This window comes from Antedon mediterranea, chromosome 3 (assembly GCF_964355755.1).
Source record: "Antedon mediterranea chromosome 3, ecAntMedi1.1, whole genome shotgun sequence".
Lineage (NCBI taxonomy): Eukaryota > Metazoa > Echinodermata > Crinoidea > Comatulida > Antedonidae > Antedon > Antedon mediterranea.
In genome coordinates, this window is record NC_092672.1 from 20,441,791 (window position 1) to 20,498,801 (window position 57,011).

The 57,011-nt window shown below is 32.6% G+C and overlaps 2 protein-coding genes, 2 long non-coding RNA genes and 1 pseudogene across 4 annotated transcripts in view; 2 read left to right on the forward strand and 3 right to left on the reverse strand.

The window, feature by feature from the left end:
- Positions 1-312, reverse strand: part of LOC140043279 (uncharacterized) — a 12,541-nt gene extending 12,229 nt beyond the window's left edge. Inside the window, exons 1-2 of the mRNA XM_072087780.1 lie at positions 298-312; positions 153-209 (exon numbers count right to left, since the gene is read on the reverse strand). Coding sequence (XP_071943881.1) covers positions 153-209; positions 298-312 — 72 coding nt within the window. The remainder of the gene's footprint in view (positions 1-152; positions 210-297) is intronic.
- A 518-nt stretch (positions 313-830) lies between these two features.
- LOC140043280 (unconventional myosin-XIX-like) lies at positions 831-13,701 on the reverse strand (annotated as a pseudogene).
- A 4,283-nt stretch (positions 13,702-17,984) lies between these two features.
- Positions 17,985-24,137, forward strand: LOC140043281 (2-oxoglutarate and iron-dependent oxygenase domain-containing protein 2-like). Its single transcript, XM_072087781.1, is given in 4 exon segments — positions 17,985-18,182; positions 18,506-18,694; positions 20,008-20,071; positions 23,612-24,137. Coding segments are annotated over 4 exon segments (711 nt in total). The 3' UTR covers positions 23,872-24,137.
- Positions 24,138-25,565: 1,428 nt separating this feature from the next.
- Positions 25,566-26,720, reverse strand: LOC140043697 (uncharacterized). The gene is made up of 3 exons (XR_011844357.1): positions 26,500-26,720; positions 26,026-26,145; positions 25,566-25,830 (listed from the first exon to the last, which is right to left on the reverse strand). It is a non-coding gene; the product is annotated as an uncharacterized lncRNA (long non-coding RNA).
- Positions 26,721-46,136: 19,416 nt separating this feature from the next.
- On the forward strand, positions 46,137-49,425 carry LOC140043955 (uncharacterized). The gene is made up of 3 exons (XR_011844447.1): positions 46,137-46,193; positions 46,833-46,907; positions 49,331-49,425. It is a non-coding gene; the product is annotated as an uncharacterized lncRNA (long non-coding RNA).
- The last annotated feature ends 7,586 nt before the right edge of the window (positions 49,426-57,011 follow it).

Sequence of the window (57,011 nt, forward strand, 5' to 3'; positions counted from 1 at the left end):
TTCAAGAAAAAGCAAAAACAACAACAAAGCAAAAAAACCTATCTAAATTCTAAAGCAAGAGCTCAATTAGTCTTGAAGCTATTTTTCCATACTAATTTCATCAAGAGTCTAAATTAAGTTTTGAATGAGTTTCAACTTTCAGGATTCTGTACCTTAAATGTTGATACCACTGTAGATGTAGTCTTTTTGCCTTTTGTTTTACTTGGACTCTGAAAAAAATTCATAAAATTAACATATTTTAGGTTAAACAGAACTATTGACATAACTGACAAGATGCAAAGACATTATAAATATCACACATTTATTCGGCATTGTTCTTTGTTTAAAAGTTTCATGATGTAACATTGATGAAGACAGAACTTTAAAAGCAATGGTATAGTGTTAGTACGGTGTTACTACAGTGTTAGTATGGTGTTAGTATGGTGTTACTACAGTGTTAGTATGGTGTTACTACAGTGTTAGTATGGTGTTAATATGGTGTTACTACAGTGCTAGTATGGTGTTACTACAGTGTTAGTATGGTGTTACTACAGTGTTAGTATGGTGTTACTACAGTGTTAGTATGGTGTTACTACAGTGTTAGTATGATGTTACTACATTGTTAGTATGGTGTTACTACATTGTTAGTATGGTGTTACTACAGTGTTAGTATGGTGTTACTACAGTGTTAGTATGGTGTTACTACAGTGTTAGTATGGTGTTACTACAGTGTTAGTATGGTGTTACTACATTGTTAGTATGGTGTTACTACATTGTTAGTATGGTGTTACTACATTGTTAGTATGGTGTTACTACAGTGTTAGTTTGATGTTAGTATGGTGTTACTACATTGTTAGTTTGATGTTAGTATGGCATTAGTATAGTGTTACTATGGTGTTTAAAAACAAATGAAAAGATCAATCACCTGTAAACTGGTAACATTAGCATCAACTAATTGTTGCACAAACTTCTTGCTGCTAATTTTAAGCAAATCTACAAGTTCTGCTGGAATACCATCCTAAACACATCAAATGATACACAATAAATTAATTAGTAAATGAACATTCACCTGTGTACACTGCACATCAAATCTAATGAGCAAATATAATGTAATAGCAATAAGGTTTCCATTCGAAGTAAATATTATAGGGATGCTCAGAAAAAAAGCTATGGTAATAGGGCAGGAGGGCAAGTTGGTAAATTGATTGTTCGTAACTTGATGAAATTGTAATATTGGAGAGCATATGTGGTTAAATAGGTTGAAACACTCTTGTCGTTTTCTAAATAGAATTGTGTTAGTGAACCAATTCTTATTTTGATATAAAACCAGAGATATGTAATACTGTATGTAAGCTGAAGGCTGAGCACGTACTCCAGACTGAAAAAAGATGGCAGCCGTAAATGTTTCAAAAACATTATTTAACATAACAAATAATAATCAAATATAATACATTCACATATTCTTGTCAAAGCACAGTGAAGATTTATAAATCGCAATGGAATGAATAAATTCTAGGTAATCTAGCATTTTTGTATTTGAGGATTATATAGAATGCGTTCACGGTTATACGCTTAACACGCTGCATTGTGTATTGTTCTCACGCAGATAGGCTCAACACAGGCATATAGCAGTGCGTACTGCGTAGGGCATATCTGATTGGTCGATTGAAAGCCGCTATTTTGTTGGTTCCCTCTCCATGGAGAATCACCTTTTGAACTGCGATAACTTTGTAGTTTGACATCTAGCCTTCGGCTATATAATATCATTGTATTAAACAAATATAAACTATTTGACTGTTGACCATTGTTTTTATTAATGACAGGCTAACCTTTAATTTGTTCCTATACACATGTTGTATTCTAAAGTTGATAATTAAATTGTCTGGTCCTTCCTCCTTGATCTCACAACAAGTTTTGAACAAATGAGCTAAGATAGTTTAGCAAAAGCAAAAGCTTTTCCAACTTAAATGGTGTATCCTCTTCTTACATAGGTGATAGAGCATTACCTATAGCTACAAACAGCCATTGATACATTTTCCTGTGGTATTTATTTTCAGTTATAAGATTATGAGAAATAAGTTTAAACGAAGCAGATGCACTATTCCATAATTGTAATGCTTTGAGAAACTATTTATGAACTTCTAACCCCCTTTTTTTGTGAATATACTGTAAAACTGGCTTTCAGTTTTAAGTATATTACCTTATTCTTTTCAATTAGACCATCCACTTGGTACGTAACTTTCTCTGCATAGTGATGCACAACAAAAGCTGGTGATGTCACTGATATGTGTGCACGAGATAAGCTTGCACTGCTGATGGTGTCATGAAGAAACTCACAAAATGAACTTGGATCTGAATGTCTGTTTAACTTGCATTGCTATAAACAAGATAAACTTGCAATTAGTTCATAGAAAGTAAATGACATAATAACATGATTGTGATCCTTAGATAGACAGTCTAAGCAACTTGTAGTTTGCAACTGGTTGTGGTGCTACTGTACTTTTGCACCTAACTCACTGGGCAAAAGGTCACTCACCATCACTGATGTGCAGTAGGTGAATATTTTTAAATTGGGGTTTAGCTTGAGGTGCAAAAGTACATCAGAACCAGGTTTTCTAGTGTAAACTAGGCTCAAAAGTCCATTGTTTATCTTCTTACAAACGACAGTTTATTTTTATTGAAAGACAAACTATGGTTTGTAAGACAAACTATGCCTGTATGGTAAAAACCACTGTTTCTCAAAATGTCAAATTCAAAATACAAAGGAGTTATTATTTTACGACGTACTGTACTACGATTGAGAAAGGCAAATTCTCAATACATCTTGTTTTACAGCAGTTTATCTTTCAATAAAAAGACAAACAACAGAATACAGGTCTTTTCCAACCATAATTGGTGAAAAACTATGACAAATTATTTTTTTGTATTTTGCTGTGGAATAGCAACACTTACTTGAGTCATAAGTGCAAATATACTGATGTTGCCTTCAATAACATCAAGACATGTTTTATTGTCAGTAAAGTCTTCAAATTTCCATGGAATTCCCTCAGATTGACAGTCATCCTAAAATAATATAAACATGGCTGTTTAATCAGCAGTATAATTATGTTTATAAAGGTTCATCATTATCACTGTTAGAGAAAAAAAGTGAATGATAAACTTTAATTATTATTGTTATCTTAATTATTTCATATTATATTATAATTATACTAGTATTTTGATATTTTTTTTACAAGATTCGTTTGATATAAACTAAAAGAAGTGCCATATTATTGTTCTTCAATTTTTTTTTAAATAATAGAACTGTTGTTATTATCACTCTAATAAAACACCGTAGCACCAACTGTATATTAGCATACTCTATATATAGAAAATAAGTTTGTTGGAATACCTGTTCTGCTTTGAGGAAGTTGTGCACAAAATGTTGCTGAAGCTTCTCATTTGCATAATTTATGCATTATTGCTCCAAACTGTTAAATGAAAAACTTTCAAATCCGTAGACATCCAGTACACCAATGTAAGACTGCCAACTTCTGGCCATGGTACAGCCATTGATGAATCCAACGAGCCAATCAAAAACTCTGAAACGTTAAACCATAATTTAGTCACAGTCTTCAAAGCTAGTTTTTTTTTGGTAAAACCAAAGTGGGGTTGAAAAAGTTTGCATGTAAACATTTTCTCCTGTTACATACTAACTACATGACAAAGAAAGAAATTAGACAGAAAGAAGTCAGGCCATGACAGAAAAAGAGATTAGGCAAGAAAAAAAAATTAATTAAATTGACTAAATATTAGAGTTTGCATGTAATGTATGTTTATTTTATTTTTGCGAATGTTTAAAGGTGTATGTAGGATTTGTTGTGGGCAATCCACCTCAGTGCAGCCCAGCATGCATATGGGGAAGCAAAGAAAAGTTATTGGATTTGTACAACATCTTCTGTGGGTTTGTTTTGAATGTATAACAGGTCAGTAAAAAGGCAAATACTGCACAACAAGAATCATTTTCAAAAGAGTAAATAGGTTTCTTTCACTACAAACAAATATAGCTTTAATGTTTGTAAACTACATGGCATAGAGTAACTTTGCAAGACAATCTCTCCTTTTATGACATTCATCTTTTAAGCAAGGTTTCATAAAGACACTCTTTCTACGCTTGTGAGATGCAGTGATTTGTCGGAATGCAAGACATCTAGTTAAGGCATCAACATCAAGACCAAGTAACTGTGCAGCAGCATTAACAGATGTGTCAACTCCTGATGAAGCAACATCAATAGTACAACAATATGATATATTGAATAATTAGTAAATTAGAAAATCTCTCTTAGGCTGAAATATTTTATCAACATTTTTTGAAGATGGAGAAGAATATTAATAAGATTATTTAAGATTTTAAAATGATATAATTATTAACAATATTTTTAAGATATTTTGTGACCAACCTACCATAACATTAAGGTATTCCTTATGTCCGTTTTTAGTTATTTCTCATATATTATATTATGGTAGAAATAAAAACAAATTAAAAAATACTAAAAAGATATATATACTGTTGATAGAATATTTTGAATCATAAGTAAATGCCAATTTATTATAAACATAATCTATTAAAACTTAAAGGTTGCAACTACTTTAAGCTAAACTATAAATACTGTATGCAATCTTAAAGGTCGCAACTACTTTAAGCTAAACTATAAATACTGTATGCAAACTTAAAGATCGCAACTACTTTAAGCTAAACTATAAATACTGTATGCAATCTTAAAGGTTGCAACTACTTTAAGCTAAACTATAAATACTGTATGCAATCTTAAAGGTCGCAACTACTTTAAGCTAAACTATAAATACTGTATGCAATCTTAAAGGTCGCAACTACTTTAAGCTAAACTATAAATACTGTATGCAATCTTAAAGGTCGCAACTACTTTAAGCTAAACTATAAATACTGTATGCAATCTTAAAGGTCGCAACTACTTTAAGCTCAACTATAAATACTGTATGCAAACTTAAAGATCGCAACTACTTTAAGCTAAACTATAAATACTGTATGCAATCTTAAAGATCGCAACTACTTTAAGCTAAACTATAAATACTGTATGCAATCTTAAAGGTTGCAACTACTTTAAGCTAAACTATAAATACTGTATGCAATCGTTTTATTGGTATAATACAGAAAATAATTAAACAGCATAACCTTTATATCATTTACCTTGTTTTTCAGAATCAATTTCACATGGTCCAGTGACATCATCACTAATAAACTCTATATTTCCAAGATGAAGTATACCACTTAGAACCTACAAATAAACACATTTTCAAATTCAATTCAATAATTCAAAAAATAGAATTATAACATTACTATTAGATTTATGTATAAAAAACATCAAAGTCTATTATCACTTATTTATATACTACCATTTGGTTTTCATTACCATAAATTTGTAAAAGTTGTTTTGAATCAATATACTATCATAATTGTAAAAACTAGGTAAAAGTTCACTGATGTTTACTGTCCACATGTGCTGGATTAGTTCAACCAAGGCATCTAAACACATTGCTTTGGTTCAGTTAGTTCACTGATGTTTAGTGTCCACATGTGCTGGATTAGTTCAACCAAGGCATCTAAACACATTGCTTTGGTTCAGTTAGTTCACTGATGTTTACTGTCCACATGTGCTGAATTAGTTCAACCAAGGCATCTAAACACATTGCTTTGGTTCAGTTAGTTCACTGATGTTTACTGTCCACATGTGCTGGATTAGTTCAACCAAGGCATCTAAACACATTGCTTTGGTTCAGTTAGTTCACTGATGTTTACTGTCCACATGTGCTGGATTAGTTCAACCAAGGCATCTAAACACATTGCTTTGGTTCAGTTAGTTCACTGATGTTTACTGTCCACATGTGCTGGATTAGTTCAATCTAGGCATCTAAACACATTGCTTTGGTTCAGTTAGTTCACTGATGTTTACTGTCCAAATGTGCTGGATTAGTTCAACCAAGGCATCTAAACACATTGTTTTGGTTCAGTTACTAATAATATCACCACTAAGTTTAACCATGTTTTACCAGTGAATTCACTCTTCCCTGGTAAAACAATGTTTGTTAAGTAACCAGTTCTAATTAAGTAAAAGTTTCTTACTTTAAATAATTCTTGTTTCTGTGACCGGCTAAGTCCAACATTAGACATTGCTTACTAACTAATTAAGTAAAAGTTTCTTTAAATAATTCTTGTTGCTGCGACCGGCTAAGTCCAACATTAGACATTGCTTACTAACTAATTAAGTAAAAGTTTCTTACTTTAAATAATTCTTGTTGCTTTGACTTGCTAAGTCCAACATTACGCATTGCTTATTAACTAATTAAGTAAAAGTTTCTTACTTTAAATAATTCTTGTTGCTGTGACCTGCTAAGTCCAACATTACACATTGCTTGCTTTGTAACTACAAAATCTTGTTTATCCTTTTGATTACATGCATCTTCTGAACGGTTTAGTTTTACATAGTTTAAGTTGTCTGAACTCAATACATTTGGTAGTAACCAGTTCCTCATTTCCCTTTCATTTCCGCCAAACAGCATCTATGATAATTTGAAAGAAGAAATGTTAATGATAATTATTATTAAAAAAACTAATAATGAGAATATAAACTAATAATATATTTCATGCTTAGATAAAATTAGTAGAGTGAGTGCTTTCTTGCCCTATATTACAAAATATTACAAAGTGACAATTTTGTTTCAAGATGTTTAATATCAGTACCAGAAAGATCCTTTTCACATCTGCCTACATTGATCTCCAGACTTATTACATGTTTTCATATTTACTCACGAACCTTGTGAAATCACGGGAGAAGTATTGTCATTGTACAGTTGGGGGTGCTATCATTAGCGCAACCTCAAGTTTGTGAAAAAAAACCGTCACGTTCCGATACTTTCAAACAGGTGTGCGGTCAGTTAAATACCAGGACAAAGCACAAATGCGCAGAACAAACAAAAAAACAAGCCCATGTGAATATCAGTAGAATTTTAACAACCTGATTACAACCAAAGGGTATAATTCCTGACATATGTTTGCTATTAGCCTACTCACTTTAGAAACATGGCAACAGAAATATATTGCAGGGTTTTCTCTAACCTGCAGAAAATATGCAAATGTATCACAGTTTCCAGCAGTTAAGTTAAACAGTTGGTTATCCGGTTTAAAGGTACACAAAAATGAAACATAACTAATACTAACTTGGTAAAAGATGTGAAAATTCCTGGCACCATCACATTGATAAACAACTCTAGTTTTCTCAAGAAGATATGTCTGAATAGAAGCACCAACAACATGATTTCCACTGAAAAAAAAATTGTAAAGTTAAAATAAGAATTGCTCTTGTGTGTAATTTCATTCTTGCCTGCTATGACACACAAAATGGCATATGTAGAAACTCAAAATGCATGGCCTGTATACAGTATGTTGGTTGAACATTGATAAATAAAAATAATGTATGAAACTTACCGACTGAATTGTAGCTGAATGTACTTTCCAAAGCGGCTACTATTGTGATTCCTGGTTGTGCTAGCATTGCCTAAGAAAATGAAATAATAGTTGTCTAACAGAGATGGAGTTGTAGGGTACTGGGTGGCAAAAGATTAATATTACTGTATATATATATATACTGGTGCAGGCCATCAAATATTGCCATCAATTGCAATTAATTCTACTAGTCTTAATGATACCAAATCTGCCAAAAATTTAATTTGAGCATAAAATCTCACCAAATTCATATTTAGAACATACTGTAAGTTGGCCACTGCTGATCAACAGTTTTAGCCTATATAATAGGAGTTTAAAGGATTTTGGCACCATGACTGAAGGTTAAAGATATGCTAGAATTACAAAATGTAAAATCAGTACACAAACTGCTTTAAATTATCATTTTAAATTTCATTTTACATAAAGCGTTAATCAATTTTAGGTTAGGTGTAGCTTTATTTATTTATTTTTAAATCAGTATGATACTTATTGACTTTTATATTTCAGTTTTCTCAGGGAAGAGTTAAATTACAATTTAATTTAACTCTTCCCTGGTTTTCTTGTAATTTTAATGGTACACTATCATTATGCTCATTTTTATTTGGTTCTCATCTCTTTATCGACTGTTCTTATTCTATTTTTTTTCTTTATCTGTTGATGATAATGATGATGAATATAGAAAATTTGATATATTGATATGATTTGAAAATGCTGATTTTGTATATTTAACAAAAATAAAGGTCCAACTTCTAGCGACCTTTCTTAGGACCATAACAGTACATAGATGTTTTTACATTTGAGAATGACATGTGTATCTTACTGTACTTTATTAAAAGATAAACGTAATAATTACCAAATGCTTCAAGAATAGGATTTGAGTCTAATATTCTACGTTCAATGCAATCTGCTGGTGATGGTGTAAAACCACTAAGAACAAAAAAGACAACAAGTTATAACAAATAAGTAACAAAACAGAGACAAATCTATAATTATGATGAAATAAAAACTGTAATTTTACATACATGAGAGTGTTTAATGATATTAAATTAAATGTGTTTAATTTTCATACCCAGGGTTACATACTGCCACCGTTGTCAGATATTTTAGTAAACATCTTGCATTCCATGTCTGTAATAAAACAGTAATAAATAACAGATAACAAAAAATATTGACTAAACTGCCTTTGTGAAAATGGGTTGCCAACATTCCCTCTTTGCACGTCTGGCAAGCATTTAGTGACATTCAATAAATGCTGATTTTGTAACAGTGTCCTTTGAAACAGTAAAAACAAATTATAGCACTCTCTATTACTTGTCCATGCTTTTAGCCTCTCTATTTTTATTCAATTTTGGGCCTCACTAATATTTCAAAATAAAGAAGTGGTTTTGTAAAAAATTGACTGTGATTACATTGGTGAAAAGAAACGTAATTAACTGAAATTGTTGAATTACCTTTCCAGAACCACTTTCCCCGCTGACAATTATTGACTGATTAATCTTGTCTAGTCTTCTAGTAAGATTACACAATGCTATTTCTGCAACTCTAAATACATGTGGTGGGTTTGCCTGATAAAATATATAATATAAAATAAAGATATATATAATATAAAATAAAGATGTATATTCCCCAAAAAACATGAAAATGAGGATTAATAAAATCAAGCCATTTTGCTGTTTTAATAAAGTTATTAATTTTAAAGAAATAAAAAACACACAAATATAGTGGTTTACTTTAAAAAAAAGACAAAATGAATGGTTAAATTTAACTAAAAGCCCATTTTCTGACAGAAAATGTGACTGTTAAAAAATTACAGTTTTTCAGGTAAATAATGTTTTTTTTTTCCAATTTTTGGTCAAAAAGTGAATAACTACAGTATTATGTGACATAAAATGGCATATTCAGCAAAACAATTATCTTTTCAGGGAAGCTCAGCATACATCTCTAAGTTCTCACTTCTAAGTGCAACTGAGGACATATTAATATTTTTGCCCAATATTGAAGATAAAGTGAAGTCAAGATTTTAATAGTGATGTCACCAACATATAAATTTTCCTAAAAATCAATAGTATACTAGCGAATCATTGTTTACCTTTTGATCACTATGGTAACGATGAATCATATGAACATCAAAATGTCCAGTTTCTTTGAAAGGATTTAAAGTAACAAGGGTGTTGCCAGTCTGAGTGTGGTATCTACCAGCTAAGTAGCGCTCACGTAAACAGTTCAGCACTATCAACAGAAAAACTTAGGTTAAGTAACAAGTGTGTTGCCAGTTTGAGTGTGGTATCTACCAGCTAAGTACCGCTCATGTAAACAGTTCAGCACTATGAACAGAAAACATTAGAAGTAACAAGTGTGTTGCCAGTCTGAGTGTGGTATCTACCAGCTAAGTACCGCTCATGTAAACAGTTCAGCACTATGAACAGACAACATTTTGTTAAGTAACAAGTGTGTTGCCAGTCTGAGTGTGGTATCTACCAGCTAAGTACCGCTCACATAAACAGTTCAGCACTATGAACAGAAAACATTAGAAGTAACAAGTGTGTTGCCAGTCTAAGTGTGGTATCTACCAGCTAAGTACTGCTCAAGTGTGTTGCCAATATTTTGTCAAATTTTCTTCAAATTATTCGCTGTTCTACTCTAAAAATGTATTACTGAACTATCAATTTTATTTTAAAGTGAGTATTTAATTTGGAAAAATTTGAAGGAAAATGTTGGATTCATCCAAATTGTGGTCTTTGATCTCTAATTAGTTAGAGGGAGGCAGCAGCTAATGGTAAAAATAGGTGATCATCTGGCTTTAAATTAGATTGAGCTTTTAATTAAAGGGATCTTTAATAGGAGGAAGACCTGTATAGTACTAACAACCATTGAAACATGTGTCTACTATTAATTCACTTACCAGCAGGTTCTGAGAGAGGATTAAGCAAAACAAGATCATCTGTATTGATCCAATCTGTTTGAGTACACAGCACTGGATAGCCAGCATGACCACGTATCACAACCTCCTAGACAATGAAGTTACAAGCAATATTTAAAATACATTATATAGAATACTTAGTAGCAAGGTTGGGTTGTTGACATAGATGGTATGCTGCCCTCCCCTCCTTACCTCACAATTATATTTTGTGTCTATAATCTTGCCATCACTAAAACATGAATTAACACACGCTGGAACCCAAACCTCTTACCTGGCCATTAGATTTAGTGACTATAATCTTGCCATCACTAAAACATGAATCAACACACACTGGAACCCAAACCTCTTACCTGGCCATTATATTTAGTGACTATAAACTTGCCATCACTAAAACATGAATTAACACACGCTGGAACCCAAACCTCTTACCTGGCCATTAGATTTAGTGACTATAATCTTGCCATCACTAAAACATGAATCAACACACACTGGAACCCAAACCTCTTACCTGGCCATTAGATTTAGTGACTGTAATCTTGCCATCAGTAAAACATGAATTGACACATGCTCGAAAACCCAAACCTCTTTTTCATCATGTATCCACACCATTAACCCCTGAAAGTACAGTAAACAGTTCATTATTCAATTCAATCAACTTTTATTATCCACAATCTGATTCTTTTGGTTGTGGCAGACTCACAAATGTAAACAAACATTTAAAACAAACATTTAAAATACACATGTATACAAATTATTGCTAAAGAGTAATTTTTGTAAAGTCTAACAGCTTTCAGAATAAATTATTTTCTGTAGCGCTCAGTACATGTCTTTCTGAAGAATTCATTTGGAGATTTGAGGACTAATTAATATGTATTGAAAAGAGGATGTGTTTCATTTTGAAGGATCTAATAGTAATTATTCTGTATATAATTCTTTATGTTAAAACCATTCATGAATACGTACATGTGCGACGTTTCAACTTGTTTTTAACAAGTCAGGCAATGACTATTTGTAACCTTAGTCTGTGATTTTCCGAATTTCTTTGCCTTTTTAGGGGGCACTAATCTACAACTAGCAAAGCTACAGTACTCCTAGCAACTACTAACATCTAGTCAGTTGCCAGATGAAGACTTATTAAAAACAAGTTGAAACGTTGCACATGTACGTATTATTTTTAAACAATCTACTGACTTAAAGAAGGGCTAGACAGATGGAATTAGTAAATTAACCAGCCAATGTGTGGGCAACCATTTCATTCCATGTTTTAATACCCTAATGAATAACTGTGACAAGTGTCAGAATGTTCACTTCAGGTCTACTAAAAGTAGGCCTACTATGCATGACAGAGCAACAGCATTTTCCTTTACCTTTTTAAAACGACATGCTGGTTTCTTTTTAACTTGGGGTGGAAAGCATCTAGGCCTAGATTTAGTAATAATCTGAAAAAAATAGCGAAATGCAAAATTTTTACAAACAAATTTTTATGAACATAACCACTTGTGACCTAGCCTAGCTAGGAATTTAAATGGTTAGCAGAAAAGTGTAGTCGGTCTGATTTGATTTGAATTGATTAGAAAATCATCATAAAAAATACATACAAAAGAAAAGTGATAACATAAATTACTGACATTACAAATAATACAATTATAAAAGATTTTGCAGGATAGCCCAAAAAGCTTAGGCCTAAATAAACATTCATCCCTTATAGTACCAAACAAATATTGACCAGAACCAGCAATCAGCAACGCTCCTTACCGAACACCCGATTTTATCGGAACCAAAATAAAACGTCGATTTTACCATTATATCAAACATAAAACTACCGCATTGGGCCCTGCGCTAATACGATCGGGCCCAGCAAATGAGACGATAGAGACCAAACTGGTTCCTAACACATGAGACGATCGGGCCAACGCATGAGACGATCGGGACCACGTTTTCTGGGCCCAAGATGATCGGGCAGCAAATAAAAACAATTTACTGTGATAACCGGCCTAGACTTAGGTTAGGCCTAATATAGTAATAATACGATTTTGATCCAAGTTGGCCCTAAACCGTCTCGGCCAAAGTCAAGTCGGTCCCAAGTCAAGTCGGTCCCAAGTCAAGTCGGCCCCAAGTCAAGTCGGCCCCAAGTCAAGTCGGCCCCAAGTCAAGTCGGCCCCAAGTCAACTCGGCCTCAAGTCAACTCGGCCTCACGTCAACTCGGCCAAAAAATAATCGGTCAACTCGGCCTCATTAAAGTATGGAACGCAAAAAGTGCAAATGAAGGGGATTGATAAAATAATATTTCTTCAAAATTTTTTAACTATGAATAATTCTGACTTTTAATTAATATTAATATTTAGACAATAATATATTTAGGAAAAAAAATAGGAATGATTTCACCAACTTTCCTTTATTTACGTTTAATAAAATTTCAAATTGCACAATTGAAAACAATTCGTAGCTGCGCCTCCCTGCGCGTTTGGCAGCTTTTTCGATATCTACAACTGCTATGTGTTTTCGCTGACCGGGGGATTCCCCTTTTTTAAAAACGCAAAGCATGGACAAAAACGATGTACGATCATTTTTTCTATGGCCAAATGTGATGAAACGTAGGCCTCCGTCTTCGATTTACTAAATGCAATAGGCCTACCTGCACATGTTTTTGTAACACGCGGGTACTTCTATTCATATCGGCAATGAGTTCATTTTTTTATATGATATTATTTAATTATATTATATTTTTTATTTCTTCATTTTTTAGAGTGGATAGGCCTAACTAAGCCTAGTAATATAAATCATAATAACATTAAGTACTTTTTGCGTTCCATATTTTATTGTGGCCGAGTTGACCGATTAGTTGTTGGCCGAGTTGACGTGAGGCCGAGTTGACTTGAGGCCGAGTTGACTTGATTGAGGCCGAGTTGACTTGAGGCCGAGTTGACTTGGGGCCGACTTGACTTGGGGCCGACTTGACTTGACGTGGGGCCAACTTGACTTTGGCCGAGACGGTTGGGGCCGACTTGACCTGCACCCAATAATACCCTACCCAGGCCTACCTACCTAGCCTAGCTAGGCCTAGAGGCTACTCTAGGGCCAGGCTATAGTAGTATATAGGCCTAGCTAGGCCTAGGCCTAGCCTAACTAGGCCTAGATTTATTGCACCTGACCTGCATTATCCTACATAATTGCCTGTACCTAGCCTAGCTAGGCGCCGCCTAGTAATTGCATTAATTTAGTAACTTACTTTTTTGCCTACTGGAATGTAATTATTGCTTTTTTCCATCAAAATAGTTGTCATTTTGATAGGCGCGCCTCCTCTCACTTCCCCAAAACCAACAGTTCCTTTTTTTTTTCAAAAACACCGGCCGCCGCGCGCCACCTATAATAAAGTATCTAATAAACAAGAAATATTTCTTACAAAAAACGCCGCGTAACTTTTTGACTGGACAGTTGTAAAGGGTCTTTCACACCTGTTCCGGCACGGTTCCGGTCCGGCTTCGGAAAATCCAATCGAACGTCAATGTTTCGTTTTCACGCGGCTACGCACATATTGATTGGCGCATAGCCGCGTGAAAACGAAACATTGATGTTCGATTCGCCGGACCGGAACCGTGCCGGAACAGGTGTGAACGACCCTTTAGAACAGTCTTCATTAATCTAGTATAATAGGTCGGCCAATCAAAACGCAAGTGAACAATTGGGACTTTACTTGTGATTTATGTCATTGGCCTGTCAGCACAGTCGTTTCTTTCTAGAATTAAACGCACAAATTTGTATTGGGAATAATGTATATGGTTATTACTATCGCATTTAGGTATTGATAATAGGCCTAATAATAATATGGCTTTTGAATATATAATTACTGTCTGTAGAATAACATTTATACATTTTCGGTTCGCGATGAAAAGTTATATGAATGGATTTGTAATAGGTATTTATAATAATAGTATATGGGTTGTATTATTGCTAAGCTATCACCAAATCGCGTTATAACATTATTTCTCAGGGTTTTTTGCACCATTGATCAATACCAAACGCGTATCGGTATTATAGTTTTTAATGAATCATTACATTAATAAAAATACCCAATTAAATCAATCGCGTCAGTCCAATTCCGACTTATGTTTCGATCACATAGTTCTGTGTCTACACTGTCCCAACTAGTTTAACAAAAAAAATGTGATGTGCCCAAATATGGTAGTGATATGCCCGATTATCGTAGTGATATGACATCGTCATGTCTATATAATATGGGCACATCATATTTTATTTAGTTTGATAGTATAGACAGAGCTTAAGGATTATATTTAAAAAATGTTTTCTTACATTTTGAACGGAAGTATTTATTTGTTTATAAGCCCAATTTTCCAGTCTTAATTTTACATTTTGAAAAAAGGTATTTATTTGTTTATAAGCCCAATTTTCTAGTCTTAATTTTACATTTTGAAAAAAAGTATTTTATTTGTTGATAAGCCCAACTGTGCAGTCTTATTTTACATTTTGAACGAAAGTATTTATTTGTTGATAAGCCCAATTTTGCAGTCTTATTTTACATTTTAAACGAAAGTATTTATTTGTTGATAAGCCGAATTTTCCAGTTTAATAATAATGACCCCTTCCACAGTGCTTATACCATATACATTTTACATGATATTGACCGTGGGTTCTTTACGCCTCTGATGCATTTGTTTTTATTGTACCTTTTTAATAAATTATTATATGTTTAGGCCTAATCACACCCAATTTAATGAAACGGTCAGATTCCGATTTCAATTGAACGAAAGTAGTACTGTATTTATTATTCATTGATAAGCCAAGGGTCCCATGGCGTTAGCCGATATCTTGAGCATTTGACTCTTGTAACACAAATCATTCTTCAAAATCTAAAGAAAGAACCTCACACGTCTTTTTTGTGAGTGATACACTATGGATATGCCCACGGAAATAATATGTGGACATTGCAAACAATCATAGGCCTACAGTAACAAACATAACATGGCTAATAAGCATAACATTCAGACTTGCTTGTTTTCTAGTGGATTTTTATTTACTTTAGCATGTAGAATAAAACTAGTAACAGTGGCTATATTAATAATTATACTGATTATCCTTGATGTTATCGCGTCTAATAATAAAATATTTTGTTGTTGATAAGCCCAATTTTTCAGCCTTGATTTTACATTTTGAACGAAAGTATTTATTTGTTGATAAGCCCAATTTTGCAGTCTTAATAATGACCCTTCCACAGTGCATTTTACATGATATTGACCGAGGGTTTTTACGCCTCTATAGGCACTGATCAATACCATAATTAATGTACTTTTTTAAATGAATATTGAAATGTTTCAACACTCCCAGATTTCCTCATCTTTATCGTTTCAAAAATTAATTAAATAATTTTCAGTGTATCACCGGGCGGTTTGGAATTTATTTCTATGCCCGTTGTGTTTATATATATAATATTAAGTATCTATATATAAATTATGGTTAATTCTGACATAGGCGAGCACAATGCAAAAACTTCTCTACAAATCTCCGCCTTGGATACCTACCTTATCTATCCGAGATGTACCGCGAAACGTAGATTTGATAACATTAGTGTGCACGCCGACGCTATTATTCCATATTTATATCTTAGGAAGAATATTATAAAGAGTTTTTTAACAACATTTATGATTTCAACATTGGATTTTCCTCTCAATTTCAATTCTTCCCGGTCAAAGTAATTTCCGGGTTTAAGATAAGTTCACCTTAGTTTCAAATATTTTCTCTCTTTTAATAATAATAATAATAATAATAATAAATGAAAACTTATATAGCGCCGGTATCCTCCACCCATGTGGCGCTCATGGCGCTTTGTGCATTAACAACGTGCGAGAACATCAGCGAATAGCGACGTCTTTAGGTTGGTCTTGAAACTGTTTAGACTAGTTGAGCATTTAACTGTTGCTGGTAAGCTGTTCCATACACTTGCGGCCGCAACGTAAAAAGATCTCTGACCCCACTGATTTTTCGCTCTACGCTCTTGAAGAAGGTTTTGTGACAATGATCGTAGGCCTCTGCGGGATGATTCGTAACGATCCACAAGGTCAGATAAATAAGCAGGAGCACTGTCATACACAAGGGAGCAGTTAAAATAATAGATTTGACTCTAAAGGTGACTGGAAACAGGCACTTTCCATCAATCAATACAGTGTCCCTTTGGAAGACGAAAAAAAAATTGGCCATTAATCATAGCCATTTCAGTTTTTTGTTTATTTTAAAACATACCACACGTGTGTGAAGGTACAGTAGTTAAATAATAGGAATTATACTGCAAATTAATAAAGATCAAATTAAATATACGCCATAAAGAATCAGAATATATTGTAGTATAGTATTATAAAATTACATAGGGAGATTTGATAAGACATTTTTCGAGTGAAATCCCGATAGCTGAGTTTTATTGAGTAAGCTTGCAGGAATAACTGTAGGCTATCTTCCTGTGTCCCGTTAGGACCGAGATGTCTGCCCATGTTGCAAGCCGTAATGTCTTCTTTCTTGGGCCCACTCTGTCACGGCAGTTAGTTTCAAAAGATGATTAAATTAAATAATGTATTAATAATTATTAGGATGGTATTCATTTGAATAAACGCCTCTCCAATAAAACATCACTTTGAATAATAACCACCCCACAACCCAACTATCTAATAAACGTCCATCCACATATTTATAATAACACAATTATACTATTTGTAGTAGAATTCACCGCACTGTTATCTGCAATTTACCAAGCATTTGTTATTCTTTTTTACCACTTTTCATATCTATGAGAGGATTTCATTTGATTATAAATGTTACCATATTATTAAAACTAAAAAATTTAACATATTATATCCCTCGAATAAGCACCTCCCTCAAATGACCTCCGCCTCCCCAAAGGGCCCTACCAAACAATAAAAACTATACTTTAAAATGTTATTAATCATCTAAAACACTGTGAAACAAAATAGTTTAGTTTTACGAATGTCCAGCATTTTCAATAATGGTAACCGACAGAAAATGTATAAGGAGAACATTATCATTCCGAGAACCATCGTCTACACTTCCTAGAGGGGGAGCGAGCGAAGCGAGCTCACCCTCTAGTAATTATGAATTCACCAACACTTTCAGGCCCGGGGCCGAGTTGTAGACCAGACTTCCATGCACAGCCACATGTTAAGGAATATGAATCTCTTTATGATTTTAATATGGTTCGAAATGATATTACACAACAACGATTAGACAGCAACTGTGCAAGAGTCAAACTAATAAAATCGGAATGATGACCTATTGTAATCAAATTCTATAAAAAAAATTAGTAAAGGATTCTAACTTAAATAACTGTACATTGTGAAGCTCATTCTGCCATGGAACAGTAATCGAAAAAGATAAAAATCAAAGCTATACACTAGTAGAGCAGGCTTTCCTATATGATTAAAACTATTTGACGAAAAGGCATATTTCAAACACATTAAAGGAAAAGTTAAGCACACAAAAAATGGTAAAATTACATGTTTTTGCATTGTTATTTTGTGAACAATGGATGTTCTATAACTCAAAATGGCATTCAAAAACTTGCATATTTACTGTAATTACGTTTCATGTTTCACATTTAACTGTTTTTTTTATGTAGGAGAGCGTATTTACTCTTTTCCAATATTTACTGAAGAGTTTTGTAATTCATTTAAAGAAGAAATAGAACATTTTGAAAACACAGATTTACCAAAAGGAAGACCAAATACAATGAACAATTATGGTGTAAGTGTGGCTACCGTAAATGCCCTGCTTTGCATAAACTACTCAAAAACCCCACCTCAAATATTAACTCCCCTACCCCATACAACATCATTAGGTATAAATGCCCCTCATAAACATGACATGACTTCCATGATCTACAATTGACCAAGCATGGTGATTTTTACTGTATTTTATCACTTCTTGATATTGATTTTGTTTTTAAAAAATGTATTTGATTTCTTTGTTATGTAGAAGGATTGAAAATAAATAAAAATAAAATAAAAGGCACTATTATTATTAAAACATAGAGCTGCTTAAAATTTTCAAAATGTATTTTGTTGTAGGTATTAATGAATGAATTGGGATTTGATGACTACTTCATCACACCTTTACGTCAGAATTACATAACTCCACTCGCTAGGCTCTTGTATCCAGACTGTGGTGGAGACTTGTTAGACTCTCACAAAGCTTTTGTTGTAAAGTACAAGATTGGAGAAGATTTGGATCTTAACTATCATTATGATAACTAGAGGGTGAGCTCGCTTCGCTCGCTCCCCCTCTAGGAAGTGTAGACGATGGTTCTCGGAATGATAATGTTCTCCTTATACATTTTCTGTCGGTTACCATTATTGAAAATGCTTGACATTCGTAAAACTAAACTACTTTGTTTCACAGTGTTTTAGATGATTAATAACATTTTAAAGTATAGTTTTTATTGTTTGGTAGGGCCCTTTGGGGAGGCGGAGGTCATTTGAGGGAGGTGCTTATTCGAGGGATATATGTTCAATTTTTTAGTTCTAATAATATGGTAACATTTATAATCAAATGAAATCCTCTCATAGATATGAAAAGTGGTAAAAAAGAATAACAAATGCTTGGTAAATTGCAGATAACAGTGCGGTGAATTCTACTACAAATAGTATAATTGTGTTATTATAAATATGTGAATGGACGTTTATTAGATAGTTGGGTTGTGTGGGGGGGTTATTATTCAAAGTGATGTTTTATTGGCGTTTATTCAAATGAATACCATTCTAATAATTATTAATACATTATTTAATTTAATCATCTTTTGAAACTAACTGCCGTGACAGAGTGGGCCCAAGAAAGAAGACATTACGGCTTGCAACATGGGCAGACATCTCGGTCCTAACGGGACACAGGAAGATAGCCTACAGTTATTCCTGCAAGCTTACTCAATAAAACTCAGCTATCGGGATTTCACTCGAAAAATGTCTTATCAAATCTCCCTATGTAATTTTATAATACTATTCCCCACAATATATTCTGATTCTTTATGGCGTATATTTAATTTGATCTTTATTAATTTGCAGTATAATTCCTATTATTTAACTACTGCACCTTCACACACGTGTGGTATGTTTTAAAATAAACAAAAAACTGAAATGGCTATGATTAATGGCCAATTTTTTTTTCGTCTTCCAAAGGAACACTGTATTGATTGATGGAAAGTGCCTGTTTCCAGTCACCTTTAGGGTCAAATCTATTATTTTAACTGCTCCCTTGTGTATAAAAGAGAGAAAATATTTGAAACTAAGGTGAACTTATCTTAAACCCGGAAATTACTTTGACCGGGAAGAATTGAAATTGAGAGGAAAATCCAATGTTGAAATCATAAATGTTGTTAAAAAACTCTTTATAATATCTTCCTAAGATATAAATATGGAACAATAGCGTCGGCGTGCACACTAATGTTATCAAATCTACGTTTCGCGGTACATCTCGGATAGATAAGGTAGGTATCCAAGGCGGAGATTTGTAGAGAAGTTTTTGCATTGTGCTCGCCTATTTCAGAATTAACCATAATTTATATATAGATGCAGAGGTCACTCTTAATATATCACTTACAAGTGATTTCACTGAGGGGTCATTGTATTTTGGAGGCATGCGTCATGTAAGTATAAACAATGCCTGAAAATGTCCAGTTATAAAAAACAAAGCAACGATTTGTATTATTTTGGCACTGAATAACATAATTAAATGGTTTACATTCTATTTTAGGTAATACTTTATGACCAATATGATTTTTTGTTATTATGACTGATACATTAATTTTGTTATTATGACCCGAATACAATTTTTTAAAGTAAAAATGTAGCTATATTGGTGACAATCATATTGTACATATTCTATTTAACCACCCTCAGATGCTTGTTTTCAGTACCTGAACTTTTCTGTTCATACACATGATAAAGAATCAAGACAAGGTGTTCTTAATGTCATTTCCTGGTGGCAGTCTGAAGCCAATCTAACATTAGTCATATAAAATATTGCACACTAGGCTTCCATTTTGGCTTTTGTATACCTCTGTTGAATCTACAAGTGACATGGTTGTCTTTTATATAGCAACATACCAGGTTTGTTAATTTTGTGTTGTTTTTAACAGCAACAAGGAATAGAAGAACCACAGCGTACTGAATATTGCCACAAGCCAATGCAGGATAACCTCTTGTGATTGTACGAAATCATTGGTTATCCGCAACGAAGTTGCAGGATAACCTCTTGTGATTGTACGAAATCATTCTGTATGATTTTTGTGTAACGCTTTTCTCTAAAACTCGCAAACATAACATTTCGGTAACTATCTTAACATATTGACATTTACGTAACGTCGTCAAGCGAAGCTTTTCATGACGTTTACAATTGCGCAACGTGACTTACGCGCGATTTAACGATTTTGTCGTATTTAACATAGCTCGACAACCAAATAACATTTCAACTTGAAACTTTGCAAAAGTTTAATTTATATCATGCGCTAACTTTCTGTTGAAAAAAAATTCCGTGTTTTACACAAAGTTACGCGCGCACGCGCATTTAAAATTTCGAAATGCGCAAAATTAATTTCTAATCAACTTTCTACGCGTTTCATGTCGTTTTAAGCATGTCAAAAATTCCCACGCGTGCGCACATTTTTACGTGTGCGGTGCGCACGTAGCATTGAAAACGTAGTTTTTTCGCGTGATTTATGTTTTTCCAGCCTTTTCTAGTAATTTTACCAAATTTTAAACAATTTCGACTTAAAGATACGTCATACCAGCACGTCGAATTGGACAATTTGCGCGCGTTTTTTATGAAAAGGTTAAAAAATTCGTTTAAAATATGCCTTTTTTTAAACAGTCGTAATTTCTAAACTAGACGGTCAAATTTTTGTGGATGACATATTCTAGAAGTAGATGAGTTGTAGATGTCGGATCAGGTATTAATATGGCTAACCGGACATTGTGACGTCATCGTATGGCCACGCGAATATAAAATTTAGGATTTTTGTATCTTTCGTCATAGCTCATCACATTGAATAGAGCGCATCTCCACTTATCCGTTTTCCATTTTTACCCCGATTTTGATATTGTCTAGGTCAATCAACTATCTTTCGCATGAGTTAAAAATATTTTAATTTTTTTGACGTCATCATGCCTAAAAATTTAAATCACGTGTGGCATCAATTTCATCTTTACAGTAAATTTCAATCTGTTATAGCTCGTAAGAATAAAATGTGATAATCACGATTAAAACTTTTTCTGGAAGCTATTGGATTGTAGATACGAAATTATGTAAACATGTTGCCAATCGGAAATTGTGACGTCATCATATGGCCAGTTTAATAAAAAAGGTCGTATTTTCATCTTTTGCGTCATAATTCATTACATTTAAAAGAGCGCGCATCAATATTTCACGTATTCAAATTTCTTCTACACGCTAATACGTTGTTGCTGAAATAATTTCCTTTCGGAATTGTTACCTTCGCGTTTCATTTTAAAACTGTCAACATGTTAAAAATTGCAATAATTAGCGGGTCCCGTAATTTTACCTATTCTACACTGTATGTGATATGGATACAGATTATACTGTGTATACTATATATGAATTTATATATAGATAAAATTCAGCAATAACAACATATCATATTCTTCAGTTCAGGTCATAATGCCAATGTGACCTCTTCCTTTTGTCCTCAACCTATCCCCTTAATGTTAATGTTGCACCACTTGCGCGGCGGATAACCAAACTCGTCAAAGTGACGAGTTACATGTCTAGTTCTGTATGATTTTTGTGTAACGCTTTTCTCTAAAACTCGCAAACATAACATTTCGGTAACTATCTTAACATATTAACATTTACGTAACGTCGTCAAGCGAAGCTTTTCATGACGTTTACAATTGCGCAACGTGACTTACGCGTGATTTAACGATTTTGTCGTATTTAACATAGCTCGACAACCAAATAACATTTCAACTTGAAACTTTGCAAAAGTTTAATTTATATCATGCGCTAACTTTCTGTTGAAAAAAAAATCCGTGTTTTACACAAAGTTACGCGCGCACGCGCATTTAAAATTTCAAAATGCGCAAAATTAATTTCTAATCAACTTTCTACGCGTTTCATGTCGTTTTAAGCATGTCAAAAATTCCCACGCGTGCGCACATTTTTACGTGTGCGGTGCGCACGTAGCATTGAAAACGTATTTTTTTCGCGTGATTTATGTTTTTCCAGCCTTTTCTAGTAATTTTACCAAATTTTAAACAATTTCTACTTAAAGATACGTCATACGAGCACGTCGAATTGGACAATTTGCGCGCGTTTGTTATGAAAAGGTTAAAAAATTCGTTTAAAAAATGCCTTTTTTTAAACAGTCGTAATTTCTAAACTAGACGGTCAACTTTTTATGGATGGCATATTCTGGAAGTAGATGAGTTGTAGATATCGGATCAGGTATTAATATAGCTAACCGGACATTGTGACGTCATCGTATGGCCACGCGAATATAAAATTTAGGATTTTTGTATCTTTCGTCATAGCTCATCACATTGAATAGAGCGCATCTCCACTTATCTGTTTTCCATTTTCACCCCGATTTTGATATTGTCTGGGTCAATCAACTATCTTTCGCATGAGTAAAAAATATTTTAATTTTTTTGACGTCATCATGCCTAAAAATTTAAATCACGTGTGGCATCAATTTCATCTTTACAGTAAATTTTAATCTGTTATAGCTCGTAAGAATAAAATGTGATAATCACGATTAAAACTTTTTCTGGAAGCTATTGGATTGTAGATACGAAATTATGTAAAAATGTTGCCAATCGGATGTTGTGACGTCATCATATGGCCAGTTAAATAAAAAAGGTCGTATTTTCATCTTTTGCGTCATAATTCATTACATTTAAAAGAGCGCGCATCAATATTTCACGTATTCAAATTTCTTCTACACGCTAATACGTTGTTGCTGAGATAATTTCCTTTCGGAATTGCTACCTTCGCGTTTCATTTTAAAACCGTCAACATGTTAAAAATTGCAATAAATAGCGGGTCCCGTAATTTCACCTATTCTACACTGTATGTGATATGGATACAGATTATACTGTGTATACTATATATGAATTTAAATAATAAAATTCAGCAATAACAACATATCATATTCTTCAGTTCAGGTCATAATACCAACGTGAACACTTCCTTTTGTCGTCAACCTATCCCCTTAATGTTAATGTTTCACCACTTGCGCGGCGGATAACCAAACTCGTCAAAGTGACGAGTTACATGTCTAGTTATTTGGATGCGATCTTCCAAAATAAGGAATAAATTGTGTCCAATGTGTGATAATAAACCTCAACTTATTAAGACTGTTGGATTCGGAGATGGATTCACTCAACCAGAAAATACAACTGTCGATGTTTGTTGTACTTTATAATGCATATGTCAACAATTTTACAACTCAAATAATATATTTACAAGATTCTTCCGATGGACATGTGTATTTATGACCTCTCTGCGACCTAACTATGTGACATGTAAAGATGTCAAGAATGGTTGAGCCTGTGATGTAGCAGAGACATTGGTTTGAAATCCTTTTTTTGTTTGAAAAAGTGTGTCGGCTGTGAGGTTTAGGAGAAGATAGAGTTTATGGGAAGTTTATAAGAAGATATGAAAACATAGTCTCCATCAAAGGGAACTATTATAGTACTATATATACATTAGTATAGTATAAATATATATTATATAATAAAAATAATAATAAACTTTTATAAAGCGCTATTTACTGATGTCTCACAGCACTAAAAGACCAACAAGAATTATTGAAAAGGTGAGATTTTAGAGGTGAATTGAATTGCTTAAGAGATTTACACTGACGGGTATGAAGTTGAAGCTGGTGCCAAACTAGTGGCACTTGTGCAAGAACCCCGTAAAAATAAGCTTAAAGATGTATTGTCCCCCTGAAAAAATTTTTTTTTTCAATATTTTTGTTGAATAGGCCATTTTAATTGCACATAAAAATTATTCACTTTGACCTCAATTTGGATTGAAAAAAATAATTTTGTACACGGGAAAATCGCAATTTAATGCAAAAATTAACCAACCGGAAGCTATTTGTCTGGAAGACAAATGTGTTCCGGTTTAATTTAACCCTTGACCTGAGTTTGCTCATAAATATTCATATTGTATGGATACATCGTGTGGATGATGATGCTTTCCAAATCAACAGCCAACAACGATAGCAATGCATGCGTGCGAGAGAGTCGAGTAGTGATGATGCGAGACGAATCTTGAAGAAAACACGAAAACTATAGCTAGCAGAATGCTAAGTTAGAATTACAGTTGGTAACTTTGATGTTGAATCTTTTTCATTTAGGTGAGTTTTTGTTTCGCTAACAGGAGAGGCCTAGCTAGGCCTAGGCCCAAATTTGCTGCTACTGTACTACTAGTCTACTACTACTACTAGCACTGACCAGGGAGTTGTTACTCCCTGCACTGACAGCCTAACTGCTGCCTACTTCTGTCTCTAGAAGTAGAGTGTAGTAGGCCTAGGCAGTACACTGCTAGCTAGGTCTACAGTAGACCACCACCAGAAGGGATGTATTTTTGTTTTAATCATGATGAATTGGTTTAATGTTTAAAGATTTCAACTATCTATTCGGCAGTGAAAATTAAAAAAAAAAGAAAATCTAAATATTGTTTTGTTTTGGATGTTTTACTGATGCAATATTTTAAAAATATTTTCTGTATCAAATGCAATAGGTTCAAATTAACATTCCGCAAATAAACATTTTATGCAGATATTTTGACACAAATTTCTTTTTTTTTAGGTTGATTGATTGAACAATAAGAGCAAGTAGTGAGAAACATAAAATGTATCGTACAGTGGCAACATTCACAATTTATTGAAACGTTTCTTACTATTAAAATGACACTTTGTAATGGATGTGAGCGATCTTAGAAGACTATAGCTGTCGTAATTACTGCTGCCACAATCAACACATTGATAATTAGTAGACAAATTGACACAAAAAACAATACAGGAATTCAATAAGATATACTGTATATACTGTATATATTTTATTAACTCCTTTTGCACTGTAATATTTACAGTAAAATTATGAAGTGTAAGTAAATTTTAAGAATTTATCCTGTGTACTGTTGTACTGTAGTAGTTTTTTTTTATTTATTGAATGTTATGTTTACAAAATAATATACTGTACATATAATACAAAAAAAATTATACAATATTTTACAAGCTGGACAAGAACATATTGGCCGAATGCAGCAGGAGAGTCAGAAATATTTTTCCTGCAATATCCAATCATATTCCAATACCGAGTCTATCATTGTTGTCTTTGGGTGACCTCTGTTCCAGTCTTCATCAGCTCAACGTCTTTAAAAAAAGTAAAAGCAAAGTATGAAAATCTGGAAAAAATAGATCATGCATATTTAGTTCAAAATTGGGCTAGTGAAATTGCTTACTTTGACATAGTCAAATAAGTATACTGTACTACCTTTTTATGGTAATTAAAACACATTACTTATAATGTTATAACTTATAAAAAGAGAAAATAAATATTTGACTTACTACAGTACAGAGAACATTTGTTTGTGTTGTAAAATGGCTAAGCTGGCTTTTCCCCTATGTCTACTTGTACAGTGCTGCTGGAAGGTTCTCAATTTCAGGCTTGTATTGCAACCATTTTCTCTGAAAAATGTTTGTTTTATTTTTATCATAAAAATTAGTTAAACGAGCTTCAACTGTAAATATATATGGTACAGCAAGCTGGCTGTATTTTCGGAATGTAGCTAAGATTGATGGCATATAGCCTAGGCCAGTCTATGAAGAGTACAATGTATAGGGCCTAGCTGGGCATCTTCTGTAGGGACCCGATTGTCACAGTCTGCTTGCTACTAGCCTACCAGCATGTATTAATTATTCTAGGCCTAGGCCCTAGCCCTAAACGGAAAAAATCCCAGGCTAAGTTAATTAATTTACCTTCATGTTATTATTGCGTTATATATATTATTATATTTAAAATAACCGTCTAGGCCTACCTACCGACAAATTAACAGCTCAGCTTTACATATTTATACGATCAGGCCAGGGAAACCCACAGTCGAGTCGCGTCGATCTCTGGTGGTGTTGTTGTACATACAACGTGCATCGTCCATTGTTAGATCAGATCTCTGCTGTGTGGATGCTCATTAACATATCATGCATATGTATGAGTTAGCTCTACCGGCCTAATTTCTGAGCCGATGAGTTCGAAAAAATGGTAAACTTATTTTGATTTTATTATAAGCGAAATCAATATTTTTTTCGGATTTTTTTTCGGTGGAAGTGAATAACTTTATGTTAACTACAAAACGGTCTATTCAAAATTTGATTTTTTTCATCTTTATTTTTCATTTTTTGGGGGACAATACATCTTTAATTGTTGAATAATTTGTAAAAAGTATTTAATATATTGTTGGTGGAAAATGTTTTAATAAACAAACGAAAATAAAGAACTGATTGTAAAATTGTTGGAAAAATGTTTTATTAAAACGAAAAAAAGAACTAATTGTAACATATTGTTGGAAATGTTTAATAAACAACAATAAAAGAAACTGCTTTAGTTGTTGGAAAATGATAGAAAGAACATAAACGGCCATCTCTTACAGAGGCCTATTTAGTTCATTGTTGGCAAACTGCTTTCAGTGGTTTATTCAATTCATCGTAAACTGGATTCAATTTGTCTTCCACACGTTTCATCCACTCAGCAATTTCAGGCTGGTTCTTCAGTAAACTTTTACCAGATGGACAGGCAAACGGTTGAACAACCTGAAAAAATTTTAGAAATACTATTAATATATATGAAATATTTTAATGGGCACAAATGAAATGTTTTCTTACTAATACATGCACTAATCATTTAACATAAACTCCAAATATTTAGAATTTCATTTTTTAATCAATATATTGTTTCAGTTTGATGAATAAACAACGCTATGACAAAAATGCATCTTATAAAATCAAACAATGCTCCTTCAGAAGGTTGTCCGTTGATGGTTAATGAATAAAGAGCGATAGGATGATTTGGACAATGGGAATGTATCGTATAAAATAAACTATAGCTCCGTCAGAAGGTTATCCGTTGATGGTTAATGAATAAAGAGCGATAGGATGGTTTGGACAATGGGAATGTATCGTATAAAATCAACTAGGCCTATAGCTCTCTCAGAAGATTGTCCGTTGGTGGTGAATGAATAGAGAGCGATAGGATGATTTGGACAATGGGAATGTCTCGTATAAAATCAATTATAGCTCCCTAAGAAGATTGTCCGTTGATGGTTTATGAATAAAGAGCGATAGCACGATTTGGACAATGGGAATGTACGGTATCGTATAAAATTAACTATAGCTCCGTCGGAAGGTTGTCCGTTGATGGTTGATGAATAAAGAGCGATAGGATGATTTGGACAATGGGAATGTATCGTATAAAATGAACTATAGCTCCTTCACAAGGTTGTCCGTTGATGGTTAATGAATAAAGAGCGATAGGATGATTTGGACAATGGGAATGTCTCGTATAAAATCAACTATAGCTCCTTCAGAAAGTTGTCCGTTGGTGGTTAATGAATAAAAGAGCGATAGGATAAATTATTATTTGCAAATATTTTTATGTTGCTTTTGTTTTTCCTTTCATTATTTTGCTCAGTTGTTTTATTGTTTTATTTTGGTTGCACCACTAACGACAGTGTGTGCCACTGATAAAAAAAAGTGATGACCAATAAATAAATATGTCTAGGATGTCAATATAAATTTGTATTGTATTTGAAATAAATAATTAGAAGGTATTATAAATGCATATTATCATTTATTTATAGGTCAGCTGGTGCGTTTACAATCGTTAATCCATCCATATCTAGGAAGATATATACACCAGGCCTAGAGAACCAATTACGGTTATTTAAATAAACGCCAATTGAATAAGCAACCGCCCCACCCCCTCTCCCCATAAAACATCCCTTGTAATAAACGCCTCTTGACTCTTGAATGTAGTCTATTTCGAATATAGTGTATGGTTTAGGCTAATCGTAAGCTTGTTATGAACTAATCAAGTTCTACTACTCTAAATTGCATATTTGTTTATGTAGGATGTAGGCCTACAAGGCAGGCAATGCAATTTATTTTAGAGTGATTTCATTTTGTATATGTTTTAAATTGTATCTTATTGTTATTGCTATTATTCGCCAGTTTCATAATGTGTTTTTGTTTATGTTTTAATGTTTATCATATTATGGAAAAATAAATATTAGCAGTATCAGCACTTATTCTTTTTATTAACTATACCTACAGAAAACGTCGTTTATAATGCTTTTGCTAAATAAGTAGAAAATACGAATTAGCAATTTACACCCACGCTAAGGTAAATACAGACTGGCACTTTAACAATGTGTGAAATATGGTGTTCCAAGTTAACTAGCCAGAGAAATAAATGGTAGGCCCAGTACTTACATCATTGTAAGATATCAACAAACTGGCCAGTTTTACCGTGACTATCTGCTGCCACCAAGCACTCGACATTCTACGCATACGATTACAGACTGTGCTTGTTATTAGCAGAAGGGTCATCAGATCCCCCTCCTGGAATTGACATTCGTTATAGTTTAGTTACCTACGAGTAAGTTATGTTGTAATTAATGAATAACAATAATTCTTCTCTTTAGTGCTATTTTAAAACGTTGGGAAGAATATTAATGATGCCTGTCTATTTAACTTAAAATCAAGAAATGTCATTTTTTTAAATACATTTATCTTGTACATTAAATCTAGTATCCAGTTGTGATTGATTCTTGCTATACAGCTGCAATATCAATAATTTGTAGTGCTGGTTTTTCTATCTTAAACTTATATAAACCACAATGTATTCTTGCTAGTAACAATACTCATAAACATAAAGTTATAAAAAGTACAAGAACTTTGTTATCGATATTCTTTCGTAAAAAATAAATCGATCTTGTAGGCTTACAAGCAAACCGGAAGTTTGATAAAGCAAACATTCATATTGTTCTGCTTTACACACCTTGAGAAAAATAATGCAATCGTGAATAACAAACCAGGGAGTTCAACTCCCTGAACAAACTGATACGTACAAAAACTGGCGGTGCTTGTTTTCTCTTTAAGTTTTAAATAGCACAGTGTATTATTGCTCCAATATGAATAATATAAGGAAGTTATACAAAGTACAATAACAGGCGTCTCATTGTTACCGATCTCTTCTCCAATAAACAAATCTTTCTAGTACCGGTAAATCGGAAGTGTGGTAATTGTAAAAGAACAAAATGAAACACATTTATGCTCCAAATATTATTTGTTTTACAGCTTTATATAAGGCAGCTTTAAAAGTTCAATAATATTTACTGATTAATTTTGTTTTATAAATACTAATAATTCGCAGAAAAAGGCGCAGCTTAAAAGAAAAATGAAATTAAGTTCTGATGAGTATAGGCCTATTGTTATACCGATAAGGAAGTAACAGTAGACCTACAATAATAATAGTACTAAGAAAACATAACATCAATTACATTGCTTGTCTTCGTTCGGCTGATCAAAACCTACTACTTGTTCCTAGAATTAACACCAAATCTTATGGACAAAGGTCTTTTATGTTCTCTGTTGCTTCTCTTTGGAATTCTCTCCCTCGTCATTTTACTCATTCAACTGCTATTTTTAAAAAAGAACTTAAAACGCATCTTTTTAACATCAAATATAAGCGCCTTTGATTTTTACTTTGGTTTAGTTGATTCTGGCGCTATACAAATACCTAAATTATTATTATTATTATTATTATTATATTATTATTATTATTATTATTGTTATTATTAGTGTTATTATTATTATTATTATTACAGTTGATTGTACATTACAGGGATCAATTTGGCCGCGCCCTGGTTGGAAACTTTTATATTATATACAATATTTAGGTTTTTTTTATTCATGCAGGTTTGTTTACCGTGCCTCACAATGTTATGTTATGTCCGTTCATTTTTTTTTATTAAATCGAAAACAAAAGGGAATTAGAATTTTGAAAGTGTGCAATAAGCAATTATGTCCGATTTTCACTTATATTTTTAATATTATTTTTTATTAGTGTAGGTCTACTGTTCCACGCGTATATTTATATTATCAACCCATTGCCAAAAGTAAATAAACCCAGTGTACCAACAGATTTTAGGGCAGTTACAATTACGTCTAACGTTACCGTAAACGTTGAGAAAGATTGAATGTATCAAGACTCAAGGAAACATTTGTAATGTAGCCTAGATAAGAACCAATTTGCATCCAGAGCTCAACGATGCTGTTAATTCTTTTCTCCATAATATTTACCAACGCCTTGATCCAAACAAATTTATGTAAATGGTCTCTTTATCGATTTCCCCAGTGCATTTAACACTATTTTACCTCATATTTTAATTGAGAATGCGTCAATAATGTCAGTACCCATTGTAGTATATTGTAGGTGATTGTTAATAGACAACATTTTCGGTATAGTAGGAAAGAAATTTACGCGAAAATATCTTTCAGAACAATTATTCATTGTTGCAAATATTTACGCCTCCATTCTATATAATTATCCAACGATAATATATACTTTACAATTTAATTCCGACTGTAAATGTTGTTAATGTTGTTTGTGTTATTATTCATACATCTAGATTCGTGGTTGACTTTTTAATAGCTTTGACAGTGCTATACAATTCATTTCATAATTCATCATTTTCGCCGATTTTTTTTAGCTTGTAATTTGTATTAATTAAACAATTCATACATTCACAATTCTTGAAGATGAACAGGCAAAAAATTAGTTAACATACTTAGTATCTGTTACTGTACAATATTATTTTCAGATGTTTCCTTTATAAACCTCACTTCCTGAACAAGACCATTAAGTTTACAATTATGAACTATTTCTAATAAGGAAGTTCATCTTAAATGTGTTGAATTGGTGCAGGATAGGCATTTGTATCCTGTCTCAAGGCTGTCAGGTCAGGTTTTGTTCCATGTAAGTTTACAGTTTTGCTGCTACCATCGCGTCAAAGGGCGCGTTTATACAACACGCATTACACGCATATTCTACACGCCTACGAGAAGTGTGTTGTATAACCAAAGATTGTATAGCGCCGCAAGATAGGCGGACAGGTTATTATTGTGATTTAAATGTAAATGGTTTAAACTTTGCGGTCCGCCTAGAAGTATCTGTGGTTAACCTTCTTGATGAATGATTCATGGAAAAGGGAAGAAATTATGTAAACAAAGTAAAATAAAAGTTTCTTTGGGATCTGGACACTTTCCGATTAATTCTGTGTGTTTACATTGATACGTTTGGTTAGACAACTTCGTTCTTTAACCGAAACATCGTGGATATTGCCTTGACAACGACTTTATTCCAGTTCAAATTTGTCCGCCGGAATGGCGTCCATGGATTACAAAGGTCTCACCCAGTTACCTACGAATGGCGTCCATGGATTTACTGGGCGCGTAGTGTTATAAGATAGGAGCTTGGCAACAGTTACCTATCTTGCGCCGCGGCGCTATACAATCTTTGGTATAACAACAAAGGTTATGTTTATGAACATTTAAAGTATCTGGATATGCCAGAGGTCTCTCCTGACAAGGCTAAATCAAAATTCTCCCTACCGTTTACAGACTTCTAGTTATCCGGCTACTCATGGCCTTATTTTCAGCCTGATTTGCGTGATTATCTCATAAAATACATTGTTTAATCCAGCAAACTCCCCTGAGGACAAGCCAACCCTCCAAATTTGCCGGGATGAGGTTGGTCCGGATAACCCAGGTGGTAGTACTCAAAAAAGTCATTAAGGGTCGTTAAGGCATGATTAATGACCCCAAAAGATGACAAGTTATCCGGATACTTGCTGTTCGTAAACGGGCCCATAGAGATTCCGTGTAATGAGATTTTAATTGCAAAAAAGGCTACTTGGCTGAATCCTAAAATTTGGTGGATTCCCGGTCGCCGTTACCGTGTTGGAAGTGTCCTCAGGGTATATTTTGACCTCTCGTTAAAACAAGTCGTAATATAAATCATGTCATGCGACGTTGCTAACAAGATTGGGCCCATTTATTGCTGCTTCGCTGCCAGCAATCATCCTCCTACCACGTCTTACGCCTAGCCATAAATCAGCATTAAATAAGCCAGTGGGTAAATCTTTATGGAATTAATTCAAAAGGAAAGCAATATGCTTAACATTGAATGTGAAAGATATAACAATAAAAAAACAAGTATAGAAAAATGGGTAGCTTTAAGAAATACTATTATGTTAATATAAATTCTAATTTGCTCGATTATCAGAAAAGGAATTCACAGTGATACGAGTTACAGGTGGTGCTGATCTGATTTAATTCGTTTTATCTTGTATATAAATACATTGTATAATCCGGGTTGTAAAATTAAAACAAACAATTGAAAATCTCACAAATTCTTTATGTGTAAAATATTTTAAAACGAAGAACATTAATGAAAATAGGAGGCAATACGGAATTCATAAATGTAAAAATGTTACTGATGAATTGTAACGACATTGGGAATTAACAAATGTGTTAAATAATATGATTTTATGTAATGACATGAGATAATATAATGAATGTGGATAAAAGTGGTGTTTGCACCACAAAAGAGAAAAAAAAAGCTATCGATGGAATGGTGGGTACGAAATCCATGATAATTTAGTTACTTATCTAAAATAAATTCGACGGGAACCTGATTTTACAAGAGGACCTCTTATATGAGTTTGTGAGGACTCCGTTTATAGAGGACATCTTAATATCTGTCATGTTCTAAAGACTCCTTAATATCAGTTCAAATTGATCAGTTCTTTTCTAATGAAGAATCTGGGCAATTTACAATCAAGCAACAACACCACATAATTCTACGTGAATTCTGCTGTACGTGAGCTAGCCTTAATATAATACCGCCTGATTACGGTATATAGGCCTACAGTATTAGCTTCAGAATAAATGACGACGCATTCTACAGATATTAAAACAAAATGAAAATATTAAATTGGCTTCGTCGAAATGTTGTACCTTGATAGACAGACCCCCAAGCAGACAGCCCACATTACTGTACAGAGACAATCTGCACTGCAGCACAATCTATTGGTTTTAACTGTACACGCGGTGATTCAACTAAAAGTAGTAAAAACATTTTGGCACACAAGGCGTATCATATAATTTGCGGACCATGACCGAAGCACTTCCGCTTCGATCTATTCGACGAAAATCAAAAAAGGATAACTATTTTCTGCTTTATATTTAATTTAATGTAATAGCTTGATCTAATAACAGGCGTAACAACACAGAATACATATTGTAGTTTAATACTGGCTCAAATATGTTTGTTTTATATAAACTGTATTTTACAAAATTACAATAGAACTTCATTTTGCAATAGTACCTAATTTGGCGCCTTATCTTAGACGCCAAATTAAGTGCGGTACCTCATTTGGCAGTGGTACCTCATTTGGCGTGACAGGGGCCAACTCGTTCGTAGTGGTAGTAGGCCTCTATCATTTCCCACTCCAAACAGAAGAAAAAATAACATCGCAAAAATGGCATCTTCTTCCATAGTGTATAGATGAAACAATGAAACCCTTAAAATAACTTTTATTAAATGAACCGAGAACAAAATTAACACAATGCAAACGTGAACGAATACAATAATGAAAATGGTAAAAACCGCGCGAATACATCGGACAGCGAGGAGGCGACGATGATTGTTGACAACTCCGCCAATTCAAGCGATCAACGATTTGACCTTTTATCCTAGCATGCACTGCGTGTTGATGAAACTTCCGGTACAACACGGTATCGTGATTTCTAGTTTTAGTATAGTAGTACAGTAACAACAGCAAACGTTAAGGTGGGTTGACCTCGGTCCCAACAACACGCTAAAAATTAAAGCCATGTTCAAATTTAGGGTGTTGTATAAACACGACCTTCAAGTCAGAGGTTATTAGCGGATATTATCCTGTCTCAAGATTGTTCAAGTCAAGTTTAGTTCTAGTAGGCCTATGTAAGTTTACAGTTGCTGCTACCATCGCGTGGATATTATCCTGTCTCAAGATTGTTCAAGTCAAGTTTATGCCTAGGCCTAGGTAGGCCTAGTTTTATGTAAGTTTACAGTTGCTGCTACCATCTCGTCCAAGTCAGAGGTTATTAGCGGATATTATCCTGTCTCAAGATTGTTCAAGTCAAGTTTAGTTCTATGTAAGTTTACAGTGTTATTCAAGTTTACAAACGCTACCCAGGCTACTTTCAAATACAATTATTTGGATTTAATCGTTTTACTTTATAGTGATTTAATGTTCAATTTGTTAGCAGATAAAAGGTATGTTATTTCTACATTATATTACTCTATGTTTAGAACGAGATTATTCACACTTCTAGTTCATTCGGCGTGAGTAGCAACAAATTGACGACAATCATCACCCCTAAGTTGAAACATTGAATCAAATATCAACAAAATATACAATTGTGTTTATTTGCATGGTATCGCACACGTCATTGTCTTACAACAATTAAATAATTTTAGGGTGGGACAGTACCTAATTATAACATTCGTATCGAGCAACCCACCAGGGATTTAGTATTATAGGTCGTAACAGCCGTCCCACCCGATCTTGGTCAGTTTTAAACATTTGAAAATAATTGAAAATCTAAACTTATACAATGTACCACAAATAACATTTTGTTGCCATAGGCTATGCCAGGCCTAATTACAAGAACAGTTCTAATATTCCAATAACGGGGCCACCAGGACGAGGAAGCTTGACACTTATTAAGCATGTGTGAATATTGTATGAATAAATATTACAATAGAACTATACTGTATGTATGTATGCATCTACGGTGTCTCTTATTAAGCATGTGTGTTGAATTGTATATATGCTGTGTGTACAGTTATAGTTTACCGTATTTTCTACACTTAATTTCGGACAGAGACTAACTAAACCTTTTCGACATCCAGGAATTATTATAGAATATTATATATTATAGAATTGATGGAGTGGAGTTGTGGCTACCAATTCAAGGGTCCTGGGTTCAAGTCCTGTCATATGTCAGGATTTTTTCTAATGACAAATTACAACTCCACTCCCAAAGGCTTGTAATAAGACTTTGTTTATGTAGAGCATAAGTTTCCTAAACAGAAAGAAAGTTATGAAGATGAGATAAATTATAAAATAAAATTAATATTAATCCCTACCGTTTCTCGACCCTCAGTCACCGAGATTAATTTGTTTAGCATTGGGAGTACATTAACATAAAGTATGTCAATTAAGGTCCAGGGACCACCAAATGGCCATTTGTAAGTTTCTATCTCTTTACCAACTTTCAAGGAAGTGGCCCAAATAAATACGCTCAAATTGAATTAGATAGTATTTATAAGCATTTATATACATCCACATCGTATTTTCGATTTGTTTGTCATCATTATCAACTGTCTTTTACGTTTTCTATTACTTTTATTTTGTTTATGTGCTTGTGGAATTAACATTTTTTTAGATGACAGAGATACCACCTAATTTCACTATCATGGGATGCCCATTGACATCCTTATACCAATATCACCAGCGACAGACATTTTGTCTGCTGCAATAGGCCCGTCAGACTCGCCGAGGGAGGGCCTAAAAATGGGGTTAGCATAGAATAGTGAGGTACCACTCAAAATTAATGCCAAATGAACAAGTTGTGTTCATACAATACTAAATGGGTAACGACAGACTAATTGTCTGCTGCACCACAAGTGCCAGACACCCTAAAGTTTGACTGGAGACCCCCTTCCCCCAACTAGCCTAGATTAGATATTGTAGATACCACCAGCAACCAAGATAGTGGTTGTCTTATAGGCCATTTCATATTCATTACAGGTTGGTTGCTGGTGGTACAGTATCTACAATATCTAAGGTTACATATGGTATACTTATGGTAAGGGGAGTCTCTAGTTAAACTTTAGAGGGGTCTGCCAGGGCCAAGGATAGTGTAATAGGTCATTTCGTATTCCTTACAATGTGCTAAATCATATAACATCGGTTGCTGTCGTTGGTGATATTGGTATATATGGTATATATACATGGTTACGTAAACAAGAATAGAAAAAAAAAAATCGCTTATCGTAGAGTATATAATAAGCATCATTCAGTTAAACTAAGTCTCATTTGAGGCTTAGGGAGTGAAAGAGTGTGAGTTATAACCATATATGGCACTAAATCAGGATTGAACCCCGGACCTTGGGATTGGAAGGCAAACACCAACCTCCATGATACAGCTCCACTCCAATGGCTGTCAATGGTGAAAACATAACGGCACACAACATAACATAAACATGCTTCGTAGTTTCTTTTCTCCAACTACAATTTGGTTTCTAATTACTCCTGTAAAAAATGTGCATTATGATGATTACGTCATTTTACAGACAAAGGAAACTTTATATTATGCGTTTTCATAAATAGGTGAATAAACATATACAGTACATATTTGTTTTTTTATTGACGAGGTTGTAATAGTAACTTCAGTAACTATTACAGTATATTTATTTGTTATACGACACGAGTCAAGTGTATCTGATAGGTACGTGCATTTATTCGAAAAAATAAGTCTAGATAGATCACTTAGGCGTCTGAAATCACGGCCCAACAAATCAGTACTCATGACATCAATTCGATCTAGTTTTGTTCACACAAATGTTTCCAGGAATTTTAACACCGCAACCAATGATTAGCCCTAAATTTAGTAAACTGTATGATAATCCTTAGCTTAATAAGAGGTAGGCTACAGTTTAATTTGTTACTAAATAAGAGCTAGCGTTTCCGCCGATCGCCGAATATCTTACTGTATTTATTTAGTGTGGTTCTTATACTGTATAAATACAATCAACTTTATTACTGCGGTTTCATCACCACCACCCCGTGCCGCCCAATCCACATCAATTAATTGTTCTTTATGGTATGCAGTATTCGTTATTTTGTCTTTATTTCTGAATACCCCAAATTAAGGGGACATTTCCGTTTTTGTTTAGTGTCCCAATGTCCCCGTGAGTTCTATTGTATTCGAGAACACTGGATGCACATCTGAGTCATAGAAAACTTTCTGAATGATTTAAAAGAAGAAGAAAGTGCTCTTGTTGAAACTTTTAAGAAGTCTACGAAAATTAATATGACGGATAGATTACAATTTGATGAAGCTACTGTTGGATACAGTATGTATGTAAAGACAAACTTAAACCTGAACAAATACATTGTCAAAAATGTGAGAAGGAAGATAAAAAATACATATCAATTTTATCCTATAAGTTTAGTGCAATTTAATTCAGTGCACAAACTGCAGTGTTCGCGGCTTTCACGCTACAGTAATTTCACTGCAGACTTCTTACGCAGTTGTTTACCGCTTGAAAATTTGGACGCTTACATTATTGATAGGATAGTCACATTATAGCGGTGTCATGAACACGGGATCAGATAATTCAAACACAAGTTTAATAGTACAGTAAAACAATGTTAATGCATACTGTACAAATGGTAAATATGTTATAACCGTTGTTACACAAAACCCTATGTGCACTACTTGTGTTACGATTACAATCTGATATAATGAAAGTTACCAGGCATAATGTGTGTAAACCGTGTGGATCTGTCTCGCTGCGTTAGTCAAATTTCCATGGACACCCAATTATTTTTCCAATTAAATATCATGTTTTGTTTAATTATATAAAACAAAATTAGACTTTTTAGTTTCCTCAATATTTGGACTTTAAAATGATATGTGATTTTAAATTTTTTTATTTTTTTTTTTTTTATTTCATACTAAATGTATAATTAGATGTGATATTTGTATAGCCAATAGAAGACCTGATAGTCCCTCTCGACGGCGGACATGCAATATAATTTTTTTTTAAGTGCATGGACTCTACGCGTCGAAGTATGGGTGGATACACTGTAAAAGGTAGCAAAACTGTGATTTCCGACGAGATAACACATATTTAAGTGATGTGATTTATGAAATAATATGAAGCTTTCATTTCTACACATTTTACCGTTTGAACCAGATACATCCGACGATTATTAGTGGAGAAAACTAAAAAACACGCTGGAAAAGGGGGATTTTTGCACAATTTGGCCGCGTTTTCAAGGTACCGTATACAGCGCGTGTGTCGCTTTTTTACGGAATAACATTGCAATATGTAAAACGTGGTTTTTTTTTAATTATCAAAAGTGATCATTGTCACAATCTGGTCAAAAGCCATATATATTCTATCTCTTAGTGTACGTGAATTCTGTAATCCGATTGGTCAATAATTATGTGATGACACGTCAAATCTATCTTTGCTAATTAATACTGATATTATAGAACTACAGTAGTAAATCAAACAAAGTTTCTTGGTGTTCATCTAGATGATAAATTATCATTTGCATATCATGTAAATTCAATCGCAAAGAAAGTTTCAACAGCTATAGGCACCATTAATAAAATAAAACGCGTACTCCCATACGAAATCCTATTAAAAATATACAACTCTCTCATATTACCTAACCTAACATATGCCATAACACTATAGGGATCTACTGTACTAATCAAACTATTTTAAATCGTCTTTATATTTTACAAAAGAAAGCACTAAGAATTGTTTGCAACGTTCCTTTTCATCATCCTTTTCTACCACTCTTTGCCCGCACACAAACATTAAAATTATCTGAGCTGTACCAAAAAAGTGTTGCGATACTCATGTTTAAGTTTCATCATAAGAAGTTGCCTATTACTTTTGATTCTTTCTTTGCTACAAACAATTCCAAACATAATTATGAGACAAGGGCTAAATACAAAATAGTATAGTAAGATGTACGACTTAGAACCAGTGTAGGTATAGGGAGAATGAAGATGAAAGGAAATAGTATAGTAAACCAAACTTGACAACCTTCAATATATTTCCTGATGGAATCACTGCTTACAAAATAAATAAAACGATTAAGTTATTGTGAAATGGCCATATTAATTTACAGAAAAGTTTAATGTATCACTTTTACTATAATAATAATATTAAGGTGAAGTATAGAGAAAATGTAAACATGCTATGATACTGATAGTATAATTATTGAAATAAAAACGAAAGATGAGTTTAGTGATTAATGGTAATGATAGATGAGAAGTACGTATACAGAAAATAACAATTTATATATGAATAGGGCATATATGATTCAACCGATTCTGCTACTGTCCACAGGTGCTATCTGTATAACTATAGAAAGTTATCCACGTTGAACTATGATAAGTATCAACCCATGCTATGGAACGATAGGTAAAAAGAAAAGAGACGAACTCAAACTGTGATGATAGATAACCTGAGCAAATATAAAAGCAACTGAGAATAGAAAAAGATAGAAATGGAGAGCTTTGGAGGAGTGATGTGTCCTGCAGTATGGAAAAAGAAAAAAAGTGTCATCACCACGTATATATTTTAGAATATGCTAAAACAACTTTAACTTGTGGTCATATAAGATATCTTCGATTAATTGTGATGAATTAGATGAATTTTGGTGATGTATAACTTTATATTTTAAATCCGAAAAAACAAAACGATTTTGAATATTGTTTACATTTTCTCACGTCTTTTTATTAATTATTTGATAGATTATAATTATTAAGACATGGTTTAGTCCTTCTAGCCCCAAGTCTGTCGCCTGTGATATTAATAATAATTAATTAATAGGCCACAACCTTCTTATAAAATTCTGCAATTTATTACATTTAGTACATGTAGTTCTGACTTGCAGTAATCTCAACCATATGATTCTTTTTTTAGATTGATTTTTCGTAGATATTAGGCCTACATTCCTATGACTACCGTATTTATTCGAGAATAAAGCCCATGTGGTGTTCGAAAAAGAGTATTCGAATAAATAGGCCTACACGTAGGTATTACTTTTTAAATCATTATTATATGGATTTATAATTATATTATTAGTATTCGCATGGACTCCCATGGAATTAGGCCAACGTCACGTCAGAAATTTCCCAGGTACGTCTTCTCAAGATTATTGCAGGTCATCTTTAATGGTCGACTGATTACGTATAATCGGCATGCAGCGGTCGTCGTTATTAGTCGTAACACATGTGGAAAGTTTTCAAGAATCAAACACGTGTCTTTCTAGCTAGGCCTAGTTATTTTACATATTTTAGTACGGTTAACTTTAGTAAGCACGATGACTGTTTAGGAGAAAAGAGTAATAATAGGCCCTACTGGACTAGCTAGGCCATTCTAACACTACCAAAAAGACAAGAATATTTTAGGCCGTAAGTACAGACAGTAGGATGCAACTCTCCTCCTAGGAGGCCGTCGCGCGTGTCCTGCTCTCCTGGACCTAGGTTCATGCTGTAGGCCTAACTATAATAGATTGATGTCTATCACATCAGTTTTCCGACTGGAGGGGGACTTAATGATTTTAAGATTGAATGCCTGGGCCAGATCATTAAAGAAATTAACAATCTCCGTATCAAAATAGATCAAAACATTAATTTGACTATTAGTATTATTAGTATACTATTAATACAGGGGCTTAGGCCTAGCCTTTTTAGAGTAGTTTTTTAGGGAAATTTAAGTTTACGGGCACATACCTGTATCATAGGCTATTGACTATGCCTGTATGTAGATCGGGTAATTTACGAGATAGACATTTTACTTAAAGACCCCTTCCCTGCAATTTTGGACGTTTTTTGGAAAATAATACATATATATCACTTTAAAAACATTAAACCATGTCATTCCTTGTCTTAAATGTACGTTTTATGGTAAATTATGATAAAAAGTGAGAAACAATGCACTACCTAAGTAGGTCGCGGCGATCGACCTCTCGTGGACGGTCTCGGGCCTAGCCTAGCTAGGCTTAGTTTTGTAGGCCTAGCTGGTAAACATCGGTAACGTACGAACATCGTACGCTAGCTATATACCTAGCCTGACGTTGTATAGTTGCTGCATTAATTGTCTTTCTATTTTTGCCAGACTCCGTTGATACAAATTGGGGAAAACCCGGTATTTTCGCTGAAAAGTTAGGAGTCTTCCATTTGGTTTGGCTTCACGATCGATCGAAAAGTGGGCGAATTACAGGTGAAAAACAAAAATATCAATCCGCGCGCAATGCATTTTGGGATTTATAGCGGGCCGCTATAATTATTAAAATCGATTTATTTTTCACATTTTTTAACCGTTTAAAGACGAAAAAAGTTATCGCAATAGGACCATATAGTATTATTTTTACATTAAATATAGTTTGTGATCTTAAATTAGATCTAAAAAACGTAGGGAATGGGGCTTTAAAGACACTAGTAAACCTGCAATTTTTTATGTTTTGTAAAAATAATGCATATAATATACAGTATAACTTGAAAAACATTAAACCAGGTCATTTCTTGTCTTAAATGTGCGTTTTAATTACGATAAAAAGAGAAAAACGATGGACTACGTAAGTAACTCGCGTCGAAAGTTCTCTTGTAGACGTTTCTAGACCTAGCTTAATAGTAGGCTTAGTTTTGACTTTTGTAGGCCTAGCTGATAAACAGCAGTAACCTACGAACATCGTACGCTATAGGCCTAGCCTGACGATGTCTTGTTGCTGAATTAATTGTCTTTCTTTCTTTGGCAGAATCCATTAATAATACAAATTGGGGAAGAACTGGTATTTCCTCTGAAAAGTTACGGTTCTTTTAATTGTTTTCCCTTTCATGCGATCGGTCGAAGTGGGTACATCACATCACAAAAATATAAAAATATCAATCCGCACGCGATGCATGTTGGGATTTATAGCGGGCTGCTAAAATGATTAGAATCAACTTATTTTTCACATTTCTTAACTGCTTAAATATGTATATAGTATTAACTTTTTCATAAAATGTAGTGTGTGACCATAAGTAAAAAAAGCACAAGTCTAGTGTCTTTAAAATGGACCTAAAATGAATTTTCGATTTTTTTCATTTTGGAATGGTGTTTTGCAGTTAAACAAAACTTTATAAGTTCCTCCATTCGGCCTCACCATTGTTTTCCAGTTAAATAGTTCCACCAAGTTCTCAAATTAAATGATATGCTTAATGCAAAATGTTGATTCATGAACACATTGGTGCATCTATCTGGGATGTATTGTTAGGATGTTAAATGTATCTGACGCAGTTGATCTTTGATGTGCTTGTCATGAACACATTGGTGCATCTATCTGGGATGTATTGTTAGGATGTTAAATGTATCTGACGCAGTTGAACTTTGATGTGCTTGTCATGAACACATTGGTGCATCTATCTAGGATGTATTGTTAGGATGTTAAATGTATCTGACGCAGTTGAACTTTGATGTCCTTGTCATGAACACATTGGTGCATCTATCTGGGATGTATTGTTAGGATGTTAAATATACAGTATCTGACGCAGTTGAACTTTGATGTGCTTGTCATGAACACATTGGTGCATCTATCTGGGATGTATTGTTAGAATGTTAAATGTATCTGACGCAGTTGAACTTTGATGTGCTTGTCATGAACACATTTGTGCATCTATCTGGGATGTATTGTTAGGATGTTAAATGTATCTGACGCAGTTGAACTTTCATGTGCTTGTCATGCTTCCATGATTTTTAACGATTGTTGTCCACTATCTTGCATACCATCATTAAAGGACGTTTTCTTGCATGTGCCATGAAGTCATATGATCCCTCATAGACTGTACGTTACGACAGAGTAATTAAATTGTCCGAATGTGGTTAAACAACTTTTATATTTTTTCTAAACATCTAATAACATATTTTATTGTTACTGTATCTTGAAATATTATAAAAATAAATTACAGCCTATTATATGCAATTGCTATCATTTAAAATATTCATGCGATCTCAAACAGTATCAAATCAAATTTATTTATGATAGAAATTTCATGATAGATTGATAATCTTTTTGAAATTGGTCTATATAAATGTTTGGTTATTATTATTATTGTAGAATTTACAAAAGCAACAAACAATGAACGTTTAACTTTTTTTTTAATTTGCGAATTTTCTGACTTGCTGTATTAATTTATTATGAAGCAAAGTACAGAATATAACTGTTTATAATATACTTAATAGTAGCCTCATTTATTTGTATCAAAATATGCTTCAATTAAGATGCCTATGGGCTGACTCAGTAGCCGGTTATCTAATGTATACATTTTAGTTTTCTTATAGTTGTTTAACTTCATAGGTAGAATAATCATGTTGTCATGCTGTATGTCATTGAATTGAATTGCTACATATATAGAACAACTTTATTAGTTTCTTTCATATGATCATTATCTTTTGTTTTTCCTGTAAACATTCAGTTGGTTAGATTTTGTCTTGTCTCTGATTATTAACTACTAATGACTTGTTTGATAATGGATTTATTCAATACCTAATTGCATATAGTAATAACATTACTGTTATCATCTTTTTTGATTTTTGCATTATATTTGGTTTTATAGTCAAACCTGTTTCAAGAGCATTATTCAACATGCATATAGATTCACGAAATGTAAAATTGTCATAATAAAAATCATAAAGAAACCTATGTTGGATCGCATTGTACTTTATTTCACCTGTTTTTAACTGTACATGAGACAGTATGCGTTTTAAAATGGAATCCCAGAGTTCAGCTGGACTTGTTACATGATTTTTGCTGGTGGTCTAGAGCTGAATAAAAACAGTACCGGTATTAGTAAAATGTTTGGAATAATAGTGCAATTTCTGGACATACAGAGATTCCCAAATTCCGAACCTTGTACGTGGGCTAATTTACATTTAAATCAGAGCCGAAACTAGCCCTTGATCCTCACAGTGCCTCTCTGTATTAAACTACAAAATGATAAAATATCATCTCAAACCAATCTATTGAAAATGTAAAATCAAATCTGATAAACTCAACTAATTTTAAACTGATGATGCAATTTCTTGACTTAAGTTGTAGATTGTAGGATACCTTCCAAGCCATGTATGATAATGACATGATTTTAATCAAACATCTTTATTTTATTAATACTTTGTATGAACCTCATCTTATTCAGTGTTTGAGTATTTTTAATAATTCCAGGTAAAAATACATGTACAAAAGATCTTAACCAATCATTGTTTTTACATAAGGTACCTTGATACACCTACCTAAAATGGTAATTCACGTTGGTTTGTAGTTCTAATCAACTATATGATAAAAACAAAGAAAACCTATGGTGTAAATTTTACAGAATATATTGAATTGCCCTGGTTATCAGATAAAAGTGTTGGTCTTTTGTACAACAATTTGCATTCAAGTATTAATATAGAAAAAGCATTATATATTTTAGATTTGTTTAGGTTATTAGAGGAAGGGATAGTATATAGGTTGAGTTTAAAGCCACAATGTGCAGATGATCCCAATGATTGCTTCATTCTTTGCCATTGTGATGAGCTGTCAACATTAGAGAAAGGGATAGTATATAGGTTGAGTTTAAAGCCACAATCTGCAGATGATCCCAATGATTGCTTCATTCTTTGCCATTGTGATGAGCTGTCAAAATTAGAGGAAGGGATAGTATTTAGGTTGAGTTTAAGGCCACAATCTGCAGATGATCCCAATGATTGCTTCATTCTTTGCCATTGTGATGAGCTGTCAAATTAGAGGAAGGGATAGTATTTAGGTTGAGTTTAAAGCCACAATCTGCAGATGATCCCAATGATTGCTTCATTCTTTGCCATTGTGATGAGCTGTCAACATTAGAGAAAGGGATAGTATATAGGTTGAGTTTAAAGCCACAATCTGCAGATGATCCCAATGATTGCTTCATTCTTTGCCATTGTGATGAGCTGTCAAAATTAGAGGAAGGGATAGTATTTAGGTTGAGTTTAAAGCCACAATCTGCAGATGATCCCAATGATTGCTTCATTTTTTGCCATTGTGATGAGCTGTCAAATTAGAGGAAGGGATAGTATTTAGGTTGAGTTTAAAGCCACAATCTGCAGATGATCCCAATGATTGCTTCATTCTTTGCCATTGTGATGAGCTGTCAACATTAGAGGAAGGGATAGTATTTAGGTTGAGTTTAAAGCCACAATCTGCAGATGATCCCAATGATTGCTTCATTCTTTGCCATTGTGATGAGCTGTCAACATTAGAGGAAGGGATAGTATTTAGGTTGAGTTTAAAGCCACACTCTGCAGATGATCCCAATGATTGCTTCATTCTTTGCCATTGTGATGAGCTGTCAACATTAGAGGAAGGGATAGTATTTAGGTTGAGTTTAAAGCCACAATCTGCAGATGATCCCAATGATTGCTTCATTCTTTGCCATTGTGATGAGCTGTCAACATTAGAGGAAGGGATAGTATTTAGGTTGAGTTTAAAGCCACAATCTGCAGATGATCCCAATGATTGCTTCATTCTTTGCCATTGTGATGAGCTGTCACACAAGTTTCTTTTTATCATTAAGTATCTACCACTAGTATTCAAATAACTCATAATTTTATCATCATGTTTTTATGTCTGTGAAAAGAAGCTGTGTATTTATTAAAGCAGTTTACTTTAATATAAAAATGTTTTTATTTGAATTGAAAAATTGTTTTTTTTTTATAATATAACATTATACATTGTTTTTGCGTTTTCTTTCAGTTTAGCAATACAATGGCTCTCCATAGAAGGCTGGTTAATCTTTGTAAATTCAATGGCATTCAGGTAGGCAAGTTTACACTGTTTTAGGATAATAGCATTTAACCAGCAACAATTATAGCAACACTATCACATTAACAACTTAATAAATTGTTCTATTAGCTTATGATATGGAAACAAAAGAGAACTAAAACAAGTAACTAAATAAATTAAATAGTGACAACAAATTACAGTATTACAATGAACAAAATAATCACTGTAGTGCTTCTATGCTGGTGGCTCATTTGATGTGATTGTTTTGATTTAATTTATTGGACCAGCATGATATCAATACAATACATGCAATACAACATATGAAAAATGTTGGGCAGGGGCAGCTTAAGCAAAATACATTGCTGTAAATCAAATGAACCAGCTACCCCTCATACAAAAATAAATATTAAAAAATAATTAAATACAAATTTCATTAAAATTTTTCTATAAAAATATGTTTACAAAATTAATGTAAATACAAAATTTAAGGCAAGAAGAAAAAAAAATTATTTATTTGGGCAATCTAATATTATTATAATGATAATATTATAATATAATGGCTGTAATTTAATACATAGAATGTATGTTGTCGTCTATGTTTACTATAGTATATATGTATTTTTAAGAAAAATGTAACTGAATGCATATTGATCTATATGTTTTATTTCATAGATTGCAGGGGAAAAAACTGCTAAAGAAATTTGCCATTTCATTGTTAGCAACAATGCTGTCAACATCCAAGACCAGGTATACATCAATTTGTTTTCCTTTGTAATGAATTTGATATGTACGTTAAATTACTTGACACTAATTAAAGTACGTCAATACTAATTTGTTTTTAAGATCTTTTATAATTGTTCTCTGGTTGCATATTTGCAGTTAACATTCACACTTATTGTTAAAAGCATCATATTTTTTTCTCAACATAATTGTTTCACTTCTTGAGCATTTTTTTGTGTTAACAAGTTTTTTGTGTGTTTATATTTTATCTTAGCTGTATGTTAGATGGTTTGTCAATATAATTGAGTACTCTTTCTTTCAATAATGTTTGCTCTGACAATTTGGTTGGCTAATACCGGATTTGAATAATGGCTTGGTAACCCAATCCCCTGTAATTGTAATTAATTTCAGAATCTGAACAATGATATAATTATTAATAATATAATAATAATTTGATAACTAAACAAACTTTTATTAACATCATACTAGAGTAGTAGAAATATATACTTTTCATTTATTAAACTTTATCACTGAAAGAAAAATACAAGGCACAAGACAGTGAAAAAAAGTTATGAACAGGTGGCAAGCACTTCTATCCACATTGGACCCCTTGTACAAATAACAAAACATAAAAACACAAACATTTAAGATATAAAAATAGCTGAAATTATACTATTTTCAGTTTCATATACAAAGCGCAACATTTAAGACCTGGCCACAACAAGCATAATGGAGGTACACATCTAATTGGTGACAGTGGTTTAGGCTACTTTTGTGCTTTCCTGGCAGCTAGTGACTATGATTTTATATTTTCTTCTTGCGTCGTGTTTGTTTAATTTGTTGATTTGTATTATATTTTGTAAAATGTATCTTTTGAATAAATAATAATAAATAATATAATACCTACAATGGGAAAAGATAATACCCATGTGCATGTAATGTCAGGGTCAAAGTTATTTAACAATTTTTCTCTTGTAAAGTTTACATATAGTTTAATGAATTGTGGAATATTATTCGATCTGATACAAAACGTTAGTAGATTCCAAATGGGAATAATCCTTTTAAAAATATGATTAATTTAGGGGATTTAGCTTTACACTTCACAGACTTCTTATTTAATGTTACCATTTAAGTTATTGTAAATGTATGCTTCTTTTATTTCGTGATAAATATAAATATTTCTAAATATATGTTGAATGAAACTTATAAAGAGACATAAGAACAAACAGATGCAGTTCTGGTAACCCCGTAGCCTTCAGAAGAAAAGTAAAATTATAAAACAGCCTAAAACATGGTAGAACACTGGAGGCCGATTATTCAAATTTTGTCACAAACCCCTTTTCTCCCTCCCTATTTTTCAAGGCTGAATCCGCAAATGGGATTTATTAACAATTTTGTTGATATGATCATCCCAACATTTACAACTTGATCCTCTGTCAGTCAAAATGACTCATTAATAATATTATTATTAATCATAATCGTTTCCTTTGTGGTGTTTTTTATCTACTCATCTGACCGCGAATATATAAATAAATTGAAATTTCCCACGGTAGAGGTATGATGGCACCACATGGTGAACCATAATGAACTAGTAGTACTGTAGTAAATAGGCTTAGGCCAACTTCTAAAAATAAAACTTCCAGTTGAACCAGAAACGATGCCGACAACAAAAGATCGTTAACATTCTAAATATAGACCTAGAATTTGTTGGCAGGCCTGGAAAACGCGACGAAGATTGTTTTCTAGATTTTGTGTCTCATGACATGAAACGCGATACTCTCTCTCCAAATGAACAGTACCCATACGTAGGGGTGTCTAGAAAACTGAGATCTAGAATACTCAGATCTCAGATATATCTGAGTTTTCTAGATCTAGAAAACTCAGATATCTGACTAGCACTGTAAGTAGAAAAGCTTTTCTTTACACAATAGTTTGCATTCTGGCTAACTATTTCAAAATAAAATTGATTATACTGTAGATGATATAGTTAGTATAATCTATTTTATAGTTTAGAATTAAAGTATACTTTGATCATGAGCATAAGAATAGTTTACACAACAATACATTTACAATTCTTTGTAGAAATAATCATTTAAAATTGATATTTGTTTTTAGAAAAATTATTTTCAACATTGACAAAATATTAACTTTGATTAAATTAAGGATATTTATAAGATTATTAATGAAAACATTTCTTCTGGTTTTGATTCGTATATTGATATGTAGTTCTTTGATAGTAAACCAGTTATGTAAACTTACGTTTGCAAGACAGTTTCGTCAAGCTGACACCTAGATGAAACTGTCTTGCAAACGTAAGTTTACATAACTGGTTTACTATCAAAGAACTACATATCAATATAAGATTATTAGTCATTTTTTGTGTGTGTTTAGATATTAAGAAATGATGTACATGTTTTGTAACCTTGATTATTATTTAATATTTTCAATAGGATGGCTATACAGCATTAATGTATGCTGCTTATGCAGGTAATACAACCATCTGCCAACTGGTCTTAGATGGAGGAGCTGATGTCAATATGCAGACTAATGTAAGTCATACAAACAGTTTAACATTAATTTAAACCTTCAGTGAAACAAATCAATAAATTTAAACTATTGTTTTTAGATTTTAGATGACTACCACCACTATAAGACTTTAGGAAAATCATAGATATTATATAATATCTCTATGGGAATATTAATTTAGTTGACAATACACTACTGTAGTATCCATGTTATTATACTATTGTAGTTATATTATAATAATACCAATTCTCGTAACAAACATATTTTAAATATATCTTGTACATTCTTAAAATGAATAGAATGACACAATACTGGTGTGTGAGGTCAATATAGAAATGATGAATATTATAAGTTATAAACACATGCGTAATAACTTATTTTCTTCTTTTTTTACAAATTCTCATACTATTCTGATTAAATTTGCAATCACATTTTTTTATTAAGAACATGTATACTTCAAGTTACTTGTTTACACACTGTTATACCATAACATATTATTGTTATGGTATAACAATGTATTCAATAATATACACATTTATTTTCCATAATTCATTGCCGAATGCTGCTTTAGAAATAAAGTGTGAAATGAATTTTACAGCTCAGTTTTTAAGCATTTTTGCTATTGATTATTATAATTTAACTACAGTACTCTGTAAAATAAAAAATGATGATAGCATACACCTCAATCATCAAAGTTTGTAAAGTTAAATGGTATTATAGTCAGTATGTTTTTATAAATTGATAACATTCAATAGAATACTCATAACACTTTTCATAGCATAAACTTCTTTTGAATATTTAACTGTATTTTACAGGGGCGGATCCAGGATATTGAAATAGGGGTGGCGTAGTTTTGCGAGCGAAGCGAGCAAACATTGGCATTGGCTGGGGGCCAGGGGGCCGCCAAGGGCCCCTGGAAATGTTGGCGTTCTAGCGCATTGTAAGTCGTTTAAAACGATTTACAAACATCTCATATTTGTCATACCAAACACTCTAAAGCTCGCAAATGTGGAACATGCAGCTGATATACTTACCTAGGGTACCAAAGCAAGCTAACAACTTGCCTGTACTTTACATCTAAATTTTTACAACGCGACGATGTTTTTCAGCTTTTATATAAGCATAAACTTGTCCTAGCCTAGGCCGGTATTATTTTCTTACACGCGCGCCGGGTCGATTGCGGTGACTACTTCTTCGCATGCAGCTAGTAAAATGACGTCACGTTAAAGCGGGTGATAGTCTCATGCATATTAATGAAGTAAACTTGCTGAGAGTGTTTTCCACCACCACGTAACACATGCGACGGGAGATTTATCAAAACTCCGAGCCATCGACTGACGATCATGTTTTTGACGCCTAGTATAGTAGCACTGACCATGTGGCTTCATCAACTATTCATTGACTGTGATTGATCGTCGGAGGTACCGCTACTCTACAATACGGGAGTGACGATCACAATGGATGCCGACCTGCTTAGTGGAATACGACCAAGCTCACCACGTGGCTTTTATCAACTTGCTCCTTTTACACTTAACTGTGAATGATCTTTGGTAACGCTACAGATTGATAGTACACAAAGGATGTCGACGTACATGCTTGGTGGAATGCGATCAAGTTGACGATAGGCTCCGACGTACTATTTTCACTATGAAAATGTGCAAACCATCGGTTTGATGACCGTCGAAACGATACATGTTTTTAAAATCTATTTGATTGCCCCATACGTCCGCCACTGTTTTAGTATTAGGCAGGTCAGAAAACAGGATTAACATTTGTTGATATAAGTATGTACATTTAAAAAAATAAGTTGTGAATATGAATCACGTCTATCATCAACCTTCACCTTGATTCCTTTGCTCTTTATAGTTTGAGGATATTTCTAGATTAAAATGAAATATCTATGCTGAAATGAAAGGTAGTGAGGATTACTTTTGATAGAAGGGCTGTTCTTACCTAAAATTAGAGCAAATACATAAGCCCATAACACCATAATAATATTATGACAAAATATATATTACATACACACACATATATTATACAAATTTCATATTTTTTGTGGTATATTGTTCTGTATAATTTTGAAGATCCTAAGTTGTTTAAATTTAACCAATGGCAGCATATCATAGTTAAAATTATTTGAGTTGCTCCTACAGCCTTGTGTTAAATGTTAGTTGGAACCATTGTTATAATTTTAAATCTTTTGGTTTAGGAACCAAATTCAAGCCTATTAAATTCCATTGATTTGCTACTCATATATTTTTGTAATTTTTTGGTTAAATTTAGCTATTTTAGGGCTTTCAACAATCTACAACATTTTAATTTTTATGGGCTAGTCAGAATACAATATCTAGCTATTTTTTGGTTTTCAACAATCTACAACATTCTTTTTTTATGGGCTAATTAAAATAATACAGTATCTAGCTATTATTTGGATTTTCAACATCTACAGTATTCTAGCTAATTTTGGGTTATTTAAAACTGATTGTAAATTGCTAAAGGCCACATAACAAACAAAACTTGTTTAGCGTCCCCTGCCCTCCCAGATGTTTGGCTTTTCTCTGGTGTAATTTTTTTTTTGTGTTAAACAGTTTATGAGAAAAAATTGCTTTAATTGATTGAAGCTTAACACTAACATTATTGTGGTTATAATCAAGAAATTGCAAATGACAAGGCAATTAAATTAATTCAACAATACATTGATAAAGATGCACACAAGTCTAGTCAACAATTCTTGCATAAGCTATATTTAAATTTTTAATTTTAGTTTAATGAATTTAAGATTTTTTTTTCACACTTAATGTAAATTAATTCTGCCCACCTATCTCCAAATAACCCACAAAATTATAGATGATACAATCTGTTTCATATTTCAGAATTTATTAATATACCTTATATTTTAGTGAACAAAATGCCATAAGTAAGAAGCAATTTTTTTATTAACCGATAGAAGCATAATGTATATTTTCAAATGTAAAACAAATCGGAATAGCTCACACAAAACAATAAATTGTACATGCTTTATAAAACAATATTTAAAAATGTATTGTTTCGAAAATTAACTAAAGACATTGTTGTGGGAAAATAGGACAAGTAGATCAAAATGCAAGATAAACATTTATTATTCAATAAGGATGTTGTATAAAACTATAAGATATTTAATCATTTTGTTTTATTAAGTATTAATATGATGTAAGTATGTTTTGTAATATTGTTAATGTTTAATATATTCAATAGAATGATCATACAGCATTACATGTTGCTGCTCAAGTGGGCAGTACTGAAATCTGCAATCAGATATGCCTGCAGGAGCAAAATGTTCAAAATAAGTCATACATTCATTATTATTCATTATATGTTAATCTGAAATTTCACTCTTCAATTTACTTAATCGAATAGTAATACATTCTTAAAATTTTTCAAAAAAAAAACACAGAATTGATCAATAAATGTGTAATAATATGCCAAAATAGTATGAATAATTTTATTCTGAAATAATTATGAACAACACTTGTTATTTGTATAAAATAAAATTCTCAAAATCATCTATTAAAACTTGTAATCAACTGTTTGTATTAGCAAATGTACTTCACGTTTGTGCATGCATGATCTTATATACACATAAAACACAATATTTTTGATGTGAGTAAAAGATTTCATCATTCAATGCTAAAATGAGAACTTGAATTGTACAACACAGTTTTTAAATGTTTGTTATTTTATTTCATTTCATTTATTCATTCGACCAATAAACAGATACAGAACAGAAAAAAGCACATGGTCAGGGGAAAATAAAGCAAAACAATTACTATAACCGCCCTGGCTTTTAAACACGATGTAGCTCTCGTTCTGCGAATCCTAGCAACTAACGAAAAACAGTGACGTTAAGCTTGAAAATCCCCTTTTAGAATGTGACATCTTTTGTGCCTTCTATTTGCATAAGCGATGTTTAAGTAGTAATACGCAGGGTGGTTTTAGGCACTTTAGGTGCTAAAGGGGTAAAGAGCAATAGACATACTGTAAATTAAAACAACAAAATACAAAAAATATTGCACCAAGTAAAACATTTGTACAAGCTTATTAAAAAGTCTCTTGATGTTCAAAATTAGTATAAGGGACCGATACATAAATATACAAAATTAAATAACTAAAAGATTAATAATCGGTTATTGAAAATTTAACTACTGTAATATAATAGAAGTCGCCTTAACATAGTAGCACAAATTAAATTGTAAATTTTGATTAAAATCTTTATTAACTCAAGATCCTGTATATTTATAGCATAACGGAACAAAATGTCCTTTTTTTAAAAAGAGCAAAATAGACATAAATTGGCATTTGTCAACATTGAGACAATTAAGAATTGAGAATAGAGTTGTAGCTTGATGATTAAGACGGTCGGATAGCAATCTATAAGGGTCCTGTGTTACATGTTTTTAAGAATAAAAACTTATTTCATTGTATCCTATAACTTTTTTAAACATTGATGCTTTCAAGTAAATTTAAAACAATTAATGGATGGATATTATAATTGAAGACTATCTAAGTTGTAGTCCAGCAGATGCGGACATTCAGGCGACCCTTGTGAATCACAAACGTTAAAGAGTGAAAAAGTTCATTAAATTATGAAGCCTTGTCATAAACAGTAGAATTGAAGCAATTTTATGATACATTACAGAAGGATAATCACTAGATTTATTTTTACATTTCATCTGACTCCAAAATCTTATTTGTACAGTAGCCTTGTATGTTTAGCTAAAGAATAAATTTACACTGACAGTACAGTATCTCAAGCTAACTTTAAATTGTTTTTTGTCATTTTTAAAAATACAAAACAGAAGAGCACAAAACAGGCCAATGTCAAAATTATTATTATATTAAGTTAATTTATACTACAGTGTCCACGAGCAAAGCACATCTACCTTATAAAATGAATAATGAATAATATATTAAGATTTAATGACAATTTTTGACAAAATGTGTTTTATAACCTAAAATTAGAGCAAATATACCAAAACATGAGCCCATATTATTAACATGATAATATTATGAAAAATTTGATATTTTTTGGTGGTTGTTGTGCTTTGTATAGCAAATTTTGAAAATGTCTAATTAACCAATGACAAGCAAATCATAGGTAAAATTACTTGAGTTGCATCTAAAGCATGTACTGTAGTACCTGTGTTGAATCTTAGTTGGAACCATTGTTATCATCTTAAGTCTTTGCTTTAGGAATCATATTCAATCCTTTTAGATAAACTATTTAGTTCTACTAGCCTTACTGGCCGTCTAACGGTAACCATCTACAGTGATTTTGAGATTCAGGAATCAAACATACTGTAGTACAGTAGAATAGTGCAACACAATATCTAGAAATTGATGTACAGATGACAATACATGTCAGAACAAATACTCAGAGGTACATTATAGCATTTATGTTATAAGAGTTTAGTTAATAGTACAACACAATATCTAGAAATTAATGTACAGATGACATGTCAGAACAAATACTCAGAGGTACATTATAGCATTTATGTTATAAGAGTTTAGTTAATAGTACAACACACTATCTATAAATTGATGTACAGATGACATGTCAGAACAAATACTCAGAGGTACATTATAGCATTTATGTTATAAGAGTTTAGTTAATAGTACAACACAAAATCTAGAAATTGATGTACAGATGACATGTCAGAACAAATACTCAGAGGTACATTATAGCATTTATGTTATAAGAGTTTAGTTAATAGTACAACACAATATCTAGAAATTGATGTACAGATGACATGTCAGAACAAATACTCAGAGGTACATTATAGCATTTATGTTATAAGAGTTTAGTTAATAGTACAACACAATATCTAGAAATTGATGTACAGATGACATGTCAGAACAAATACTCAGAGGTACATTATAGCATTTATGTTATAAGAGTTTAGTTAATAGTACAACACAATATCTAGAAATTGATGTACAGATGACATGTCAGAACAAATACTCAGAGGTACATTATAGCATTTATGTTATAAGAGTTTAGTTAATAGTACAACACACTATCTATAAATTGATGTACAGATGACATGTCAGAACAAATACTCAGAGGTACATTATAGCATTTATGTTATAAGAGTTTAGTTAATAGTACAACACAATATCTAGAAATTGATGTACAGATGACATGTCAGAACAAATACTCAGAGGTACATTATAGCATTTATGTTATAAGAGTTTAGTTAATAGTACAACACAATATCTAAAAATTGATGTACAGATGACATGTCAGAACAAATACTCAGAGGTACATTATAGCATTTATGTTATAAGAGTTTAGTTAATAGTACAACACAATATCTAGAAATTGATGTACAGATGACATGTCAGAACAAATACTCAGAGGTACATTATAGCATTTATGTTATAAGAGTTTAGTTAATAGTACAACACAATATCTAGAAATCGATGTACAGATGACATGTCAGAACAAATACTCAGATGTACATTATAGCATTTATGTTATAAGAGTTTAGTTAATAGCCCCATTTTGATATTTGAGTGTCTTTTTTGTTTTCATTAATTCTAAAAGCAAGTAATATAATTTAAAATACAAATTGCCGGTGCAATATTATTATAGTGCACACAGTAAAATGAATGTAGTCAGAAATGAAAAAATCTGAATCTTGTTAATATATTACATTTTAATATATCTTCTTTCTTGTTTGTTTGTGTATAAATAGACCTTTATTATGTTTTTAATTATATGTTCATTGTCAGTGACATATTTTCCATCCTCATGTTTGGTGTAGGACATTAAAACTGCATTTCATTGTCATGTTTTCTTAGCTTTCAAAGCCTGTTCTTTAATATCAGTTCAAACTGGAGAACAACAACCTGGTTGAATATTCTAGCACCCAGTCTCCTATTATTCAATGTTTTTAATGTCTTGATTTGTGGTGAAAAGAATATTTGATTACAGATACAGATACAGATTTTAACTTTTATTGTCCAAATAAACTGGAAATTGCATTTGCTCACTTATCACATAAAAATATCGTATAAAAATAGAGTATAAAAATAGAGTATAAAATGTAGAAAAACAATATAAATTAAATACAATAAATTATACAATATTGTGAAATAAGTAAATAATATTCTAATTTTAGCTAATTTATGTGAACATCATTCAATTTGAGGCCTCTAATATTAATCTCATATTTAATAGTAAACATGTCCTACTGTTTTATAACAATTTGATCAATTTTAAATTTGAGTGCTAAAAACTTGTTTGCTAAATCTAAAACTTAGTTTTCTTCATCTTTCTGAGATAAAACATTATTTGAATGCCTTTCTGTTGAATTTGACAGTAAAACAAAGGTAATTTCATTGCAAACCATTGTTTATATCACCATGGTTAAGGACAGTTTTAAAGAAGACTCAATAGGCCAAATTTGTTTTTGTTACGTTTCAGGATTTTAATTTCTTATTTTTTATTTGAGAAATGTACACAATTTTTTAAAGATGGTCTTACAGTTCAGTTGTGTTACATACCTTAGATTAGAGTGGGTAATAAATGCTTTATTTTTATTTTTTTTTATTACCATTAAAATA